Source organism: Amblyomma maculatum, chromosome 10, assembly GCF_055883805.1.
Source record: "Amblyomma maculatum isolate TAMU_Amacu chromosome 10, ASM5588380v1, whole genome shotgun sequence".
NCBI lineage: Eukaryota > Metazoa > Arthropoda > Arachnida > Ixodida > Ixodidae > Amblyomma > Amblyomma maculatum.
This window is the reverse complement of record NC_139353.1, coordinates 123,914,788-123,986,876: the sequence shown is the minus strand read 5'-3', so window position 1 is coordinate 123,986,876 and position 72,089 is coordinate 123,914,788. Positions and strand designations below refer to the sequence as shown.

The 72,089-nt window shown below is 47.1% G+C and overlaps 1 long non-coding RNA gene across 1 annotated transcript; it reads right to left on the bottom strand.

Moving 5' to 3' along the window:
• Window positions 1–29,685: 29,685 nt before the first annotated feature.
• Window positions 29,686–47,589, bottom strand: LOC146177396 (uncharacterized). The gene is made up of 4 exons (XR_014701313.1): window positions 47,485–47,589; window positions 47,040–47,144; window positions 45,003–45,114; window positions 29,686–29,972 (listed from the first exon to the last, which is right to left on the bottom strand). It is a non-coding gene; the product is annotated as an uncharacterized LOC146177396 (long non-coding RNA).
• Between the last annotated feature and the right edge of the window lie 24,500 nt (window positions 47,590–72,089).

Sequence of the window (72,089 nt, the reverse complement as noted above, 5' to 3'; positions counted from 1 at the left end):
GAAGAAGAAGCAGGCAGTGGCGCGGGCAGGAGCGCTCGCGCTAGGCCCGTGAACATTCATTAAACGTCATCTACCATCGCCATCGGTCATGTTCTGTCTCCTGTCTTCATCGGCTTGCCGCTTCGTAACATTTGGTTGGAGATGCGGCGTACGACATCCCCATCCTCGCTTTGGAGCATCGACGCCATCTTCAAGCCGGAACCATCACCGAGGGCCCAGGGACATCGCCGAGCAGCTTCGCCCCAGCCCTTCAGGCCCAGACCTGAACAACTACCACCGCCCAGTCCCCAGCCCGGACCTGAAGACAAGGAGAACAGACATACCCATCAGAACCGAGATGAAGGACCCGAAAGACCCGAATGACCCGAAGGAACCGATGGACACGAACACGCAGCCCCCGCCCAAGCTGCCCGACGTGACCTCGAGTCATCGGTCCCATGGACTCTGGTGACGGATGGTTGACAGCTCCAAGGGAGGCGGATCACCCACGCATCAGACATCGTACCGGCAAGCCGTTCTATTCTTCCTTCCTCTTCTTCTTCAAGCATCCAGGCACGCCCATCATCATGCCATAAAATAATTAACATCGCTTAACTTCCTCGTCCACGATCGAGACGATCGCTCGATGGCCCCGGGTCATGTTACGGACGACAAGGAAGAAGAAGCGGGCAGTGGCGCGGGCAGGAGCGCTCGCGCTAGGCCCGCGAATATTCATTAAACGTCATCTACCATCGCCATCGGTCATGTTCTGTCTCCTGTTTTCATCGGCTTGCCGCTTCGTAACAATATATATATATATATATATATATATATATATATATATATATATATATATATATATGTATGTATGTATGTATATATATATTGTTACGGGGATGTACTTAATGTGACGGCACTGCGATGGGCTGATATATATATAATATATTGTTACGAAGCGGCAAGCCGATGAAGACAGGAGACAGAACATGACCGATGGTTGGTTGGTTGTACAACTTTTAATTCCATCGGAAACGGGGAGTCGTGCGCCCGCGGATTAGAGGCTGGCAGGTAGCCCTTGGCTTCTTGCGGCCTCTTCCGCCAGATGGACGGTGCGGTGCTGGATCGCAGGGTCCGCGCTTCGCAGCAGGGTATCCCAGGCTTCACTACTTGTAATATTTTGCCCTATCCCTGGAGATTGTGGGCACTCCCAAATTATGTGGTCTTGGGTCCCTCTCGCCCCACAGTGTTTGCAGAGATCATTGTCCCTAAAGTCTGGTAGCGCGTGAAACGCCCAGACCGGGTTCATGAACGTATTAGTTTGTAGCCGCCTCCACGCGACAGCTTCTCTATTATTAAGTCTAACATCTGGCGGGGGTACCAGTCTACGTCCCAATTTATAATGGTCGATGATTTCCCCGTAATTTTGCAGACGCTCGTTGTATGCCCAGTGTTCGGGGGCTCGACGGCTACCCGGAAGTAGAGAGCTCGGGCTAGCTCGTGAGCCGCCTCGTTACCAGGGACGGCAGCGTGAGCGGGTGTCCAAATCAACTGAATTTTCCTATTTATTGTTCTTTGGGTGAGGATTTTGGCCGCCTCCGGCGATATCCTTCCCTTCCCAAAATTTTGAATGGCAGTTTTGCTGTCGCTAATTATGAACTTGGCTTCTGTTCCTACGCAAGCTAGCGCTATCGCAACTTCCTCCGCAGTCTCTATGTTGCGGCCTCTGATGGCTGCCGCGGATACCGGTGCCCCTCGTCCATCGACTACCGAAGCTACCGCCGCACCTGTTCTGCACCTGCCGGTCGCCACCGCGCGATCTTGGTAAGCTGCGCATGCGCGAGAAGAAAGAAGGTAGGCGAGGAGGAACTGTTTGTATTCTGGCGGATGTGACGTAATAAATTGCCTATTTTTGTTTTTTGTTTGCGTGTACTCTCGGACGCAGACGCTTTTTTTTATCGCCGCCTCCAGGTGCTTTTTTTTTTTTTTTTCCTTTTCAATTTTGGCGCACAGTGGCACAAGCAAGCGGGAGGCTTGTTTGCGCCGCGTTGCTTCAGATTGACCGGACTGGAATGTATTCTGCAAAATAGACTGGGTGGCACCCATCCTTGCAAGTTTCTCCAGACTTTCGTAAGTACAGCGAAAATGCAGCGCAAAACACTTACGGCGGCACTCCGTACTTTCCTCGCCAATTTAGGAGAGCTCACGGCGCCGCTCTCCTCACGTTACAGCTTGTCTGGAAAGGTTTTCTGCATCGATGCGCTATTGCTAAGTGATCTTGCTGTGAGTCGGTGGCTTCGTAGAGGATCTACGCAGCTCTTTTCCGTGCGCCAGGAAGCAGTCCCTTCAATACCCATGCTTCGATCGGTCGCCGGCGGCTCATTTTCGAGTGCGCCTCCGTTTTGCTCCCGAATAGCCCTGTCTTAGCAAAAGCAACCATTTCTATTCTTTTATTTCAGTGTGTGCCGAAATAATCTTGCTGCACAGCGATTTTGGGATCTTGGCTATGTCGCAGCTTCTGCTCATGGGCTCTCCTGCACCATGAATGCCTTGTGCCTCATGAAAGGTGGGTACAAAATGTGTGCTGGCAAAAACAGGTTGCTCCACAAGAGCGCTACTATATTATCACGTAGTGGTGACGAGGGCGACGACACAAATGAAGGGTCGATGATTGCACTAAAGAAACTCTTTATTTGGGCTGACTTGCGCCCGCAAAAGAACTAAGCAACTCGGCGGCGGCGATAGAAACAAACGTGCTCGTCGATCGTCGAACAAAGAATGCCCGTCACACTCGGCAACGCTCAATTTAAAGGCTGCACAGAAGAATCTAGATAACGTCGCAAACAGCTACCAGCACGGGCTGGAACATTGTGGAAAGACAAGCGAGTGGCCGGAACCTTCGAGACAGATCTCGGTGCGTCTTGCGCTACAACAAAACTGATAAAGGTGTCACTCGCGACATCGAGCAGTAACAAACAAAGATTACGGAACTGATACGCGGTCCAGAATCAGAGTGATAAGCCTGTATGCCGGCGGCTGTTAAAAAAACAACAGATACTGTTTTGAAGGTTTCGCGGCATTACTCCCCCCTTAAAAAAACATCGCCTCGATGTTCAAAACAAAGGAACTTAAACATAAACACTGCAAAGTTTAAACACCACAGATTCTTTAACGCGCGTAATATGGCTTCAGTCGTACAACATGTACAATTTCTGGGCGTGCGCGTCGCCGTTGTGATGCTGATGTTCCGTCGGGAATGACTTCATAGTCCAGTGGTCCGACGCGGCGAAGGATTTTGTATGGCCCAAAGTATCGACGCAACAACTTTTCACTTAATCCGCGACGGCGAATTGGTGTCCAAACCCACACTTGGTCTCCTGGGTTGTACTCTGCGTGGCGTCGTCGTAAATTGTATCGTCGGCTGTCGGTGCGCTGTTGGTCTTTAATACGCAGCCGTGCGAGTCGTCGGGCTTCCTCTGCACGCTGCAGGTAGGCGGCGACGTCAAGGTTGTCTTCGCTGGTTACGTGCGGCAGCATTGCGTCGAGCGTCGTCGTGGGCTCCCTGCCGTACACAAGCTTAAACGGGGTCGCTCTGGTCGTCTCCTGGACTGCCGTGTTATACGCGAAGATCACGTACGGCAAGATGGCGTCCCAGGTCTTGTGTTCAGCGTCGACGTACATAGCGATCATGTCCGCGATCGTTTTGTTCAAGCGCTCCGTAAGGCCATTGGTCTGGGGATGGTACGCAGTTGTTCGTCGATGGCTTGTGTGACTGTATTCCAGGATGGCTTGCGTCAACTCTGCCGTAAACGCCGTTCCCCTGTCCGTGATTAGCACTTCTGGGGCGCCGTGTCGCAAGAGAATTTGTTCGACAAAAAATTTGGCGACTTCTGCCGCGGTACCATTTGGTAGTGCTCTTGCTTCGGCGTAACGGGTAAGGTAGTCAGTGGCCACGATGATCCACTTGTTACCCATAGACGAAGATGGAAAGGGGCCGAGGAGATCCATCCCAATTTGTTGAAAGGGCACGATTGGGGGCGGAATCGGGTTTAGTAGTCCTGCTGGTCTGTTCGGCGGCGTCTTGCGTCGTTGGCACTCACGACACGTCTTCACGTAGTGGGCAACTTCGGCAGGCAGTCGCGGCCAGTAATACTTCTCCTGGATTCGACGCAATGTGCGCGCAAATCCGAGGTGGCCTGCTGTGGGCTCATCGTGCAACGCCTGCAGAATTTCTTGCCGAAGGGTTTTAGGCACTACGAGAAGCTGCGCGGTCTTGTTAGGTGCGAAGTTCTTCTTCACGAGGAGGCCATTGTTTAACGTGAAGGATGATAAATGTCGCCTGAACACACCAGGAGGGAAAGCGGTCTTTCCTTCCAAGTAATCGGCTAGCGCTTTTAGCTCAGGGTCTGATCGCTGTTGTTCTGCGAAACTGCTGGCGCTTACCGGTCCCAAAAAGGCGTCGTCGTCATCGTCCTTCGGGGGAGCATCGACCGGAGCGCGGGATAAGCAGTCTGCGTCGGAATGCTTCCGGCCCGACTTATAGACTACAGTCATGTCAAATTCTTGAAGTCGTAGGCTCCATCTGGCAAGGCGGCCGGAAGGATCTTTCAAATTAGCCAGCCAGCAGAGCGCGTGATGGTCGCTTACCACCTTGAATGGTCGGCCGTATAGGTATGGACGAAACTTAGAAGTGGCCCAGATGATTGCAAGGCACTCCTTCTCGGTCGTCGAGTAATTGACTTCGGCTTTTGTGAGGGATCTGCTAGCGTAGGCGATTACTTTCTCCTGTCCGGCACTCTTCTGGACAAGAACGGCTCCTAGGCCCACACTGCTCGCGTCGGTGTGAATTTCGGTCTCGGCGTTTTCATCAAAGTGGCCAAGTACAGGAGGGCATTGCAGGCGGCGCTTAAGTTCGTCGAAGGCTTCTTCTTGCGGCGCTTCCCATTTAAAAGGTACGTCAGCCTTTGTAAGCTGCGTCAACGGTTCGGCGATCCGCGAAAAGTTTCTGACAAATCGTCGATAATAAGCGCACAGCCCAAGGAATCGGCGCACAGCTTTCTTCTCCGAAGGCTGTGGGAATTGTGCGATTGCAGCTGTTTTCTCCGGGTCTGGGCGAATACCGTCCTTGCTAACGATGTGACCTAGGAACCGGAGTTCTTCGTAGGCGAAGTGACACTTCTCTGCTTTTAGCGTTAGTCCCGATGACTTGATGGCTTCCAGCACTGTCTGTAGTCGTTTTAGGTGGTCTTCAAAGTTTGACGAGAAGACAACAACGTCGTCCAAATATACCAAACAAATTTGCCACTTCAAGCCTGCCAGGACTGTGTCCATTACTCGTTGAAACGTGGCTGGTGCGGAGCAGAGGCCAAATGGCATCACCTTGAACTCATAAAGGCCGTCCGGTGTGATGAATGCGGTCTTTTCGCGATCTCTTTCGTCGACCTCAATTTGCCAATATCCGCTCTTCAGGTCCATCGATGAGAAGTACCTTGCATTGCAGAGCCGGTCGAGAGTGTCGTCGATGCGGGGAAGCGGGTAGACATCCTTCTTCGTTATGCTATTCAAGCGGCGGTAATCAACGCAGAAGCGAAGTGTGCTGTCTTTCTTCTTGACCAAAACGACTGGTGCCGCCCAGGGGCTGTTCGAGGGCTGGATTACGTCATCACGTAGCATTTCCTCAACTTGATCGCGAATGGCCTGGCGTTCTCGCGGCGATACACGATAAGGGCTTTGGCGCAGAGGTCGGGCGTGTTCGTCCGTTATAATGCGGTGCTTGGCCAGTGGTGTTTGTCGTACCTTCGATGATGACGAGAAGCACTCCCCGTAGCTTCGAAGAAGACTAAGAATCTGGTCTTTCCTGCTGTGGGTCAATGCCGGGTTGATGTCAAATTTGGGCTGACGGAATTGGTCCGGTGAGTCTTCCAGCGTTTGGTCGTGGAGGGCGAATACATCTTTGAGGTCGGCTAATTCGTCGAGAAAAGCGATCGTCGTGCCCTTGTTGAGATGCCGGTATTCTTCGGTGAAGTTTGTTACCAGCACCTGAGTTTGACCTCTCCGGAATTTCGCGATGCCTCTTGCGATACCGACACCTCGTTCTAAGAGCAATTGGATATTTCCTTCGACGATGCCTTCAGCGGTTTCGATGTTTGCGCTACCTACGCAGACTGCGATGCTTGATCGGGGCGGGACGGTCAATTCTTCATCGAGGACGTTTAGAGCGATGTGTTGCATCGACGTCGTCGTAGCAGGAATGGCTTTGTCTGCAGAGAGCTTGATGAGCTTGGATCGCAGGTCGATGATAGCCCTATGTTCATTTAGGAAGTCCATGCCTAAAATCACGTCGCGGGAGCACTGCTGCAAGACCACAAAGCTGGTGGGGTAAGTACGCCCATTTACGGTTATTCTTGCAGTGCATCGTCCCGATGGAGTAATCAGGTTGCCACCTGCGGTGCGAATCAGCGGGCCATCCCAAGCGATTGTAACTTTCTTGAGATGGGAGGCTAACGGTCCACTGATGACTGAATAGTCAGCTCCGGTGTCTACAAGGGCAGTGACTCTGCGACCGTCGATATCAACTTCAAGGTCACTTGTTCGCGTCCTCGCATTGCACGTGGGCCTTAGTGTCCGATCTCGGCTCCGTCGTTTCTTCAGGTCATGGCCGGGGCATACCGTTGTTACTTCGCTGGGCGGCGGTGTCTGCTTGCACTCTGGTCGTGTTGTCGGCGATGTCGTCGTGTGGAGCGGCGATGAAATGGTTGCGTCGTCGTTAGTGGTCGTCGGCGGCGGAGGATCTTCTTCTTTTCGCCGTTGAGCAACCTTACCTCCAAAGGTTGCTGCCTTTAGTTTCCCCTACGGGGACTTGGGGACCTTCCGCGCACACTATCATCATAGTTACGTCCAGGCGACGCAAAGCGGGCCCTGTACGGCGATGGAGACCTGAATCGACGGCTTGGTGGCGCAATCTCACCGCTACGCAGATAGTTGTCGATTTCTTGCGGTCGTTCACCTGGGCGTGGTCGTGGAGCGTCGACTGCAAATCCGCGGAGACCGATTCGTCGGTACGGGCAGTGCCGCAGAATGTGGCCGGCCTCACCGCAGTGGAAGCATAATGGGCGGTTGTTCGCTGTCCTCCATGCGTCGCACTTCCTGGGGCTTGTTGGTCGTTGGTAGGCTTGGCGGGCGGGAGCCAAGGGGCGGTTTTCAGGAACAGGCCGGTAGCGGCGAGGGCTCGGAAAGTCATCACGTCGGGGCGGAGGGCGACGTAATGCACCAGCGTAGTTCATCGCTGTTGCCTCTTGTGCTGGAACAGTCGCAGCCGTCGCTTCAGGAACGCCCAGCGCCTGCTGGACTTCTTCACGGACGACGTCCGCGAGCGTCGCCACCTGGGGTTGTTGCGATGATGGCTGCATTCTGCGGAGCTCTTCTCGCACGATCTCCCGGATGATGTCCCGAAGGTTCTCTCCGCTTGCAGATGCGCTGGGGTAGTGGCATGAGTAGTCTGGTTGAAGTGGTCGCTCGTAGTGGCGCATCCGGGTGTACAACGTCTTCTCGATGGCAGACGCTTCCGTTTCAAATTCCGCCACTGTTGTTGGCGGATTTCGGACAAGATTTGCAAAAAGCGATTCTTTGACGCCTCGCATTAAAAATTTGACTTTCTCACCTTCAGTCATGTTAGGGTTAGCGCGGCGAAAGAGGCGCTTCATCTCTTCAACGTACGCCAGCAAAGGCTCGTTAGGAAGTTGAAGTCTTGACTGAAGGAGGTCCTGGGCTCTTTCTTTTCGGACGACGCTTGAAAAGGCAGTCAAAAACGCTTGCTTAAAAATGTCCCAATCCTTCATAGCTGCCTCATGATTTTCGAACCAAACTCGGGCATGTCCTTGAAGAACGAAGCAGACTTGCCTGAGTTTCGTGGCGTCGTTCCAGCCATTGAATTCTGCCACACGGTCGAAAAGGTGCGCCCAGTCTTCTGCATCTTCATCCGGTCGTCCATGGAAGCAGGGGGGCTCACGGGGTTGAACGAAAACAACCGGTGCTGTAGGCTGGGCCATTGTGAGCGTCGATGTCTTCCGAGATCGAGTGGGGTCAGGCAGCAGACCGTGTTCGGGTTGTAGGCCTTGAAGTCGGCGGCTGGCTCGTTGACCTGTAGGATGGTTTTCCAGGGCGACAGGAACACGGCTTGGGTCTTCGCTTGAAGGATCAAAGGCAGCACCTCCACCAGATGTCACGTAGTGGTGACGAGGGCGACGACACAAATGAAGGGTCGATGATTGCACTAAAGAAACTCTTTATTTGGGCTGACTTGCGCCCGCAAAAGAACTAAGCAACTCGGCGGCGGCGATAGAAACAAACGTGCTCGTCGATCGTCGAACAAAGAATGCCCGTCACACTCGGCAACGCTCAATTTAAAGGCTGCACAGAAGAATCTAGATAACGTCGCAAACAGCTACCAGCACGGGCTGGAACATTGTGGAAAGACAAGCGAGTGGCCGGAACCTTCGAGACAGATCTCGGTGCGTCTTGCGCTACAACAAAACTGATAAAGGTGTGACTCGCGACATCGAGCAGTAACAAACAAAGATTACGGAACTGATACGCGGTCCAGAATCAGAGTGATAAGCCTGTATGCCGGCGGCTGTTAAAAAAACAACAGATACTGTTTTGAAGGTTTCGCGGCAATATGAAATAGAAGTTGCCTTATTTATGAAGCTGGGGCACTGGGCATGCATTTCGATCAGCACCGTCGCAACCAAAGCAGTAGAAAAGGGGGAGGGGGGGGGGGGTGCCAATATTATATATCTGCCGGATTGTTCTAACCACTAGAAAGGACTAACCCGGCCATACGACTACATTTGTATAACATTTTAGCTAACCGTGATGATGTTAATGTTGACATTTTTGCATCAACTCTAGGTGAATTCAAATTCTGTTTCTAGTTGTGACTGTATATTGTCTTGTGTACCATACAAGGTAATCGCTGTTCATGGGCACGGTAAAAAAATAAGTTTTTCAATATTCAGCAGCAAATCTACTCAGTGACAGGGCTATTTCTGTGGCCATTATATACAAAAAGGATCTCCTTTTTGTATTCTGACTAGAGCGGGTGAAATCGCTTCTTTCAGCTGTAGCGCGTTACCAAAATAAATGCTGGTGCATATTTTCCAGTAGCTGTCAAATACAGTGAGAGGGCATTCAGGTGCAAAAGATAGGACTAGGCTGAGCCAGTCTGTTCCATATGGAGTACCCACGTAGGCCTGTCATGGTAGGAAATAGAATTGTATAATTGCTCGAAGAGCTTTTGATGGGCTAGCTGGCACACCACTGCAGTGTGGTTTGGCTGTGCGAACAGGCCAAGGAGGAAAGGAACGCGCATGGAAATGCCAAGTTTGTTTTATAATTTCTTCATCTCCGTGCTTCTTCGGTTTATACTGCCAAATCATATTCACGCTTTCCTATATGTTATCTTGCAAGCAGCAAATGCACTACTTTTACTGATAGAACATTAAATGTTTCCATATGAGTGCCATGTGACAGCTACTAGCATTATACTTTCCTTCTGTGTTGCAGCGGGATCATTCATGTCTTACCTTTCCCAGGAGCCGGCATTTATTGCATTGTTCTGATTTCCAGGCCCTTCCCTGTCTGGTGCGTGTGCTGAAACAGGAATCCCTTGCAGGCGATTTGCAGCTTTTGTCCATCATCTTGATTCCGTCTCCACATAGGTAATAGCCACTGCGGTGACTCAGGATTGGGGTGCTCAATTGTTAAACCCAAGGACACAGAATGAAATCCTGGTTGCGGCAGTCCCTTTACAATGGAGGCGAAAAGCAATGCCGTGAACTGTGCGATGTTAGCACACATTTAAAGACAAGGTTGTAGAACTTTCTGGAGGCCTTCACTAAAGCATGTATTTATGTCCCATTAATATGGAAACAGTCTGTCCGGGCAATGTAGAGGGAGAAAATCCAATGAGGTCATTGAGAGCATATTTACCACGGTAGCAGAGGTGGATCCAGGTGCCTGCTCTGTTGGGGGAGGGGGGGGGGGGGCACAGCTAGTATTATTGCGACATATCTGTAGTGCTTCCTGATATATATTTTTTTACATAGTGGCCATGCAGACCAGTTGGTGCAAACCTAACTTGCTGGACATGGACATGGGAAGCCAAGGACATGGGAACTCAATACAAAGAAGTACATGGGACAACATTGTTTGGTCTGAGACCCATTTCCAAAGCATTTCACCCCAAAAGAGCCAAGCATCAGGTCAGGGGAAATCCTGTACCAGTTGGAAAACTGTCTGGTACCTGGCGGAACCTGGAATCGAACCTGGTACCTTCTGAATGCACAGCAGATATTGTTCCTTATATTTCTTTTTCTTGTGTTCCCGTGTCTTTGGCTGGTCCAATATGTTAGATTTAAGTTTAATACAATACCCCAAGAAAACAAAAATGACAAAATATTTTTGGTCAGTACATAATCTAATTGCCCACTGTTCTTTTAGTTTTCATATCATTGTTTGTCTATAAAATATATATCAATGAAATTTGTTGCCGCTTAACTAAATTTGTGTAGAGCTAAACACAATATCACCGATCTAGTTTTTTTTTTGTGTGTGTGTGTGTTCAGTAAAGACTATCAGTGTTAAAGAAACATTGTTCTACATGCATATTTGACAAAGGATAAGTTTCAGAAATAAAAAGCACAGCTATAAGGTTCCTGAAAATTTTCAGACAGCTCGTCCCAGTGTATATAATTTTTTTTAAAGAACATTGTGAGTACGCTGAGCACTGATGTCTTCTTGCAATGAAATTTTTTCTAGCTTGGCCAGTTCTTTCTAGACAAAACTTATTATCATTTAACCATAATCATCACGGATCTGGTGTGTGAATCGACCCTAAGCGCTCTGTAAAAAAAAAGAAAGACGAAAATGTACTGCATACACCAGCGCACCTTTGACCGCGGCCTTTCTGAATTCATGAACAATCATTAAGCTTTTTTCGATATTCTAAGGCCACGTTGAACACCATTAGAGCGAGAACCCGAGCAAAGGCTACTACCCCACCAAGACATGATGGCCTTGTGACAGAATCTGCCTCTCATTCAGGAGGTACCAGTTTCGATCCTGGTGCCGGTGGGTACAAGATTGCTCCTGGCCTGATTCTCAACTCTTCTGGGATAAGATGCTTGGGAAAGGTATTCTAGTTCACTCCAGGAAAAGGGCCATGAACCAAAATTCACAATTAGTTCCACCATTAGACAACCCTAAGTCCGCTTCGTGCAGCAGAAGCCCATATGCAGTTCCTTTTTCCTCCTTTCCTAAGCCATGAGCCCTGGTAAGCCAAGCACCAGGCTGGGCCATAGCTGGTACACATTTGAGAAAATTGGGAGTGGAAGTCGAACCCACCACATTGCTGTAATGTGGAATGATGCTGAGATAAGGAAATAGTGAGCCAGCCCAATTACTAACCATTCAAGAAAGACTACTGATTGCTCACACTGTGGTTCATTAAAGGGATGCACTCAGGGGTGTAAGAGCTCAAATAAGATTTGTAGCGATTTTTGGAGCAGCAAAATCTTCGTTTTAGAGCAGTAAAATTCATATTTGGATCAGCTCACAAGAAAAAAAAAATTAATTCAAATTTTGGAGCTGTTAAACAGGGAAGAAATCTTACTTTCGGCACAAAAGAATGAAGAGGTGTGAATATCGGACTGTATGAATGTGATCCAAAGGAAATCTAGCAAAGGCCACCTATCACCGATGCTGCGTGTATTTATTTTTGTAAATAAGCTTTTTGTGCTGCTAGGCATGCTATCACACACATACACAAAAAAAAAATGAGTCATAAAATAGAAGAGGCTAAATAAAAAAAGCTAGAGAATATGCTTTTTTTTTTTTCATTTAGCGCGATTGACAACCTTAATCATGGGATCTTATGTTGCTTGCAAGGCTCAAAAAACAATGTTTTACTCTGCAAAATCCACAGCTTGTGTCGTGCGAGGGCAGCTCCAAAAGAGCTTAATTTGAAGCAGTGACTGCGATCAGTCTCTGTCCAGAAGCGAGCGCAGTGCAAAGACAAAATGTTGATTGAAAAGCAAATACAGAAACAAAGACAAAAAGAAACTCCGACCAAAAGGCGAAATGGCAAATGCCGAAAGCAAGTTTTAAGCAAAGAAAATGACGAACGAGCGCATCTTTGGCTCGTGAATTATGCTTCTTGTGGACTGGCGGTGGTTTTGACACAATATTTTGATTAAGGAGGGGTGGACGATTATTAGGTTATGTATTTCATGCACAAAGCCAAAGCATACTTTATAGTATTTCAATGTTGCAGCACGCATAAATGTTAATTTTGGCAGTCTTGGGCTCCACTGCGGCATTATGGAATTCAATAGCTAGGCTGCTGTAAGTTTCTCGACCTTCTGATGTTCGAAATAAATTTCACATGTTCCACCTCCAGTTGTATTAGCACAAACACAGAAGCCATAACTGACGCACCTCCTACACTATCTGACGATGGGAAAGTGAGTCTATTGACAAAACAGCATAAAAATAACCTTGCTGTACATGAATGGCCCAACAGGACATCGAAAACTTCCATGAGCCGCATAAAAAACTAAGATACATCCAATAAAAACATGCAGCACTTAAAATACAGTGTTGAAGTATTGCTCCAAAATCACAAGTACCACCACGGCCCACCACGGAAGCAATAGCAGTGGTGCCTTGTCACAAACAGCCCATTTGCGTTATGGGGTTCCTTCAGCGCACAGACAGTGACCGAACTGGAAAGCGGAGAAAGCACATGGACGCAGAGAGAAATATGAGTAGGCATTAGAATGCCATGACGCCATCTCAAAATAAAACTAAAAGGCCAGTGACGCATGCTACAGTGTCTGTAGCATCGTGACTGGTTATATCACGGCCGCAGAAAGTTGTCCCTGAGTATGGCAAACTTTTGCGGATAGTCGGGCCATTTTGGCACAGTGTGGCGCAAATTTCACGCTCAATGCACAGCTTGGCGCAGCTGTTGCACCCCTGTGTGCTGTTTGCTCATCATTCTTGGATTTTCAGGCACCAAGCCGCTTCTGCTCTGTGAGGCCTGGCAGAGGTTGTTTTTGCCTTTTTAACTGCTTGGAGAACGACAAATTTTATTAACCCTATTCAGTATGCCAACTCTTTTCAGCCTTCCATTAATAGCCTGGTACACAGATTTAGGGTGTGTTGTTGGCAGGCGCACCTCCTGCATATCCTCCAAAACCTTTAGTATTTTCTCCACTGCTTTGAAGCTCTGTTCGATCGATGGCCTTCGTCCTGCGAAGCTCTCTAGAAGCCAAATACTGAGATTGTTGCACTAAGACTTGCACTATGTGTGGGAAGTCACGTCGTTCACACGAAAGAAAAAGTAAGGGGAACAAAGGACTCCTTCGCTGCGCGACGGAGTTCTGTATTTTTTCTTCATTGTGCATGATCATCCTTTATAGAAGTGATATCGCTGTCATACCTGCTTAAGTGCTTCCGCACTAACTGGGGACCAACATGGCGGCCCACCAAGCCTGACTGCCGTTTTTAGCCAAAATAGGCAACCCTGGCATGAGATGTCACCACCCTAAGCTGGGCGCCGCGGCGCAACATGTAGGTTCCCTATCCTCTGTGAATTCGGCGCCATCTATTAGCGTTGCGAGAAAGAGTCTGCTGTCCCACATCGCCTCCGAGATCATCGCCACGCTTGCGCGGGTGATTTCTGAGGCCATGCTTCCCGCCCTTCCTTGCAAACATCTCCTCGGCTTTGACTGTCTTTTGAGCCGCTTTTTCAAAAGAGCGAGAATGAGTGGCGACTCACTGAGCGGCCACTCTTTTGGAGAGCCACTGGTTCAGTGAGCCATTGGGAACCGTGAGCAGCGTTTCTTTTGGAGTGCTGTTAGGAACCGTTCTGCCAGAGTTAGGTCTTCTGTTTGCTGCAACTTCAGCGCCATCTATTAGCAGTACGAGAAAGCAACTCCAGTGGGCAGGCACAGGTGGATTGGGCCGGCATATAAAGAAAAGAAAAAAGTGTGCTGTCTGCATAATCCTTCGCACGTCGTCGGTCGGCTGTTTCGGTGCCGTGTCGAGGCTCCACGCTGGCGACCTGGCAGCCGCAATGTTTGTATACGTCGGGTGGTCGCCGCTGTTTTTGTGCGTCTTGTTTTGCTTTCAATAATTGCTATGCATAGTTTTCTCAAGCTGCATTACAACAGGGCGAATGTGGAATGCATAGCCCCTTCTGCAGCCAGCCCAGCAGAAAAAAAATATCTGGTTCAGTCACGAACAGCACCGACTGCAGCACGTCGTGTGCTCTAAACGGGAACAGATGCTTTAAGCAAATTAAAACCACACTTCACAGCATGAATGGGAGCGATTCGGCTTGAAGTAGACACAAAATGAACGAATGAATTAAATACGGTCTGCGTATGTATGTGGCGGGAAGAACAGGTAGGTTGAACAAGTTTGGGTTAGGGGACCGGGCCAGAAACCTGTTGCCCGGAATAAAGGAAGCAATGGGAGAAGCAGGGGTGCTGAGAGCTGTGGGCATTGAGAAAGACTGTCGCAAAGTTGAACAAAAGGGTTATAAGAATATACGAAAAACGAATCAGCTAGAGAAAGCATGTGTGTGTTTGTGGGGGGGGGGGGGGGGTTAGAAAGTGAAAAAGGACTAACGCGGACTCGAGCTATAAAGCGCACACTGCATTAAAAAATAATTATGCATTTACATTATACTTTAGGCTCCTCCTGAATTCACTATCTCCGGGAATATAAGAGGGACCTCGAATCAGGTAATCTGCTTTCTCTATATTTATAATTCACTATTTATATTTGTCTACATTGTCACTATCAATATTTATTAACAGTCAGTCCACACGAGATTTTGGGCTAGAGATTGATGGCCCGAAGTAATTATTAAGGATAATTCTCAGTGTGTTGAATGATGGCCAATGTTATTCAGATAATTTTGAAACGATAGGGTACCAAAAGAACGAAATCCTCTCTTGGGGAATGGGTGCACCTCCAATAAATATAGTGGACATAAAGAGTAAGAATCGAGTCTAAAAAAATATGGATGTTGCTGTTTACTGGGATTTTGTAGTCACCATGAGGGGAGACAGGATGAACACACAAATATTTCCTCGCTTTCGTTTAGTTTCGGGAGGTCGAACGGGTGCGTATCAGTGAACGAGAGAGAGGCAGAGTTGTCTTTCTCTCTCTCCAATAGACCACTGTTCGCTCCTGAGCGACCCAGGCTTAAGTGAGCTGGTGAACCGTTCAAATGAACCGGCTCACTTCAGTAAGCTGAGACGTTCTGAGCCGCTTTGCTGATCTCTAGGTCGTCGTCTCTTCAGCTCACTGTTCCTGAGTCTGCGTCGCTTGGATGGTAGCTATTGGAAGGTACTCTTGAGAGGATAAAGGTGGCAAACACCTGCCACATGGTGGCTGCGACGAGGTACTGGCTGGATTCCCAGGATGTTTTTCACCCAGCACCTCCACCAAATGTAGCGGATGAAATGGGTTTAATACAGGTCAACGTTTGAATAATGAAGGCTGCTTGCAAATGGCCCAAAGCCGAGAACAGTCTGCACGCATCTCTCTCTTCTTCGAACTCCTCAGTAAGCACTTCCTCATTTGAAAGTAAAAATGGGGTATTTCACATATAAACCTCTGGCACCCATTGCATTGACTTATGCTTTAGTCCACTTCAGCAGATCATAATGGTTGTGGAGCACTGCAAGTTTCATTTTCAACCGTCAAAATGTAGAGCACATGCAGTCGAACCCCGCAATTTTTTTTTTGTTCCCGCGAGAATTTCACTCTTGCAAAAGTTGACAAATAAGTAAATATTAGCAATTGGCAATTAAGCTATAAGTTGTGATGGCTCAAAAAGTGAGCATGGAAACGGCAAATACGCACTTGTCGGAATTCACAACCAGGCTGTGCTGTTGGAGGCGCTGTAAACTGCACGCAGGTAGTTCTCGTTATCTATAGACATATTGCTGACTGTGTTTGCATACATCAATGATCGATGTATGCGAACACAGCTGGGAGGCCTATTGTGACCTTAGCAATGAACTGCTGAAAGGTTTGAGCTGGGTTCTGAAGTCCAAAGGGCATCCACAGATACTCTAACAGCCCAAACGCAGTTGTGATGGCTGCTTTAGGTATGCTGGCAAACACAGTGGGTATCTGGTGATGTGCCTAACCAGGTCCACTTTGTTAAAAATGGTGCAGCCATTCAGATGTGATGTGAAGCAGTGGATAGCTGTCGTGGACAGTCTTGGCATTCAACACTTCATAGTCACCGCACGGACGCCAGTCACTTGGATCTTTTTTTAGATATGAGATGGAATGAAGCCCATGCGCTGGATGATGGGTGTATAATGTCGAGCTGCATCATGATTGAACTCCTGTTTAGCAGGTGACCATCAAACAAGAGGTGTGATCGTGCTGCTGGTGGTGGTCACACCATATGCTTTGGTGGCTGGGTGAGATTGAAACGCTTTGCCAGTTACTGAAATCACACCGGGATGTTCTCAAAGGAGGTGATGGTACCAGCATGCCGATGCCAGTGGGGACAAGTTTAGACTCATAGATAGCCGAGTGAAGCTGTCTCTCGGGCTGCATGCTGAATGAAGCCCAAGTGAGAGTACGATAAAAAAATATGCGCTGATGATTGGGTCAACATCAGCGATGACGAACACTCATCAAAATGTGTGGCAGGGTACCAAGTTGAGGGTGAGGGAGCGAAGTCTATGTCACTATGGTCGAAGAGATGGCAGCCCGTTGCGATTGCCCCGCCAGCTAGGCACGATGGCTTTTTTTTTTGAAGGATCACGCTGACCTCTGCACCATTGTTGACAAGGAACGGAGTATGACAGGTCTTGTTAATTACCACAAAAGGACCCCGCCAGGGTGGCACAGTGGTTACGGCACTCGACTACTGTTCCCAAGGACGCGGGATCGACTCCCGGCCTCGGCGGCCACTTTTCGATCGAGGCGAAAAGCAAGGCGCCCGTGTGCTGTGCGATGTCAGTGCACGTTAAAGAACCCCAGGCAGTCGAAATTTCCGGAGTCCTCCACTACGGCGTCTCTCATAGCCTGAGTTGCTTTGGGACGTTAAACCCCACAAACCAAACCACGAAAGGTGGCCGCATTGGGGAGCCACGAGTTGCCATTAATGGTCTTGAGGGGTTTTTCCCAACCACGAGACGTGCACTTCATGGCAGGATGTAGGAATTGCCAGTCATACCAGCAGTGTTAAGTTATGGCTCTTTGTGCGCGATGGAAAGTGGTGACTGGAATATGGTGAATGGTCTCTTGGGACAGGCTCCTGAGTGTGTCAACTGAGGTAGTAAGCTCATCAGTACAGGCCTCGAGGCAGGAAATTGCCGAGTCTGCCAGTGGTGAGACAGCTGTGGCTAGCTGGAAGGCCACCTCATGAACCTGGTTGGTCAGCTCCATGGTTGTCACTGGCCGCTGGGAAGGCAAGATGCAGATGCTTGGGCATCAGCAAGAGCTGAAGAAGAGCTCTCGAAGCAGCGGAACATGGGTGGTGAGTCTTCACCGAGGAGCTGCCAAATCCGGTGAAACTGTTGTGAAAGGCGACAGTCGCCAAGGTCCACCAGTAAGGAGCTGCTGTAGGTGAGAGCGTTCTTATGCCATAGTTCTCTCGGGTACTTTGGTCTTGAGGTGCTGATGAGGGCATCTCCCATGAGCTTATAAGAATATCCTACAGGTCACTGATCATGTCAGGAGAGAGCGCTGATACGACATGATTGTACTAAATCACCTTGTGAGGTGATGCAGTCAGTAGAGTTGTGCATGGGCGGAAATTCTGAGCCCGAGCTAGCTTGGAATCTGCGTTACAGACCAGAGTCTGGCATGGCAACGTGTTCAGTCTTAAAGGGCCCACGAAGAGCTATTTACGAAAACTAGGAAACGCACTCTAGATAGAGGTATCCTATCAGTCCTCTTTACAACACGCAAATTTTTACGCTAGTGTCAGTAATACCGAAAATATTGGCGATTGAAAATGACGCTCGTCCTCTGCACGCTTAACCCGACGCACGCCAGCGCGGAAGAAAAAAAAATGAAAAGAAGCTGAGACAGCACCCCACCACGTTCCATTCCGCCCGGGTCACCTGGGAGCATCCAGTGAGCGGGCACAACCAGCAAGCCCCGATGACATCATTTGGAAGGTTTGCGTGGGGGAACGTGTCGCCCTAATCAATTGAGAGCTTTAACCAGGAGCACTTTTTAAAAATTAGTTGCCAATTGTCTCCATGCAAAGTGTTTAAATTTGACTCGAATGCTCACAAAGACCATCTCTATGGATTTCTTTCACTAGAATATTAGAGCAAATATCGTTTTAATGGCCCTTTACGGCCCTGGTCTGGCCCAGAATGATACAGTGTAAGGAAGAAGATAAGAAGAAGGAAATAAATAATTTCCAAATAATGAGTTGACCTTGAAAGACCTTGAAATGCTCAGTTGTTGCGTTTAAGATTGAAATTTGTAGAATATATAGAGGCACAGCACAACATAGAATTATTATTTTTTTTAATGTTATTATGCAAGAACAATTTAATCATTGATGAATGCTTAAGACATTTGTGGCACTCCTGGATTGCGAATCCAGCAACGCTGAAGTTCTTTTCACTGTTGTAACTTGTGGCTGCAATGAATTATGTGTTCTTAGCAAGAAAGGCGAGATTTGGGTTCATGGCTTCCTCACTTCACCTCTGAGCAAGGGGTTGATTTTGTGGCCAAGTACTCGGTAAGCTTATCTTGCTCACTGTGTGCCTTTCATGGCACCTACAAGGCCGTGGACCGCAGATGCTTTGACTAGGTGTTGCGGCCCATTTCTACTGAGGCTTGTCGAGGCCTGGCACAACACAGACGTGGAAGAGCTGACAGCATACCGCGAATCTGGAAACTGATACCTAAACATCTGCCGAAGAGGAAGAGACAAAAGTAAAAATTCGATAGCCCACAAGCAGCCCTTCTGCTTGGTCGTTGACAGCTAGCAAAGATCTGTTCATGCCAGGGGTGTGTGGTGTAAAGGTGCATAACATCTGTATAGAGAATTCAGACACTCTAGTCTGGAAGGATGCTGCAAAAAAATGCTGTATTGTGACTCCTAGCACACCACAACCATATTCGTGCCTTTACCGAGCCCTCGCACACCTTTAGCGGTGAGGGCCGAATTGTGCCTCAATCTGGAGGAACCACACTTGCGGGTTCTGGGGTCAGAAGGGTGAAAGGCAAAGTTGCAACAATGAAACGTTCTGCGAGAGTAAGGCAGCTCTGTAGAGCAGGTGCCGGCTTCAGTCATCCTCTAGTCCTAGATAATCAGTTGTAGATGCGGTGCTCTAGGCCGTAAGGAAAAATAAGCTTCCCACACATTTTAAGGCATAACCAAACTGAGCTGTGGCAGCACGTGCCTCCGGCCCAGCGCATTCTTTGTTGTCCTCCTCTTGTGCAGTCTCGCTTAAGGCACAGCCAAAGAAGGATGCTGCAAGGGTAGTTTTTCTAACCAATTGTTCCAGTTTGTTTTTTCTGATATTTTATGTTGAGCCTGTACTCTGTGAAATTTCTGGAACTCAGAGAAGAGTACTATAACTGTTGCAGCATTCAACAAATTTTTTATTACAGTTCTGTATTCTTTCTCTGCATGAACGAGACAAATTTATAAAAAAAAAAGGAAATGAATACATAACTCTTTAGGGCTGCTTCTTGGACTAGTTAGTGGGGTTTACTCAGTGACGTGAAAGAGACACAGGGCAAAGCGCTAACTTGCAAATCAAGTTTATTTGGAGCGAATAAACATATATATAGAGGAAAGCACTAAAAAAATAAGATGAGGCACGTTTGATTCTCAAGAATGCAGCTGTGTGCGTTAATTGGTACTTCCGTCAGTGAATCTGTCAGAAAAGGAAATTGCATTCCTCGATGGTCATGGCATGAACGTGCGATGAGTTAAACTCTGCTTTTAAGGTCATGGCATGACAGCGTTAATGGCGCCAGTTGCCAGTTTTCTTTGTGAACCTTCGTGTAGACAGACTTTGCCACTCACTTGTCAGAAGCTTTTAACTTGTGGCTGCATTGTCCCATACATAGTCGCAAGATACCACATTATAAAACCACCGCGGCAAAGATCTAAACCACCATTTTAACCAAGCCACACAAAGGTATCTTCGTGGCCTAGGGCTCGAATGTCTTAACTCTAGATCTAGGGGTCCTGAAGGGCTGGATTCAGATTTCACCCTTCCATGTCACAGGCGAAGCCTGTGTTGGCAGCGCCTACCAATTCGGCCATGCCACGTCTCATGCCATCACACAACTCAATGACTAGTCATGCATGACCATGTCGTCTGCCAGCTACCACTTGCTAGAGCCATGCCCATGAATTTTTGCTCACAATGCGGACAATGGCTTTTCTGGGGGACGAAGACTTTAATGGTGCTGAATTAAAATAAGCTGTTTAAGAGTTTAATATCCTGTTGCTACATTTGAGCAATCAGGTGCCTTCATTGGGCATCCCCCCTCTCCACTTGTATAGGAGAAGAGGGAGAGGAGAGATTAATGATGTATTCCAGTGGATGAGCAGGAGCACTCCCAAAAGTTCTCTCACAAGAGATGCTGCTTCCAAAGGGAGAATTAGGGTTGGAACACTTTCATCCAGCGATAGAACTAGTGCAGTTTTTTAGCACCAAGAACAGTCAAGAGCAGTCCAGGCTGCACTTCAAACACAAGTTTGAAGGACGTCGCCTGACATCAAAAACAGTGCATAATTACTGTTGCACTCCTTTTAGCAGAACATTTTCGAGAACACTGCAGAATCTGCACTGGAGAAATGCGTAAGCATGCTCATTGCTGTGTTGTCCGCAAGATGTGTCAGCGGGATTCCACGAGTAACAGACACTGCTCCTTTCCTTTCCTGTAAACCAATTATAGAAGGGTGGTGAACTGTGATGTGTTCAATGGAACACTGGTTTCGTTCACATGTAATTGTGATGACAATTCTGGTGACATGAAACTGCCGACATACCTACATAATGCTGACGCATTAAAATGGTAGTGACAAAGCATTACTGCCCTGTGCAGTCATACCTATTTGACACATGGTGCCTCTGTTGGCACAGAGGACATGGGCTCAACTTCAATGTCTTAGCTGTGATAAGCCGAGGAAATGGAGGTTAGCGTTTCATTTACAATCACGCCAGTCACAATACTGCGGTCTGGCTAGCGGTGGTGATCGTTCAAGGGGCAGAACATGCACACCCTCTCTTGGCATGCCACTGCACTGCTCCTCACTACTTGGCATCTCTGCTCCCATCCGCCTAATGCAATGAACTATACGAGTACTGATGCGACAGCATTTGCTGACCGTGAAGAATGTCAGGCATTCAGCGTCAGTGTCCATGCGAAGCCTTCGCCTTGTAACTGTGGCAAGTGGTGTTAAGAGGTATTTCCCGCCTTCCATTTATGGGAGAGGAGGGAGATATTTGGACAAAAAAGATGCAGCAAAGTTGAACCAAAAGCCACAACGAATAGAAATAGAATATAATCAGGATTGGAATAATTGGAGAGTGAAAAAAAACGATGGAATTAAAATTGGATTGGTTGAAATGTTCCAAAGTGACTCGGGCTATGAGGGACGCTGTAGTGGAGGGCTGCAGATAATTATGACTAAGTGAGGTTCTTGAATGTATGCACTCAGAAATCGCACAGCACGTGGGCACCTTGCATTTTGTCTCCATTGTAACATGGCAAGGATCGAATCCGGGTTTCCAGGCTCTGTAGTCAAGCACCCAATGACCAAGCCACCACAGTGCACAATGTGAATAGTAATACATTGATGAGTGAATTTCTTCTGCAGTCACTCGAACTAACCGTTCTTAAATCGTTAAATTTGTTTTTCCTACAACAAAACTTCCTATGAAAATGCTCTTCATGAACTGTTCCCAGCACTCAGGGTTGTCTGGAATTGCCCCTAGTATGTGGGCCATTCACTTCTGATCTCTGCAGTAGGCACTCCAATCCTGAGTGACCTTATACCGGTTTCCATTGGGCGAACAGGAGTAAGAGCAACAAGCAGCCAGAGCAGCGCACAAGAGCACTGAGGACGCGCGTTCTCGTCTCCCCAACGGAACATTCGCGCTGCTCGGAGAGCAGCATAGCGAAGGGGAGCGTGACATCAGGCGTCATGTGATGAAACTTTTCCCGCGTTCGCGTTGCCCGTATCCGCTGGCCGAACGCCACCGCTGCCGTCGTCCGCCATTTTTCTCGTCCGTCCTGCCTGGGATGTGCCTGGGCTCCGGCCGAATAACCAGAAGTGACTACAAAAAGGTCACGTGACTTCCTCCGTTCTCCCTGTACTCCGCCGCTGGCGACTGAGCACCGAGGACTGCTCCTGGCTGCTCTCGCGACCCCAAAAGCGCGCCTCTTCTGCCAACAGAACACAACGCTACTGCTCCTGTTCAACCACTGGTAGGCGCCAAAACTCGCGAGAGCACTTTTAGTGCAGCTAGAAGTGCTCCTGTTCGTCCAATGGAAACCAGTATTAGTACATTGCTGCAGAAGTGGTGGCTGCTGGAGACAGGATAAAATGGAAAAAGGTCCAATGGACTTATTTTCAGTAATGCTACTGTACATGTGTGAAGCCTCCTTCTCTATTTCTACATAGTGGGGCAGAAGTTCACTGCGTGTGCGAAAACCATGAAAGACGTCTTCTGGGTCATTGACGCGACAAACTGTTGCGCAATAATTACATGCATTGCTAGCATGTACTCGGCCCTCAGGACCACATACATTGTCCCTGCCTGCTATTGCAACAAACGAAAAGACGCTGCCAGGTTTGCCTTCTAAGAGATCAAGTGCCGCTTGGAAAATAAACCCACCCTACTATTGTGAAAGAATTTCTGCAGAAATTATGTGAGGGAGCCTCGGTAACCCGCCCTGCCAAACATACCTTGCCTGACGTCTGCAAGAAGAGGCGCGACTGGAAAAAGGTCTATAGCAGAGCTACATTGCATGTGCTTAACAAAGTTTTTTGCTGGGTTAACTAGTATAGCATCCTAAAATTCGAAAGTGCTTGGAAAGACAAGGACAAGAGAAGTAGACGAGACAAAAGCGTTTGTTCTGTCCATCTCTCTCGTCCTTATCTTTCTTAGCACTTTCAGATTTTAAGACTGCAAGTGCTGTTGTGCATAGCAATAAATTTGGTTATTCATAATTTGTCTGTTTATTATTTTGTTCGCTATTCATGGGGGGGGGGGGAACAAGCTTACAGAGGGGTATTTACATGACCTCACACGTGCCGTCTTATTGCCCCGAAGATGGCTTTTGCGTAGAAATCCAGAGTAAATTGTGGTGAGCCGATGAGACATTATTAATATAAACAGCGCGAACACGAAGACAAAGGACAAGATAAAAGAAAGCCATAGTACAAGCGCTGACTCACAACTATGCCTAAGCCCTTTACTCCAGGGCCCAGAAAAAACAAACATGAAGAAAACGAAACAGTCACGTGAAACAACCCCTGGGTTCACCTGCTGCACAAAAAAAGTCCCTTAAAAAAGACACCTCTTTGCTTGAAAGAGCGAGAGAAGTCTTGCTGACACACTTATTGTCCGTTGAAATAAAATATTATTCCACTATCTCTCTCGTCATCTTCTCTTTGTGGCGATACAAAATCCTAACCTTGTCAAACTTAGGAGTGCACTTCTTCTCCTTCTTCATTATTTCACATGAACGGCGATGTGATACCAGAAACGTTTTGTCCTTTCCACTTTCCAAGTTGTTCCGGTGTTCCTGTAGTCTCTTAATAATAGATCGTCCTGTTTGTCCTATATAACTGGCTCCACAAGAGAGTGGAAGCCTGTACACAACACCTGTCTTGCATCCAACATATGGGTTTCTATGTTTCACCCCACATTCTTGCTTCTTCGCTCCTCTTTCCCTTTGAATAGCCGGGCAGATCCTCTTCATTTTGAGCGGGGCGGTCATTGCTACGTCAACACCATACCTCTTGCCTACATTTTTGAGGCCATGCGAAATTCTGTGCACATACGGTACCACTGCAACCTTCCTCTTCCTCTCACCCATGCTGGGCAAGGATTTCAGTCTGTGCGTTTGTTTAAGGCTCTTCAGTACCCGGCAACTGGCCTCAATAATAACCGACTCCCGATAACCGGCCTTTGCAATTCTTGTTACTTGTCTTTCAAGACTCTTGCCCATGCCGTGGTAACAAGATCTCTTCAACGCATTTAATAAGCATGTGTTAATCATCCCATTCTTCACTAATTTGGACTGCCTCGAATTGGAGCTTACCAATGGCTTCATCGATCTCGGGTTGCATTCCCAACGAACATGATCATCACCGAATTGAATCAATAAATCTAAAGTATTTAGATTTATTGATTCAATTCGGTGATGATCACCGAAACTACCCTCAAAATTTGACTTCGTCTGATTTGGACCAAAACAGACATTCAGGCTAATGCAGCTATGTCAAGCATGATGGTGACTTCCAAATTTAGTCCAGGCCACTCTCTGCTGAAGCTGGATTCAGTTTATTGACAGGCACACTGGACAGCACTCAAAATATTGCTATGTCGCTAATGATATCATGGATGTAACAATACAACAAAACAAGGTGAGCGCTTGTCAAAGAACAGAGAGCACGTGCAATTAAAAGAATCATTGACATTTTCTCGAGACGTGGTTACAGGGATGATGACAATGTTTCATCGCTAGAGATCCCTTCAGTTGTTTTTATGCAATTTCAGTGCCAAATTAAAATACATCCTTGATTCTTGGATATTATAGTGCTCAATCTATACTAAAGACTTTTTTCATTTACACCATAATCTAATTTAGTACATATTGTTACATTTTGGTCCATGTTTTGTCCCTTTACAGGTCCGACAGGCACATTAAAGTGCAAGGTTCTTAGTAACAATAGTGCAGCACTAGTGCTGTGTAGCTGTGCACTGTGAACTATCAGACATAAAGGGCCAGTTCTTGAAGGCCTTTTTGGTGTCCATGGGATCGAAGCATAAGTTATAGTCCTGTGCATTGTTGATAAATTCAGCTTAGCCCCACCATCCACTGGTTGTCCTGGTTAGATGAGTTGGTAGACAAACTGCCCCACATGAGTAATAGTCCAGGGTTCACTCCTTGGACCACGTCAAATTTTTCACTAATGAAGCTTCTGAAAACTTGTATAGCTTTTCTTTTTACCTGTATGGCTGCACTTATGTGGGTGCTAATGAGTAATTAGCCTCTATTTGAAGTCTACTTTATCTTAAGTGTTTCCACTAAGTATACATTTGACTGATCCAGCAGCTAATGCGTGGTACTGCTTTCTTTGATACACGTCGCATAATTCAGCACTCTGCCCGAGATGAGCAGTGCACCTGCTGCTAATCATATTGCTGTAACGCATGTAGCTCAGCCAGAATTTTCTCAGTTGAGCAAACCAACCGTTTTCTGGTCTGAGAATTTCAGCAATAAAAAAAATTAGTCGACAACACACTTTGAAACAAAATTAGCTTTATTATTTCAATCAGTAAGCTACTATCATTTGGTTACCATGCATGAAACATTTTGTAGATTTTGAACTGTATACTCACAAGATGAGTTGAAACGGTTCGAACTGATAACAGCTACAAGTGAATGGCAGCCATCCTTCCACCAGTGTTCTTGTGATCTGCAAAGAGCAAGGCTCTGGAAGTGAAAGCTGCATTGGCCACAATCTCCACACGAAGTCTTGTATCAAGGCATTTCTAGAACAAAAGAGTTTATTCTAGTAATGTTGATAGGCAGTTCATTGAAAGGTTTTGCAGACACAGCTGCTTCTAGCCAAGAAGGAGCTTCAGTTTCTTGAGGTGTATTACCATTTTGTTTTCGCTCATGAACGTGCCACAGAATACATATCTTTATCTGCCAATGGAACCCCCCCCCCCTTTTTCTTGCGTACTTCGTTCTTTTCAAGGCTGAAGCAGTACAGGAAAGATATGGGCTGCAAAATAGATTGATTCTTGTGGTAAAGTATGTGAAGTAAATGAAATAGGCTTCTGCCACAGCAAAAACCCTCCACCTAGTAAACAATCTATTTCACTCCGGCAATGTAGTTATATGAGAAAGCAATTGCGACCGGCTTTAGCGCCAGTAATATGTGTGGGTCTCAGAACGGGCATGCGTACAGTACTGCAGTTTGGTTTTTTATGGAACAAACTTTTTGAACCCGCAAAACCGAAATAAAAATTCGCCTCAAGCAACCTGGTGCGCAGTTCCCCTTCAAGTCAGCTGAACAGTGCAAAGAAAAATTGTTGGTAAGTGTGTGGCATGGACACCATGACTACCAAAGACTTTTTTTTTGCAGTTTTTTCGAAGTACATAGGCGAAAATCTAGAGTTAAAAATACGAATTAAAAACATTCAACCCACAAAAAATCCGTGCTTCAGGTTAGGCACAGATGCAAAGAGCGACGCGTCAAAGAACGCAAACTAAAGAAAACTAAGCGCTGTTAAAGCTGATCACACCATCGATTACTTCAAATCTTGCGTGCACGTTTCTGTACAGTCCTGTCGTTTTTCGGAGAATAACCGGCACTTTTTACATCGGAAACAATAAATTACTTTCTTCCTGCCGATACATTCCGAACATGCTTTTAGTGCGCTCGCCCAAGTTCTGTACTTGGCCCCACGCATTGACATTATAAATGGCACTGAACCATTTTAACCTCGCAGAAGCCGCTGAAATCATTGTACTCTCCTAAGCTCGTTTCCGATGCACGGACATTTTAAATAGGAGCGAACTTACCAAGATGAGGTGAATTGCGCGTATCGGTGGTCTCGGTTCGCCGACGTTGCAAGTGTACGACAACAATGTTTTAGCGCAACGTTTAAGGGTCTGGTTACCGACTTATAAAAACTGAGAAAGCATATGACAACCACAGCGGTAAAGAGGAAATGTAAAGGCATAATAACAGCACATATTTCTGCCTCTAACGTCGAACCACTTGCCGAACGTTGTTAAATGCTTCAAGCACGGCGCCATGAAGAAAAATGCAAAAGCGAATGCAGCGCCACTACTGGAAATTAAACAATTACAACTTTATGGAAAATATCAGTTACAAAAAAAAGTTCCCTTCTGAATGACATCTAACAAAATGACTTCAACATTTAGAACTGTACTCTTGATAAGAAAGCTTAGTTTGTTGCATCCTAAAGAGAGAGAAAATGGTTCGGTTTGGTTTGTGGGGTTTAACGTCCCAAAGCAACTCAGGCTATGAGAGACGCCGTAGTGGAGGACTCCGGAAATTTCGACCACCTGGGGTTCTTTAACGTGCACTGACATCGCACAGCACACGGGCACCTTGCTTTTCGCCTCCATCGAAAAGCGGCCGCCGAGGCCGGGATTCTATCCCGCGTCCTTGTGAACAGTAGTCGAGTGCCGTAACCACTGCGCCACCCCGGCGGGGTAGAGATTCGTTAAAATTTGGTAAGTGCCGCCATCTGCACCGCTCGCAAATGCAGTTTCGGCGCACTATTTGAAATACTTCTTTTAAACGAGCGCATGTTTGCGAAGATAGACCGCGCAAGGGCTGCTTTGCTCTATCGAGACATTTGACGCACGACATGTAGCAGGGATCGCAAGGCACATCCGCGCAGACCTGTGAGGAACCAGTGGAAACGTGAAGATATTCCCTTGCTCCTTTTTCTTCTCGCAAGCAATATTCCAAGCACAAATAGAAGTGACTATGAAAATACTTCGCAGAGCCCAAAAGGAAGAATACACTGACGCTGAACAGTTACATTACGAATCCAACTGGATTGACATGTTCGAAAACAAGCGGCAGATTTGATCCTGGCAGTTTTGTTGATGTGTTCAACTGACAGCAAGCAGCCTAACTACAGGCATCAACTAGAGCACAACTCACCCTTAATTTATTTTTTTACTTTTTACAGTGACTCATGCTATACAGATCTTTTATAAATGCACTAAACAAAGCGGCCCAAGCATACAAACAAGCGATAGTTTGTTTTGTCTCGCACTCTTATTTTTTCCTTCATGCATGAGCGCCCACACACTAGGAGGATGAAAATCCTGCAGGTTATGCACCTGTATGGATATGAACGAGGAATAACAAATGATGCTGCATTTGTCCAAATAAATGCACATAATGCTCTTGGAGAGCCTATAGAAACTCTCAAATTGAAATAATCTTATACTACAATCCTTTTCTTCTGGATGAACACAATGCTTATTAAATATGTTCACAAAATATGGTCTGTAATGCAAGCAACTTTCCTGCCATCAGCAGGACATCTGCGGCTATGCATCTAAAACTTGCCGCCACTGTGGGGAAGCAATATGAAATGCAACAGTAAGATGCACTGCTTTGATCTAGCAATCTTTTGCCACCTCAAATGAGAATTCAGTGTACTCACCACGTTTACAAGTATTACAAGGTCCTTACTACCCATCCGGTTAGCCCCTGAATTTACATCTCCAAAATGAGAGAGCATGTGCTGCATTTACCATATTTGCTAAATATGCACTCGGGCACAACAAAACACAGTGCCTTTCAGGTCTTGCAGGCATGCGTTATGTTCATCTGTCAAGAAATTTTTAAATAGTTGTGCGTCTAGTTAGAAACAAACCCCTATTTCACAAAAACTGGGGCAACTAAAAAATGTTAGGAACTCACACGAGCCGCACAGTTTCATGCTCGCAGAATAGCAGCTGTGTTCTTCTACCAAGCACATATATGACCAACTGCTTATTTCTGTTATCTGAAACTGCTTCCCCAACAAAATCTTGGCTCTTCAGTAAAACTTCCCATCATGTCAGAAAAGAAAGAAATGAAGCACCATACAACACTTCCTAGCTGCGCCATAGAACTGAGCAGTGTCCACTTTTATTTTTTTTTGGTAAAGTTGTTTTTCTTTTTTAGATACGAAATGGCTGCGCTGTTCCAAGTTTGACATTGTGTCCACTTCTATCTTCGTCCAGGTTGGATCGATAGTATGTATAATTAAATCGATAAAAAATGAAGCTAGTGTGACTCGATGAAATTAATGCTCGGCACTTTCTGCACATAGGAAAGTACAAAACACTAGCCATGCAACAATGACTAGCATCTCACAACAAGTAGGTTTCCATGGATATTGTGTACGTTTTTATGTAGGGGTGTCTTGCACTTTTTTTTTAGGTGAAGAGGATGCAATAGTGTGCAACAGCAAAGAAAAAAAAAATGGCAAGAGCATAGCCGAACAGGTTCCTCATCATCCTAGCCAGCCTGACTACACCCACTGCAGGATAAAAGTCTCCTTTAATTCTCTTGTAAGGAGGAAGATGAGCATGCAGGAAGCTCAATGTCGGCAGCCACAGCCAGTTTGCTCAAAGTGGGAGACAAATCATCAAACTGCATGGGAGAAGTTCTAATTAGGCATTAACGCAGATGATGATGATGATGATGGTGCCATGGTCAGAGAGAAAGTCAAAACCTGAAATGGTGTCACAGGAGCACAACGAGAGAACAAATTTTATGGTACATAATGAGCTGTGAATGGCGACCATGGCCGTGCAGGCGGTCAAAGGCAAAAGACACTGCGCATTATGGTGTGAGAAGCGAAAGATCAGATAATGATGTCCTCTTTTATTAGCTTGTGCAGTTTCCTACACATCACAGATACAGTAGCACCAGTATCAACAAGGAACAGCCCTCCACCGCTTCAAGTACATTTGTAGGAACAATACGTGGGCCCTACATTTGTTGACATAATCGCAGTTCTTGCCTCAGGCAGTAACTAGTTTTCCTGGGGCAAAGATGCAGCAAAGAAACTGAGTGGCATTATGAGGATGGAGGCGAGTAGGCAGGTGGTGAGTGGAGGTGTCAAAGTTGTCTGCAGGACAGACGTGGCCGGGGCTCAGGAGGCGCATAAAGTCAGGCACATCTGCAGGTGGCGACAATGACGCACAATGTGACCAGAAACTCTGCACGCATAACAAATAAGAAGGTTGTCATATGTGTGCCAGGAGTCCACACAAAAAGGGGACGGCCACGTAGGAATGAAGGCGGTAGGCTACAGTGAAAGGCGGAACGGGATAAACATGTCTGACCAGATCTGACGTTGCCATACATGAGCGTAACCGCAGGAGGAACCTGCAGGTGAATGAATGGCAGCACTTCAGACACTTGCTCGCAAATCAGCCTGAAGGGTCATGGCCAGGCTAGATGGAGATCCTCAAATGTCCTTAATTAGGAGTAGCTGGTATGTCACCTCCTCAATCGCAGTCTTTAAACTGGTCCAGCAGCAAGCTGCTGACGGAACCAAGCTGGAAAGTGATTCAAGGTGCACAGAAGGTGGCTGAACCAGAATGCGCTGCTTTGCTCCTGGCAAAGCATGAATATATTGGCAACAGTGATAGGGTTTCGGACAACAACATCTGGACTGCGTCAGCCTCGATGTTTTTGAGAATGCGCTTTATCCGATCCATCTCTGGCTGGAGACTTCTAGATGTGTACACAGGTTCACAATGTCTTCAGTATAACTGGTGAAGGATCCTTGCAGCTGGGTTTAGGCTCACAAGTACTGTTTGGAACACAGCTTTTGTATGCAAGGGCGGCCAAAGATCTAAGAAAAGGCGCGTTTAAAAGCAGACTAGGTGATGAAGTTTGCTTTGTGGTTTCTGCTCTACAAACTGGCAACGCCTGTCACATAAAACACCATGTTGTTCAGCTTCCCAGCGTCGCCTCCCTGGTTGTGGACGCTTAACCGCTTGTAAGAGGGAAGCCAATCCTATGTATCTTGGTCATTGATCCCATTGAAAATGGCAAGGTCCCAATATCGACATCAAGGTCCCTACATGCCTATCTTAATGTTTAGCCAGCTGTGGCGACTTAATCCTTGAAAACTCCATCTCATTCGCACACTTCATTTTCTGCTGCCCCTTGCTAAACGAAGTCAAGAATGTAGCACAAAAGTAAAGAACAATGGACGAAGAAGAACACATAAGGCGATTGACTAGCGCTAGTCAATCATTTTATATGTCCTTCTTTGTCCGTTCTTTATTTTTGCGCTAAATTCTAGACTCCATGAATCATCAACTAGCCCGGCAGCACGCTACACTTGGGAGGGAACGGATAAGGTTTGCCCCACGAGGAACGGTGTACGAATTCAGGATCTCTGAACAGAATAGATAACTCAGTTTTAAGCGACGAAGGCGATCTTAGTCTAGAAGCAATGAGCGATAATTTCAGAGCCATTAATAATGAGTGCATGGCAGAGGTAGGCAATAGGATAATTAGACAGGCTATCAGTAAACTACCTAAGCAGACGAAATATCTGATTATGAAATGGCAAGGCGCGAAAACCTCCATTACAGCGGTCAGGATAGAACTGGCAGAGATGTTAAAGGTACTCAGTGAACGCAATTTGTTCGACGCAAGGAAGTATATTACGGAGAGAATCGAGCATGCTCTAAAAACACAGTGCTAGCCTGAAAGAGGTGAAGGGGAAATTAAGTAAGTGAAAATCCAATGTATGCATGCCAAGGTAGCCGAGGAGTTCTACACTGATCTGTGCAGTAGCCTAGTAACCAGGCTGATAATGAGATTAGCAATAGTTAAGAGCGATCAGACGTTCCGTCAGTGACGAAGGAAGAGGTTAAGAAAGCTTTAGAAGCTATGAAAAGGGGGAAAGCAGCTGGGGAGGCTCAGGTAACTGCAGATTTGTTGAAGGACGGTGGGGATATTGTGCTTGAAAAATGGCCACTCAGCATATGCAATGTCTGGACATTGTCACCGGAGTTTTGGAAGAATGCTGACATTATTTTAATCTTTAAGAAAGGGGATGCTAAGGACTTGAAAAATTACAGACCAATCAACATACTACCTGCTGCGTATACGGAATTTACTAAGGTCATTGCTACTACAGTTATATATATTGAACTCGAAGGGGATCCCGAAATAGTTAGATACATAGGCAATTTCATATATAAGGCAAACCAACAGATGAGGCTCTCTATAACCCAGAAGCATGAATATGGTACATGTATGGCAGCGGTGCGTTGCCTGCCGGCAACACACTGCTCACCAAGGGCGCGGCGATGACCCGCAAGGCGTACACACGCATTGAATGTCACCTCCCACCTAGTGCCGAAAAGGAGAGTACATTGGGCACACTTCCAAATGCCGCTTCGCAGGCACCGGAAATCTTGGCAGGCAGCAGCTGTCAAGACTGTACAACCCGGCTCCATGAATGAAAAATGATCGCCGGTGAGCTGTTAAAACAATCCTTTGCAGGGCACGACGCGCAATTCGATGGACATGAAGAACGCTGCTAAACTTTAATGTAGGATTTTCAGGGGGATATTTTGAGAGTTCGATATAGGAATATGATATATGTGCATTTGATATATCCGGGATCAAATATAGAATCAGGGCACCCTTAGACTTTAATCAACCAAATGATCAGGCAGGTTTTCGGAGAGAGTACTCTACCATCGATCACATTCGTGCTATCAATGAGGTGATAGAAGGATGTTCGGGATATAACCAGCCTCTATAAATAGCATTCGTTGATTAGAATAAGCATTTGACTCAGTCAAAACGTCAGCAGTCATTGCCTAATCAGGGTGTATATGAGCCGTATGTGAAAGTATTGGAAGATATCAATAGTGGCTGCATTGCAACCATAGTCCTCCATAAAGAAAGTAATAAAGTTCCCATAAAGAAAGGCACTAGGCAAGCAGACATGATCTCCCCAGTACTATTTGCCACTTGCTTAGAGGAAGTATTCAGAGACCTGGAGTGGGAACAATTATGGATAAGGGCTGATTTAATACATTGCCTTGTTAATTAACTCAGCGGACAAATTACAAAGAATGCTTAATGGCCTCGGCAAGCAAAGCAAAAACATAGGCCTAAAAATTAATATGTGGAACCCTAAGGTAATGGTCAATAGCCTCGGATAAGAACAGCAGTTTACAAAAATTCCGAGGGCACTGTAGAATCTACACTGCAGAAATGCGACAGGCTGAGTGTTGTTGGTGCACAAGGTGAATCACATTTGCTCTCATTATCATTACCAACTAATTGCATTGTTATTGCTAATTCCATCATTATCATTATCACTAATTGCAGCATTATTGTTATCGCTACTATCATCCTCACTGTAGACAAGAAGAATTATGATGTGGTTCACGATTCCAGGCATGGCGCAGTAGGCTAAAGCGCTCGGCAGGGAATCCGAGGGATGGAGGTTCGATTCCCGGTGGAGATCGCATTTTAATTTTTCTAGATTTAAGGACAAAGTTTTCAGCGCAAAGGCACGCGGCCAAAGGAAAGAAGAAGAAAGACTATAGGAACTATGCCTTTGCGCTGAAAACTATGTCCTTAAATCTAGAATACCAACTATCCCAACAACTTACTCCACTGAAGTTCATTTTTCTGATGACATTACTTTCGGTTTTGGTGATGATGTCATTGGATTGACAGCTATGTGTGACCGAACGAACAAACAGCAACAGTATGAGCCATTGAAGGCTTTCGCCTTAATAGGTGCAGGGGTGGAAGCAGGCTCGAGCATTTTGGAACAGCTCAGAGAGCAGTGGTAATGCCACTTTGGAGCACTCAAATTATGCTTTAGAACATGTTTCTAGGGTCAAGCACTTTTAATAATTGCAATTTGTTTCCTGATATACAAAAAAATTCAATTTGATTACTTTTTATTCAATATTCAATGCTGTACTACCTTTGCACGCATATCTCAACATGTAAAGATGTTTAAAGTAACACAGCTGACTAAAAGCTTTTGCCTATTCTGACTTGACAGCTTTAGACATGTCCACGCTCAAGCACCACCACTACCTTGGAATTGAAATAAACGAGCTGCACATCGCCACTCGCTATCTTCTTCACATCCTTTTTGATCCCGCAGCTGTGCTGATAAATTCCTGGGCACTGCTCAGTAGTACCTTCAGGAAGGACAGATGGCACTGAAGGGTAGCCTTTTCTTCCTTAAGCTTCTTTACTTCATGGTTGTCTCCTAGCGACTCATGTTTTCTTTTAAGTAATACTGGGGCTACACGTCGGTAAGAGGCTTTCTATGCCCAACACTCTTGAAAGCATTTCTTGCAATTGACGTCATGGCATCAACCCCCTAATGCTTCACGTATGCTTTTGTCTGATGTAGACTTGACAGGTTTCTTGTTAACAACGATTCTATAGTGAAGTACACACTCGTTTTCACAGCAGAACTGTTGGAACAACTCGTGTAGTTCTTTGTAACCAGAAAAGTTTCCTCAACAGCTCATGGTAGCCTGTGGCGATTGCTTCGCTCCTTGCCCTCACTTCTCTCACCACCGGAGATTCAAAAGGCTGGGAGAAGTTGCCGTCATGTGCACAAAACATTTTTCTTGCAATTAATTCCTCCCAGTCATTTGTGACTCGTTTTAGAATAACTTGAGATCAAAAGATTTCTTATGCTCGCTTTTCTAGTTTATTAAAATTTTATATATGTTAGCTAGGCCCAGCCAAGGTGCATTGTACCTCCACCACCAGTGTGCTGCCTTGGTTTTACGTTTCTTTGAAGTTTTCACAACTTGCTGCTCACAAAATCGTCAAAAGTGCATTTCTGCCTCATGGCAAGGCTGTTCTGCACATCTCGCAATGGCAGAGGCAAGCACAGCGTCCACAAGTGGAGCGAGTGGTTCGGTTAAGTGCATAGTACCTTTCTATATGAAAAATACTACGGTTGTGATTTTTCCCCTTTGATTTGCACGCCCAATGATATGCCACATATTACCAAGACCCTTGCAGTACACAATATGTCTTACCCTCGCGTGGTGTCTGCAAAAATTTGTTGCAGTCCGCACCGCACAAACAGGTGGCATGCCGCAAGTGTGAGTAAACATGTCTCATTTGCTCTGATTCCCTGATGTCTCCGTTGTCATTTCAGCAAGGAAGTGCCTTTTTTGTTTTTTAACAGCCATGATAAGCAACGCCAACCAGTCACAAAAATAAGACTTCTTGATATCTCCTGCTTGGATGATGTGCTGCTGATTCTTTCTTCAACCCAGTTGGAAAGGAAAAAAAAAAGAAGAAGAGAGACACCGGGCAACTATCGCCAATGAGAAGTATTCACTCGCAGTAGCGGCATACGGTCTGTTTTGTGAGGTGTGGGCTGCGGCAGATTTTTTTTGCAGTCACCACGCAAAGGTAAAACATATTGCGGACTGCAAAGGTTTTGCTTCTACATGGGACATTACTTGGGGGTGCAAATCAAATAAGAAAAGTCACAGCCATAGCAAGCCTGCATGCAACGGTACCATGCGCTTATAGGAACCACTCGCTTCACTTGTGGACACTGTACTTGCCTCTGCCCTCGCAAGATGTAAAGAATAGCACTGCTGTGAGGCGTAAATTAACTTTTGACAATTTTATCAGCAGCCACTTCTGAAAACTTCAAAGAAACATAGAAGCGCAAGAGCTAGACACCCACGGCTGCCTCGTTTGACAATCCATAGCCATAGTTTCACTGCGGCACCTATAGATGGTGCTAGAACGCTCTCAAAATGGCAATGTTCAATTTACCCTCCTTGCTCTGGTCAATAGACCTTTTCGAAAAGTGGTCGTGGGAGCTGCCATATTGAATACTGGGCTGTGCTGCTCGCACAGGAAAAGTTGAGAATTATCTCTTCCAAACCCGCCCCACAGCCCAGTCAAACCAGTTTCGCCGAGGCTCGTGAAAAGGTCTATAGCACAACATGCCACTGCCCTGCTGCACTTCTCACAGTCACCTAATCAAATTGCATCGAACCGCATTCCTTGTACCTGGCGCAATTAATGGCCCAATACAATTAATGTTAAGCAAAAATTATGTTTCGTTAAATTTTATGGCAAAATAACAAGGCATCAAAACATCATGGCAAAACATCAAGTTTTGGGGTTTTGGAACAATATTGCGTTTTGGGGCAGGATGGAGCAGAATGAAGCAGTTTGGAGCAGAATAAAGCAAACAGAGTGAATAGAGCAGTACTTCCACCCTGCAGGTAACAGAGCACTAGATGCTGTTGGCGAATGTGTCTGCTTAGGACAGGTAACAACCGCAGATCCGGACCATGAAAGGGCGATAACTACAGGTTTCTCCCCGAATTTAATCCTAGTGCTAGTGCAAATAATCTGAGCGCTGGCTGATATAATCTGCGTGCCATGTAATTTAATTTGAGTGCCAAGCATTTAATTAAAGCGCCAGCATATCTAGTTTGAGCGCGAGCTCAAATAATGCCAGCTCCAACTAATTTAATCTGAGTGCCAAAGCAATTAATACAAGCGTCGGCATATTTAATCCGTGTGCCAGCCAACTTAATCCATATGTGGAAAATGAATGCAATAGAGGGCTCCAAAGCACGAAACATGAATTCCAGAAATAAATCGAAATTGAGATCATCTTTCAGACAATGCGCCGAATCAGCGAAGCGTCAACTTATAGGATAGCCTTCATCAGTATTATGACAAATATTGCCTTGATGCAAGTGTTTTAAACCTAATGTCTCCCAGAAAATAAAATTTCATTGTAAAGACGGCCGCTTCTGTGCTTTTGCAAGCCTGTAGTTTGTTATCCACCTACGCCGCTACGATTGCCACCCAGGCAAATTAAGCACTGCTGTTTGGGTTGTAAGCTCTGCTGTACATAGTTTCAGCCACTTTGCCATGTCACAGCCAGACTGAATGCAACGGCGCGCGCTCTCTCTTTCCGTGGTAGTGGCCGTGTAAAATTGAGAAAGCGGTAAAATGAGATATGTTTCTCTGGCTCCATATCTTCTCGCCTGAACCAACTCTGCTTTACACTAATCCTTCTTTTCTGTTAGTGGCATTGAATCATTATGAGAAACACAAATACATTTCTGCACCGGTTGCCATTTCGTAAAAACAGCAGGCTGTTGTGTGAAGGCCGAAATGCCATTGGCATGCAGATTCAGTGCATATGACAACCCATAATAAGCAGTGCTTAACCAGCCGATTAGAAGATGACAGTCATATTTATTCACTTGTCATACGTCTAAACTAAAAGCTGCGAGAGGCGTGTCATAAACTGCAGTTTTTCAGCTGCGTGTGGCTTTTGGTTTTTTGCAAGATACAAGAACAAAGCGAAATAGTGGATGCAGATGTGACGCCTAAACGTCGCATGGTCTGCGAAGTGATCTCAATTTCGATTTATTTCTGGAATTCATGCTTTGTGCTTTAGAGCCCTCTACTGCATTCATTTTCCACGTATGAATTAAATCTGCTGGCGCTTGTATTAATTGCATTAGTACTCTGATTAAATTGTTTGGCGCTGTCATTATTCGAGTTGGCATTCGGATTAAATACACTGCCGCTTTTATTAAAAGCTTGGCACTCAAATTAAATTACACGGTGCGCAGATTGTATCAGTTGGCGCTCAGATTATTTCCGCTGGCACTAGGATTAAATTCAGAAGGAAAACCTGTAGAACAAGTCTAGGATGGAGCGCATTTGGCAAGTTCTTGCAGGTCATGACTAGCAGCTTACCGGTATAACTCAGGAGAAAAGTAAATAACAGTTGCATCTTACGAGTACTCATCTATGGGGCTCAAATGTGAAGGCTAATTAAAGGGGTTATACTTAAGTTGAAGTAGATGCATAGAGCTACGGAATGGAAAATGATAAGTGTAGTCTAAAGATAGGAAGCATGCAGAGTGGGTCCAAGAAATCAACTCTAAATAATGACATTCTAGTTGAAATCAAGAACAAATGGCCACAAGCAGGACATATATTGCAAAGAGAGGATAACCGATTTGCTAAGAGTAACAAATTGAATTCCAAGTGAAGGCAAGCGTGGCAGGGGGCGGCAGAAAGTCAGGTGGGTGGACTAGTAAGTTTTCAGGGGTCAAGTGGGTGCAGCTAGCACAAGACCGGGTTAACTGAAGGCTTATGAGAGAAGCCTTCGTTCTGCAGTGGGTATAGTCCAGCTAATGATGATAATGATGATGAGCTATGGACAAAGAAAAACCGTATGGCAACAAAGGGCTCCTTTAGCACAGAAAAAACTGGATTAAAAAAAAATCTTCCCATCAGTTGAACCAAACTCATTAAAATGGCCAATTTGCCCCCACTCTGAAATTAATGGCCGTGCAGCATAACTTTTGGGATCTGCGCTCACAAAATCAATACTGACATGTACATTTCACTTGAGAAATCGGTTCCCAACGGTGACACCAGCATTTCATCTCTCCTCCTGAGTACTCCCTGCCACTCTAGATACTGCTCGTGTAAAAAAAAAAAATATTGCTAACATGTCGTATTGTCTACTAAGAGGCTTCACAAATTCATAAAACATTTAGGCTCCAACGCCTTTTAATTAAACTGCACATGCTCTTTTCTCTCTGCGCGCGGAGGGGCAGCTGAACTGCGCATGTGCAAAGGTTATCGCGGTGCACGACTTGCACTTTTGAATGCAGCAAATTAAACCAACTTAGCGTTTTTTTAGGTATAAGCCACAGAAGAAAGGTACAAAAAGGTGAAATTTCTAAATTTTTAACAACATAACAAAGACCCTGAGCTTCAGGCCCTGCGTGACCACCCCCGTGCCCTCCGTCTGCAGCTCGTGCCTCATCCGCTTGTGACCGGATTGCTCTGGTGCGACTTGTCATCGGCTCTACCGCGTCCATCTATCCCGGGGGTCTTTCATCCTACCATTTTCCATTTCCTTCACGACATCTGCCATCCCAGCATCAGAGCCACATAGTGCCTCATTACCCAGCGGTACGTCTGGCCAAACATTAGACATTCGCCAGTGGGCTCGCTCGTGTCTTGCTTGCCAGTGCGTCAAAATGACTCACTATACAAGGACTCCGCCCCAGTCTTTCCTGCCACCTGGTTGTTGCTTTGACCACGTTCACCTTGATTTGTTTGGACCACCACGTCCATCTAATGGCTACCGGCACATTTTGATGATGATTGACCGCTTCACTCGTTGGCTCGAAGCAGTGCCCATTCTGGACATTACTGCTGAAACAGTTGCCAAAGCCTTCGTTTCAGCATGGATTTCCCACTCTGGCTGTTACCACGGATCGTGGCCGCCAGTTTGAATGCATCCTCTTCGCTTCCCCTACCCGTCTGCTCGGCACTAAACAGTGCCGCACCACAGCATACCATCCTTGTGCCAACGGCATGGTTGAGCGGCTCCATCGTCAGCTCAAGACTGCCCTCATTGCTCGCCTAGATCACGAGCACTGGGCTGGTCACCTTTTTATGCTGTTTCTTAGCCTACGAACAGTTTTTCGTCACGACCTTGGCTGTTCGGTGGCCGAAGTCATCTCGGAGACTTGTTAGCCCCTTCGGCTTCCTCGTCCCAGCCCCTGCAGTATCTTTAACGCCTTTGGGACTGCATTCAACACCTAAACCCAGTCCCACCTCGATCATCTGACCGTCAGATCTTTGTGCACCCAGACCTTGCGTCCTCGACACATGTTTTTCTAAGGCTAGACACTGTAAAGGCGCCTCTTAGCCCCCCCTATGATGGCCCGTACTGCGTCCTCAACAAGACCACAAAGTCGGCGACTATCCTGCTGGATGGTCGTGAAGAGGTAGTCTCCCTGAATCGCCTTAAACCCAAATACATGGAGAAACCTCCCTAGGAGCTCCCCTCGGATGTTGCTGTCTTATCTGTCGACGTGCCTGCCGCTGAGGCCATCCCTGCCCCGTTGGCGCGTACATTTCGCCGCTCCGTTTGGTCGGGGGGGGGGGGGGGCCTGTAGCGCACAGCGCCACTGTAAAGCGGAGGCGCTAAGATCGGCGTTCACAGCCAGCAAAAGAAGAAAATAAGGTTGAACGACGCGTGCTCAGTGAGCAAGCACGGCATGGGCTGTTCAGTTCGAGAAGCCTGCCACGCTGGTCCTCTTGTTCTGGTGCTCCGCTACAACGCCGTAAATTCCTTACAGGCTCTTCACTGCAGGACACTTTCTGCCGGCTGCAAATATACACAGAACCAGCACTCCACTGCTTCAATAAAATGCTGCTTTAGGCTTGAGCACTGCCAGCTTCGACAATAAAGGAATCTGCTGAGGGCCATGGACACAAAGAAAAATTTAAATGAAGCTGTAGCATGGCACAAGGATCAGAATTCCCCGCAAAGTAATTTGAGATGCAGATCAAAAAGCAGCAGAGAAGACTGTTCTTTGCCCGCAGCTGCAAGGAGGGCTATCAAATGCAGGTGCCGTATTCGGTTTGAGGTCGAGCACAGAGACTGGCATTCAACAAAAACAGTATGGAGCTCCTATAGGGATAGAGTCTGATGCTGATTTACGACCTGCGGGAAGTCGGCGCAGTCGTGGGCGAGCAGCGTACCACGGGCATACTGGCAGCCCATGACCGGTAGGCGAGCCATAATTCGCCCCCTTGTGTTTCCTCGCGACTGCGGCGACAGGGATTTTAGCAGAACAAGTCGGATGTACGGCCTGCATGCGGGGCCCGCTCGGCATAGGGGGTGGCCTTCCTCGCTTTGGCAGCGGCGCCAGGAGCAGAGTCCAACAACCCAAGTCCCGACCCCTGCCCTGATTCTGTATTACATGGGCCTGCTGAAGGACCAGCCATGCAACTCCAAAGGGGAAAACGGCACCCAGGTGGAGGTCACGATTAAGGGAGGAGGGTGTGGGAATTTAAGATTCCCCACACTTGCAAAACATGGCAAACACCCCCTGTCTGCCTCACGGGGATACCTCAGCTCTCTCCTTCCCCTGAAGCAGTGGTGGAGAGGGCAGGGGCGAGAGAACTGGCGTAGCGTGCCGGGCGGCCCCTCCTTCCCCCTACCCTCTCATATCGATGCACAGCATCTCATCCGGGGGAGACGACGCCGCGACGCCAGAGCGCGCGGATGCTGCTATGACCAAGGATAAAAATTGGGCACTCCCAATAAACAGCCCAGTACGGTGGCTCTGCCTCAGTGTTTCGTTCTTCCCTGCCGCGGATGTGGTTAGAGCTAGCGTCAGGGCGTTCGGTTCTGAGCACAGAGCCCAAGTCCCGTGAGAACCCCCACAAGGTGTTGGTACATGCATCCATTGCAGTGAAGAGCAAGCCAAGAACAATGCCAGGGTTCAAAGCGATCGCTGAATGGAAATGTATTTTTTTCCATCTAAAGCACAAATTAAATTAAGCTCTAAAAAATAAATGCCATTGAATGGTACTGAGTCACGTAATATATATATATATATATATATATATATATATATATATATATATATATATATATATATATATATATATATATATATATATATATATATATATATATATATATATATATATATATATATATATATATAACTGCAAAAAAGCACCATTGCACTCAAGCAGTGGACTGCTAGTTCGCAGCCAGCAGAAAGTGGGCTGCTGCGATGAGCAGGCACAGAGCAACACCGTGGTTGCCTGCAAAGGCTCAACTTGAGAAATTATTTTCTCACTTAAAAGCACCCTGATTAAGCTTTCAGAATTAAATGGCAATGAATGGCTCTGTGCAAACTAGTATTTTTCATATTTTTAATAGGGCCACTTCATTACATAACTGACGGAGGAATAAACCTCAATAAGGTAATTTTCTCGGATTTAGAATATTTTTGCAGGTGGACTTTACATTGTTTGATCTTTTTTATAGGCTTTTTGTCTTCTAAAAAAGTTGGAGAAATAGATTGAGTACTATAATAGTAATAATTGGCTTACAGGAAAGGAAACGTTTTTCCGTGGACACCTGAATCACGCTGCAAGGGAAGGAAGATGAGAGCGAAAGCGGAAGGAGAGAGGCCCCATAGTGGAGGGCTACGGAGTAATTTTGACCACCTGGGGATATTTAACATGCATTGACATCGCACAGCACACAGATGCCTCTCCGCTTTGCATCCATCGAAACGCAGCTGCCGGCAGTCAGATTTGAACCCAGGCACTCTGGAACTCTAGTCTAGCACCTAGTACCATAAGAATATAAAATTTGATAAACATTTCAAAATTTCAACTTTTTGTACCATATTTTACGATTTATATTTGAACAAATATAAGGCCGATCGCTCGCGATCAGCCTCTGCTTTCGTATTTTTTTTAGGAGGGGGGGGGGGGGGGGTAATGCCACCTGGTGTTCCCGAGATTCTTAGGTGGTGCCTGGGAGAAAAAGACGCTGAAGTCTGCTCACGCGCTCTGTGCGGAACGCTGGCTGCTGGTACAGCTTCTCCCTGTCTTTTAGGCACGTCTAGCCCTATTGTCCGTGACAATATTTTATGATTTTTATTTGAACAAAAATAAGGCAGAGTTTGTTTATTTCCTGCACATCAAAAGAACAATGCATTTTATTAATATGAAAATGTTTGTTTATAGTGATGCATCAAAAAGTTAATTTTTTACAAATTTATCTGTGTGACCAGGTTTTGCTATCACTTGCAAACTTAAAAGAGTATAGGCCACCTGCACTCTGGCTCCGTCATGAAGATGTGGTGGCGCTGTCTCGTAATTAGACTTTCGCGTGGTAGGAAAAACAATTCTTCAGTTGCTTTCGCCAACTGTGATTGTGCGATGGTTTGCTGCAGCCGAAAAAATAAAAAACAAAGCACCATGCTGACTAGTTGCATCACCGTGGCATGTACTGGAAGGTAAAGAACGCAAAGTTTAGTAAGCTTGCACAGGTTTCTTACGGACGAAGGTCGCCGTAAACAGTGGGCCATCGCAGTGAGGCGCGAAGGCTGGATACCGACACCTTTACGCCACAGCGGTTACGGGCTCAAAGGTCACGAATAACTCGAGTTTGGCCTTCTTTATGACGCGTAATGGTATTTTGTGAGTGCACGTAAAATGTTGACGAGGCAGCCAGTATATTAATGCGTAGACCTGTTTATAATGTAAACGATTCCTCAAACAAATTTTTGTTTTTCACTTTCTAGTTGTATGTATTATGTGCATAGTGAGCTGCTGCGCAAGCGATCTGCGTTGCACTCCTTCGTGGTTAAATTGTATGGCTAACATTAGCTTTGTTCACCTAATATTATTTTAAATTTTGTGATAAAATGTGCGTGCACTGACAGCCACTGATTTGCTCAATTGGAGCTGAATTTTATTATACTGAGGGGTTTGAGTGGTATTCACTGCAGCTAATTTTGAATGCGAGTTGTGGGGTTGAGCGTCCCGAGCGACATATTGGCCCCTAGCTGTTTCAGATTTGGAGGATCTTTACATCAACTACGTACTGGATGGCACACTGTCGCATTCAGAGTTTATCCTACATAGAAACGTGGTCACGGCGGCCAGGACTGAACTGGGTAGCCCTAACTACGGAACCAGCATGTGGTAGCTGCAGCTTGTAATGCAAGCTAAAAGCTTGAATACCCATGAAAAAATTATAAACGCTGACGCCAATAACCTCCCACGAACAGAACAGATAGGCGTGCAGCGTGGTGATTTAAAGAAATAATGCAAGGATAAGCAAACCTGTACGGTGCCAAGGCACAATGCCCTTGCTACTGTTGCCATGCTTACCAACAACGCTCATTTGATGCTCGGTATGAAGAATCGTCCGAGAATGCAATGATGCTTTGAGCGGAGTACTTCCTACCTGTTTGCGTGCGCTGTTTACGAGCGAGAAAAATCACATTCCACTTACCCAACTGAAAGTTGTTGTACGCACCCAAAGCTTTGCAATTGATAGCTTTCCAAGATATCAATCAACCCTGCTCATTTTCAAGGCAGCAACAACTTCGCTCGTGCGCTTTGAACCCGCTCTTGGTCTGGTACGGTGTGCAGGACAAGGCGATGCATGCTGTGTACGTGAAGTTTTTCCAAGTATTGCTTTTGAACTCACTACTGAGGTTCACGGAGTACTCACACAGCGCGTGGGTATTTTATCTGCCAAAAAGGTGCCTGCATATCACAATAACACGCTCTTGGCAAGTATGGCCACAGCAGTGGGGTGGCTCCCATGATTTCCGCCTGCTCTGGGGCCATAGACGACTGCCGCGCCACCTTGATTGCTGTTTGTTTTAAACACGGCGGAGACCTATAGACACCTAATTTTTAGGTTCGTGTTTTATTAGCTGTAATGATGCGCAAGGTATTACTGTACAGAAAGCACCAGGTGATATCCACCTATGACCGCTAAACAATTTATCATTGAATTTCTTTCCTCACTCGTTTCAGTTTTAAAAGCCGTGTGATGGCTGTGACGCCAAAGTTAAGTCTAGGTCACGTGACGGGTGAAAAAAAAATTGTGATATCCTGTGATGTTTAAATTCACTACAACGCTGAAGCCAGCCTGCCTCGAGAACTGGAATCACAAGTGAAGAGCTGGTGATTATACTGCGGCTTTTTTATGCCGTGCATGGCTTGGACTTGATTGTGATGTCACAGCCATCTCTCAGCTGCTGAAACCGAAACTGGCGAGAAAAGAAAATTGAACTGAGAATTATTTAGCGGTCGTAGGCGAAAACCACGTGGCGATCCGTACACAGGAATGTCTTACAAAAATGCCACCAAAATTTGGTGTCTATACTCCTTTAAGATGGTGGTCACGGGCAGAAAATACTTTTACACCAAAAACAAGCTGGGATAATATTCTTCATAGCAATACAATTTGCTATGATTTTTTAAAAAGAAATTGAGGATGGTTGAGCCCACAACCTGTATCAGTTGGTGTAGAATGAAACCGGCACCTTTACCTTAGTAGATCATGCTAGCCATAACAGCCTAGCATTATCCTTGATGCATCAGCATGACAAGAAGAAAAAAAAAAACAGTGGTAGCATAACATATATACACCATTACAAAGTCGAAGAACTTGAAGGTAAGCTGTCTAAAAATTGTAAAACATTTTTTTTTTGTGGAAATGCAGCAGAATCACACTTTGTACCGAAAAAAATTGTTGGCTTGACAAGCACTGGACCATATATATGCTGGTTTGCAAATATGAAACGCCTTTGCCCACACGTACCAGCCACAGCTATCCGATGGAAACTAAGGCAGAATCAAAAGCACAGAAGAAAGCCGCAGGTTGCCTCCAAAGGATCCCTGTTTCAGCACACGCACCAAACACAGGGAAGGACCTGGAAATCAGAACAATGCACTAAATGCCCACTCCTGGGAAAGGTAAGACGTGAAGGATTTTGTTACAACACAGAATGTATAATGAATGAAAGTATGAATTCCGCAATTCATGGCAGTTGGTTTTGCGTACCATCTTTGCAAACATTTGTCGTCACTTCGCGTAAAGGATCCATTTCTCGTTTCTAATTCTGAGGCAGTTGCTGATTTGCTCCAAAATGAAAGCTTGGTATACAGTGCTGGTTTTAGCGTAGATGTGGTTGATTTGTATAATATCTTCCACACTCTCAACTCATCCAGTATGTTCAGCAATGTATTACGGAGGACTATGATGAATGCTGGTTCCAAAATGAGTGTGGAACCTTAACCGGATCCTTTTTGGAAATGTTATCTTACTACCTGAGTAACACGTTTGTTGAGTGAGATGGTCGCCTTTATACGCAAAAATCTGGTGTGTACATAAGTGCCAAGGTAGCTCCCATCCTCAGCGACATTTATCTAAGCAGGGTTGATATGAAAGTTGAGAATAATTTAGCCAGTTGTTGCATGCACATTTTCAGTTCCGTGGAAGATTTTCTGGTGCTAGCTAGCTCTGTGAATCCTGAATTTGTGTCAAATGTTCTTGATGTTTTTGCACGTAATGGGTCGGGACTAAGGCTCACGCATGAAGTCCCCCAAGAAACAGCCTTACAATTTCTTGATTAAGTTGTCTTTCCAACCCCATCATGTCTGTTGGCAGTATTCACCTAGGAGTGAAAAGCACCTTCTGAATTACAGGTCCTTTCATTCAAAGCTCGTAAAAAGTAGTTTTGTTACGGGATGCTTAGGCATGGCAGTGAAGAAATCTTGTCATCATAAAATGATGTCCAGTCTCTTAACTCAGGCGGACAAATGCAGGGAAGCTGGTTTCCTGAACTCAGTTCTCGTCTCGAGTGCGGACAAAGTCCTCCGCGCGCTAAAATCGTCTTCAAGCATGTGAGGGCGGGAAAGGGGTTCGGAGGAAGGAAGAAGAAAGGTAGTAGTCATGCCATATGTACACACGCTGTTGCACCAAATTAAAAGAGTAGGAAGCAAGCATAGGGTAAAAGTTCTGTTTCCTTCTCCTAACAAACTAGAAAGAGTGGGAGCCGCAGTTAAAAGAATGCACGAGGGGGCAGAAGAAATATGTGCAACATAAATCATGAAAATAGATATGTTCCTTGTAAGACTGGCATAGTATATCAAATCCCTCTGTCCTTATCTACATAGGCCAGACTGTGCAATGCATTAAAGTGCGGCTCATGGAGCACGCTAATTCGCTGAAAGAGAAAGAAACTAACCTAGCGAAGCATTGATCCACGTGCGAATGCACATCATTTTTTGATGACAGTGATGTTTTGTTCGTTCATTCTTACCAGTGCACTAGAGAAGTAGCTAAAGCTTTTCACATCAGAAAAAGTAAAGGGTGCGTGAGTACGCCTTTTGTCACATTATCTCCTCGGGAAATGAATATGCTGCACAGTGGGCAGCAGTTCTGCCGATGCACTCGAGCTCTTAATTGCTTTTTTTCCTTTTTACCAAAACTTGAGGGCGTTGATATCGCGCATGTGCGCTGTTTCTTCGTGTGCATATATATGATGTGATTCTTCCCAATAAAAAAATCAGCTGTAAGTTCCCCGCTGTTCGTGTGTCTCGTTTCGTTTATTTCTTGGTCTGTGTTTGTTTTGCGCTGTTGGGCCACCATTAATTTCGATTCTCCCCCGCTTTTAATTGCTTTGGCTGTGGCGGTGCTGATCGAAATTCATGCCCTGGCCACATCAAAGTCATGCTGTGGACTATCTTCATAAATAAAGTCAGTTCATTCCATATATCAGCACCCTTGTGGAGCAACCGGTTTTTGCCGGCACATATTTTTACAAGCGGGTGCACTCAAGTAAGTGCTACTCACCTTTTCATGAGGCAAAATTCATACCATCGGGAGAGGCCATGAGCAGAAGCTGCGACGAAGCCAAGATCTCACAATCGCCGTGCTTCAAGATTATTTCGGTACACACTGAAAGAAAACAGGAATGGTTGCTCTTGCTGGGACAGGGCTAGTCGGGGCCAAACGGAGTCGTATTCGAAAATGAACTACAAAAGGAAAGCCCTTTCGTGCGAGCCGCCGGGATTGCTTTTAAGCGCGCGAAAAAGGGCTCCCTAGTTCCTCTACACTTCACTTGCAGTCACTGCAGACTCACAGCAAGATTACGAAAAAATAATTGAGATCGCTGAACAATAGCGCGTCGATGCAGAAAAATAATTTCCATCTGTAACGAGGGGGCAGCGGTGCAATGAGTAGGCGAGGCAAGTACGGAATGCAACACGTGCTTTGCGCTGTATTTAGCAGTACTCACGAATGTTTGGAGAAAGCTGCAGGGATGCGTGCCACCCAATCTATTTTGCAGAATCCATTTTAGTCCGGTCGATCGGAAACAATGCGATGCAAACGAACCTCCCGCCATCGCCGCTGCGTGCCAAAGTTGAAAAAAAAAAAAAAAAAGCACCTGCGACTTCGGAGTCAGCGGAAGAAAAGCTCCTGGGTCCGAGAGTAAGCGCAAGCAAAACACAAAAATGAACAGTTGATTACGTCACATCCGCCAAATTACAAACAATTCCTCCTCGCCTACCTTCTTTCTTCTCGCGCATGCGCAGCTTACTAAGATCGCGCGGTGGCGACCGGCAGGTCTGTTCTGCCACTTGCCGCATCAACATCTTCCTTTGCTCCCATGTTCTTGAACCGTCGCTCTAGGGCTTCAGCTCGTTTGGCCCTTCTTTCGACATTAAATTCTGGATGCATATTCCTAGGGAAGGGGGGGACTACCAAGGCATTCCTGATTTCACTATTAATTGTGACTTTTTTTTTAACTCCCCTGTCTGGGTTGAGGCCTACTTTTGCAAGGATTACCCTGCCCGTCTCGGTCATGCTTAGTCTCTCTAATTGGGAGACTCGCACTGCCTCCGCCAATTGTGCCTACGTGTTATACACCCCGAGTTCGAGCAGTCGTTCGCTCGAGGTACCCATTGGCGGTTAATGACGTTTAATGAATGTTCGCGGGCCTAGCGCGAGCGCTCCTGCCCGCGCCACTGCCCGCTTCTTCTTCCTTGTCGTCCGTAACATGACCCGGGGCCACCGAGCAATCGTCCCGATCGTGGACGAGGAAGTTAAATTATATATATATAGATAGATATATATATATATATATATATATATAGTATATATATATATATATATATATATATATATATATATATATATATATATATATATATATATATATATATATATATATATATATATATATATATATATATATATATATATATATATATATATATATATATATATATATATATATATATATTGTAGTGTGGTAATCTTCATCGATATAACCACTGACATGCGTCGCGTGCTGCCGCTCTCAAGGACGAAGAAGTTGTTCGCTGCCTTGCTCTTTCGCCACGCCTGACGCTTCGCTGCGAGTCTCCCCTGAGCGGCTGGAATCATCTGGGTTCACCGAATAAACACACCCCTACAATTGGTGCAGGTGCTGCTGGGTACGTTCCCGTCCACCCTGGAACTAAGAAGCCGCACGTTACCCTCTGCTTCCAGCATGCCGGACGACACTGCCACGACATCGTCGCCCCTCCCAACCACCGTGCTGTGTTCTGGAGCTCTACGGCAGCGTGATCCGTGCTTCTTCAGTGGCACAGCCGACCAGGACGTCGACGATTGGTTGGCGGCATATGAGCGCGTCAGTAGCTACAACAGATGGGACGACGCTATCAAGCTAAGCAATGTAATCTTTTATCTGACTGACGTGGCGAACCTCTGGTTTCGCAACCATGAGGCAGACCTGCCATCTTGGTCTGCATTTAAAAAGAATTTTGCAGAAGTGTTCGGCCGCCCTGCAGTTCGCAAGCTCCGGGCAGAACAACGCTTGCGTGAGCGCACTCAGCAAGTCGATGAGTCGTTCACTAGTTATATAGAGGACATCGTGGACCTATGCAAGCGTGTCGATCCGCTAATGACTGAAGCGGATAAGATCGAGAACATCATGAAAGGCATCTCTGACGACGCGTGCCAAATGCTCTGGGTAAAAAATCCTGCCACGGTGAGTGACGTGATCAAGCTTTGCCAGAGCTACGACGTGCTTCGTAAGAAGCGCGCTTCTACCCGGCGGTCCGGTGTTAGAGACGACGCCATCTCTACACTTGCGCTGGGCGGTTCTACCCCATCAGAGGACAGCCCTTTACTTCAGCAAATCAAAGCCTTCGTTCGAGAAGAGGTCGCCCGCCAGCTATCGCTGGTCCCTCAGTTACAGGATAGTGGCCGCCTTGTTCCTGACATGGCTCCGTCTTTGGCCCCTACCATACGGCGTGCCGTTCAAGATCACATCGCTGACGTCCTTCCTCCCAGCTCCATGCTCCCGCCCAGCCCTGTGCTGCCGCCCAGCCCCGTGCCAGCGCAAGTAACGGCACCACTGACTTACGCCCAAGTTGCGGCCAGGCCGCTCATGCCATCAGCATCTCTTTCCTACCAGGCCGCTCCTTCCAACCTTCCTTCGCCTTTGCCTGGGTCTGCATTCCATGTCCCTATTCCAAGGGTACGCCAACGCCCTACGAACCCTTGGCGTACCGCGGACAACCGACCAATCTGCTACTCTTGCGGGCTGCCGGGCCATGTCGCACGCCTTTGCCGCCAACGCCTTCCACCTTCTCGACCTGAACTATGGAACTACTCCTACAATACAGACCAGCCCTCGCCGAGAAATCCGCCCAGTTCCGAATTTGTATCTCGTGACAATCAAACGTACACAACTCGCCGATCACCTTCCCCTCGTCGCCGTTCCCCGTCCCCACTCCGACGTTCTACCGGCACCGTTGAGGGAAACTAACAGTCGCAGTTCCCGGGGCAAGAACTGCGCTTGGTTCGAACTCTTCAAGTCCTCGGTGTTCTCCCACTAACGTAATTCAAGTGTTTGTCGACGGCGTCGCAGTACTCGCTCTAGTCGACACGGGCGCTGCCGTATCAGTCATCAGTGAAGCTCTTTGCCGTCGTCTTCGTAAGGTGACCACCGCACTTTCCGACTTTTCGCTTCGCACCGCCTCATCACAGCGCATTCATCCCTCAGCGGCGTGCACGGCCCGTGTTCTCATCGAAGACGTCTTATACACCATCGAGTTTATTGTACTGTCTCGCTGCTCACACGACATCATCCTGGGCTACGATTTCCTTTCCACTCATCATGCCGTTATTGACTGCGCCCGCGCGGAAGTTTCCTTTTTACCTCTTTGTGATACCGTCTTGTGTGACGTCCCTACCCGGCCTGCAAAACTCCTCGTCGCCAGTGACACAGACATTCCTCCATTTTCTGCTGCCCTCGTTCCACTCTCCTGTGAAAGCGTTATTAGTTCTACTGTCTTCTTCACACCTTCCGACGCCGCTTCACGCCATCCCTGCCTCCTGCTTCCATTTGCTGTCCTCAAGTTCGAAGATGGCTTTAGTGCAATGTACGTCTCAATCCATTTTCGTGTCCGTCCGTCCTGCTACGCGGCGAGTGTCTCGGTCATATTGAAGAACTTGATCCCGCACTTGTAAATACTCTTCCTGCCACGCCTACTTCATTAGACGTTAATGTTCTCAGCTCTTGCGATATAGCGACCGCTTCGACACCACCCGATGTTCTTCAACAAGCTATTGACGCAGATCTCCCACCCGCACAACGCGATCAACTCGCTGCTCTTCTACAGAACTTCACTTCTGCCTTCGACCTTCCTCACACTGCTCTGGGTCGCACGTCTGTCGTTACGCACACAATCGACACTGGTACAAACGCACCTTTACGACAGCGTCCTTATCGCGTGTCAGCCTCTGAACGCCAGGTAATTGCTGATAACGTGGACGACATGCTTCGCCGGGGCGTCATACAGCCATCTAACAGTCCATGGGCTTCTACGGTAGTTTTGGTCACCAAGAAAGATGGTTCCATCCGGTTTTGCGTCGATTACCGTAGACTAAACAAGATCACGCGCAAAGGTGTCTATCCTCTGCCGCGAATCGACGACGCCTTGGACTGTTTACAGGGAGCCGAGTATTTCTCCTTATTGGATTTGCGCTCTGGCTACTGGCAGGTACCGATGGCTGATGATGACCGCTCGAAAACTGCCTTTATAACACCGGACGGCTTATACGAGTTCAACGTTATGTCCTTTGGCCTTTGCAATGTCCCAGCTACTTTCGAGCGCCTGATGGACACTGTTCTTCGTGGACTCAAGTGGCAGACCTGTCTATGTTATCTGGATGACATCGTAGTTTTTTACACCGACTTTTCTTCTCCCCTTCTCCGTCTAAAGCATGTCCTCACGTGTCTCCCCGACGCTGGGCTTCAGTTGAATTTGAAGAAGTGCCACTTTGCCGCTCGAAAACTCACAGTTCTAGGCCACGTAGTCTCTAAGGACGGCATTCTTCCTGATATCACCAAACTTCGCCCAGTTGCAGAGTTTCCGAAGCCAACCTCCCTGAAACAGCTCCGGAGCTTTATCGGCCTCTGCTCCTACTTTCGACGCTTCATCTTGAACTTCGCCTCTATCATCGCTCCTCTGACCCAGCTCCTTGCCGGTAGCTCCGACCTTTCCTCCTGGACTCCAGCCTGCGACAAAGCCTTTAACACTTTACGCCGCCTTTTGGTTTCGCCTCCCATTCTACGCCACTTTGATCTGATTGCGCCTACGGAGATCCACACTGACGCCAGCGGTATTGGGCTTGGTGCCGTCCTTACCCAACGTAAGCCTGGTTTCAGGGAGTACGTTGTGGCATACGCCAGCCGAACACTGACGAAAGCAGAGTCTAATTATTCAGTCACAGAAAGGGAATGTTTGGTCATTATTTGGGCCATTGGGAAATTTCGTCCCTATGTGTATGGCCGACCGTTTTATGTTGTGACCGATCACCACGCTTTGTGCTGGCTGGCCTCTCTGAAAGACCCATGTGGTCGCCTTGCTCGCTGGGCTTTCCGTCTCCAGGAGTATGACATTCATGTCATTTATCGGTCAGGTCTGAAGCATACGGACGCGGATGCTCTTTCCCGCTCGTCATTGCTAAGTGATACCTCGTCTGACCACGTCTGTGCTTACGATTTGTCTACTCTTGCCACTATCGACATGGCTACCGAGCAGCGGAATGACCCCTGGATCAGGGCACTTTTGGATTTTCTCTTAAGTCCTACTCCCGGTCATTCATCCAAAGCGCTCGTCCGGCAAGCCCACCACTTCTCCATTCGTGACGGTCTTCTCTATCGCCGCAATTATTTGCTTGATGGACGGAAGTGGCTTCTAGTCATCCCGCGTCATCTCCGCGCCGAAATTTGTGCTGCGTACCATGAAGACCCACAGTGTGCTCACGGTGGCGTATTGAAAACCTACACGCGCCTACGTCTACGATTTTTTGGCGTGGAATGCGAATCATGTCAACGCCGAAAAACTCCTCAGAAGTCTCCTGTTTCATTGCAGCCGTTACCCTGTCCTGCTCGTCCGTTTGACCGCGTTGGCATAGATCTCTATGGCCCTCTTCCTACTACTGCCGCTGGAAACCGGTGGATTATCGTGGCAGTAGACCATCTTACTCGCTACACTGAAACATCACCGTTACCCTCTGCCTCAGCAAGAGACGTTGCTTTGTTCCTTCTCCATAACTTGATTCTTCGCCACGGGACTCCGAAGGAGCTACTCACTGACCGCGGACGCGTTTTCTTGTCCGACGCTCTTGAAGTCCTACTGAAAGAATGCCGCATCATTAATCGCACCGCTACTTCTTACCACCCTCAAACGAATGGCCTGAGAGAATGTTTCAACCGTACTCTGAGTGACATGTTGGCCGTGTACGTTAACGACGCTCATTCCAACTGGGACCAGGTTCTTCCCTTCGTAACTTACGCGTATAACACTGCGATACAGACCACCACTGGATTCTCTCCCTTCTTTCTTCTTTACGGGCGCGAGCCAACCTGCACAATGGACGCGCTTTTGCCCTACCGCCCTGATGTTTCTGAATCAACGCCACTCTCGGACGCCGTCCAGTACGCAGAAGAATGCCGCCAGCTATCTCGCTCGCTTACAAAGGAAAACCAGTGGCAACAAAAACACCATCGTGACACTGGCGAGGCTCCTTCTTATGCACCCAACTCCTTGGTGTGGCATTGGGTTCCTGCCACAACCGCCGGCCTTTCAAAGAAGCTTCTTGCTCGGTAACATGGTCCATACCGAGTCCTTCAAAAAAAATCTGCCGTCAACTACGTAGTTGAGCCCGTTACGACCTCTGCGGACTCGCGTCGCCGTGGACGCGAAATAGTTCATGTGGACCGAATCAAGCCATACTACGATCCGTCTGTCCTTTCGGCTCCATGAGTCGCCAGGATGGCTCCTTCTCTGCCCGGGGAGAAACTGTAGTGTGGTAATCTTCATCGTTATTGCCACTGACATGCATCGCGTGCTGGCGCTCTCGAGGACGAAGAAGTTGGTCGTTGTTCGATACGCCTAACGCTCCGAATTCATTCTGAGCAACTGAATCCCTCTGCGTGGACTGAATAAACACACCCCCTACAATATATATATATATATATATATATATATATATATATATATATATATATATATATATATATATATATATATATGAGGCAATGGCGCGCACACACATTCGTAATGATCAGGAAACATACAGAAAAATAGGTGGCAATTTATTGATGGAGGGGGGGGAACGGTTGTAGCTCGGACGAGCACACGAAGGGAAGAGGGCAGCGCTATTTGTATCTTTACAGTTCCGAAATCAGCCGCTAACTAAGCTATGCAGCTTAAGACCTGCGGTATCGCTCAATCGTTATGCAATACCCGTGTCGGTTGTGTCTTCATGACAAGGACAAATTGAATGATCTAAATTAGCTCCGCAGCGGTAGCGCAACGATTAGGGCGCTCGACTCCTGCAAACAAGGATGCGGGAATGAATCCAGGCCGCGTATTGACAAACCATATCCCGTAGGAGCACTCGAGCAGACGACGCTATGACGCGCAAGCACGTGACATGACGTCACTTCCGTTAAGTTGTTTTTTGCTTGTTTTTTTTTTCTCGCCAAAGAAAGATGGCGGAGCACACGCGCGGGCCGTTAAACGCTTCGCCGACGGTGGCGTTGGGACGTAATACGCATCCCGGCTACGGTTCCCGGCTGTTGTGGGTTGGATGGATGGATGGAATATAGGAGCGTCCCCTTTGAAACGGGGTGGTAGCAGTAGCTATCATGCTCATTTTTCTCCATATATCTTAGTTATTGATTTAGAATGGTTAACTAAACCATCATTCTATTTATTAAATTTTGCTCCTACATTACTAACATGTCCCTTCTCTGCTTTTAAGCCACAAATCTTCCAGCCGTTTTTTGCTAGTTTCCACCGCCGGTTTATTCACCCGGCCGCTGGCATCTCTAAACCCCAGAGCTTCAGGAACAGTGATTGCGCCTGCATCAGCTTCCGGATGGATACCACTGCATTCGAGTATAATATGGTCAATTGTTTCACTGGAGTTTCCACATACAGCACATGCGTCATCTCCATTGTTAAATTTCTTTTTGTAGCTGCGTGTTCTAAGGCACCCTGATCTAGCTTCAAAAAGTCGGGCACTGCCTCTTGAGTTATCAAAGAAATCTTCCTTCCTGATCTGCATTTTCCACTTTCGGTATAATTCCACACTCTGTGTTTTTTTTCCATCGAATTTATCCACTTTTTACCTTCTGTGTTTTTCATCTGTTGCTTAATGCTCTTTAATTCTCCGTCCTTGTTACTAGCATACTTACTAGTTAGTTTCCTAGTTCTTTTCCTCCATTGTGAGTCAACGCTTTTTAGGTACAGGTATTTAAATACCTGAGATGCCCATCTTTTACTGTCCAATTTCCTCAGGCGTTCCTCATATAATATTTTACTCTGAGCTTCCCGTACTTCGAAAGATGCCCAGCCCATATCTCCCTGTACCGCCTCATTTGTAGTTTTGCCGTGGGCACCTAGTGCTAATCGCCCAACGGATCTCTGATTTGTTTCTAATGTCGACTGTACCTCTGATTTTAGGCACAAAACCGCATTTCCGAAAGTAAGTCCGGGCACCATAATTCCTTTCCAAATACCCCTCAATACCGCATACCTATTGTATCCCCACAATGCCTTATGCTTCATTGTCCCGGCATTCCTTCGCCCTTTGGCTTTAAGTGATTGCTCATGCTTTCCAATGTATGCCAATCCTTCGTTTACCCATACCCCCAGATATTTATATTCTGCTACTCTAGGTATTTCAAGGCCTTGTATTTTAAAACCCTGATCAGTTGAGCCGTTGAAAATCATCAGACCCGAATTAACTACGCTGAAACTGAAGCCTAGAGCGTCCCCTTCGTCTCCGCAATACTTAACTAGAGTTTGCAATTCTTCCAGACTCTCAGCAGCACAATATCGTCTGCATACATCAAACCGGGGAAGCGCTGCTCTACGGCCTTTCCACCTAATCTATATGACAGGTTAAAACCTAGGTTACTGTCTTGTATCCTCCGTTCCAGGTTTATCATATAAAGCATGAACAGCACCGGTGATAGAGGACAGCCTTGTCTTAATCCTTTGTATACTTTGACATCCTCCGTACTTCTTATCCCTTCCCACATAATTTCTACTTTGTTATCCCGGTATACTTCCTGTAGGAACTCTATTATCTCATAACCGATACCTTCTTCTTTTAATATGTTCCACAGGAGTTCCCTGCTTACGTTGTCGTACGCCCCGTTTATGTCCAGGAAGGCCAAATACAAACGTCTATTTTCCACTCTAGATATTTCGATGCATTGGGCAAGCACGAACAGGCTATCATCTAAGCGCCTACCCTTTCTAAAGCCGTTCTGAAGTTCTCCGAGTATCTTGTTACTTTCGACCCATGCTTGCACCTTTAATTTCATCGCCTGCTTGGCTAACCTGTCCATTACAGATGTTATGGTAATCGGCCTGTAGGATTTTATGTTCATCCTTTCTCCTTTCCTGTTATAAATCAAATTCATTTTACTCTGCCGCCAGCTGTCCGGAATTTGCTTATTCGTTATGATTGTTTCCAAAGCTTTTAACGTTTCCTTACATTTTGGACCAAGTTCATTAATCAGCTTGATCGGAATTCCATCTATTCCTGTAGATGTGTTTTTAGGAATATTTTTTTCTGCCTTTTTCCAGTTTAGATTGGTCAGTTCTAAGGTGCTTTGTATTCTGCTACCTTGTGTTGCTTCCTGATTTGCGGAGATTACTCTATCGTCGCTCTTAAATGACTCGGCTATAACTGATGTAATGTAGTTCACTGCGTTGTCTCCCTTTAAACAATTTCCCTCGTTATCTTGAATCCGATCTTGCTTTCTTTGATTCTTCTTCCCCAGCCAGCTTATATGGTTCCAGAATTTTCTTGCTCCGCCTCTAGAGGCATCGTGTATATCAGCCATCCAGCGATCGGTGGACTGTCTTATTTTACTTTGGACGAGGGCCTGCACTTGAAGTTTCTTTTGTCGATATGATTCCCATTTTCGGTCGATTTCCTCCTGAGAAGCCTGTGCTTTCTTTGCCATTTGGTGTTCCCTTGAAGCAGCCCGTCGTTGTTCAATAGCTTCCCTGATTTCCTTATTCCACCAGCTCCGTGGCTTCCTCTTTCCATTCCAGCGGTTTGCTACTTTAACCTCCTGAATTTTACTCGTTATGAGTAGTTCTACCTGTTCATAATCCCAGTCTTCCATGGGGCTTTTCTCTATTGCTTCCTCTATGTCTGCTGCTATCTGCGCTATTTGATCGTCGTTTAATTTTGCGTTTACGTTTTGTCTAAGTTCCATTTCTCTTTTCATCAAGGGCCCCATCTGCAGACTAATACGTTTATGATCACTTCCCAGACTACACTCCCCTTCTTCGTCTATTTCCATTTTTGTGACCTTGCTATAAATTTCCTGCGACATTAGACAATAGTCAATGGTCGTCTGCCAGTTGCGGAATTCCCACGTGATTTGGCCTTCACATTTTGTTTCTCTATTTACTATAACTAGATCGTGTCGCTCGCGAAATCTAGCATTAGCTTCCCGTTACAATCCGTGTATCCATCCAGATCGTCGAAGTGGCCGTTCATGTCCCCCAGCAGAATAATATTGGCCCCGTTTCCAAACTGGCTTATATCATCACTGAGACATTCAACAAGATCCCTTTTTTCTTGCCTGCATTGATGTCCTGTTCCTAAATAAACTACCCCTAGCCATGTCCTTATGCCGGCAATGGTTCCTGAAACTCAGATATGTTCTTTACAAGATGATTTAATTCTTTGCCAATTTGTTCCCTGGTGTATCAACATACCTACCCCTCCACCCTTTCTTTCCGTTCTCGTTCTGTTGCATCCTTCCCAGACGTAGCCTTCTATAAACGGCGGATCTTCTAGATCCCTGAGATGAGTCTCGCAAAGAGCGTACACACCTATTCTGTCATCCTTCAACTGCTGTTCTATCTCTAGCCATTTCGCTCTTTTTCTACCTCCTTGCATGCTTATGTAGCTGATCCTAGTGTTAAATTTCTTTTTTGTACTTTTCTTTCTCGACCTACTCTTTGCCATTTTTGGGGGCTCAGCCTCAATTATTACACTTTCTTCTGCTTCACTTCTAACTACCTCTGTGCACGAAGTCCTCGCGGGCCCCCTAAAAAAGCTACAGCCCTGCCTGCCAGGCGCCAGCCGATCTCTGTTCCCACCCTTCTGTTAAAATGAATGTCATCTCGCTGAAAAGCCCTACCAAAACCTGCTTTATGTACTTCCCTGTTTACCTCAACCACTTAGAAACGCTTCTCCAGGCTTAACTTTCTTACGTCCTGATTACTGTCACCACGTCCTTTTCCATCTTTCCGTTCAATCCTAGCACCTCTGGTACTGTGCATACAACTTTCTGCGTCTGCTGTGCTATCTCCCTGATCTCGTCAACTCCCTTAGCTAAACTTTCCACCACTCCTGCAGCGTCACCATTTAGGACATCGTTTAGACCCGCGGCTACTATTACCATACTGCGCTCTGCGAAATTCTTCACCAGCCTATTTTTACTCTCTTTTAGCACAGCCCTCATTGTTCTCCCTGGGAAGGCTCCAACCAGCACTCTCTTATCACCCCTTACACGTTCCAAGATATCTCGCTTGCACCTGTTCATATTAGAATCTCCGGTGATAAGCACCTGGGCCTTCTCTCTCCCTCTCCCAACTGTTGGCTCCTGCTTTCGGTTATCTGTGTCCTTATCTCTGGGATTTTCATTCTTCCTTACGTCTTCCTTTTTTTCCGGCGTCTTAGCTGCTTCTAAATAACTCTGATGGTTTGGATCCGCCTGACCTACTTTGCTTATGCCTTCCATGCCAGTGCTGGCCCCAGCCACGTGGCCCGCATTGGAATGTTCGTCCTTGTTAGTTCCAAGGACAAAGTCGGCCCCTTTTTTTTTCTATTTCAGTAAGCTGTCCAAGCAGTTTCTGATTTTCCGTCCTTAGCAAACGTACTTCATTTTCTAAATCCTCCACACGAGACACTAAACTGCCCCTTTCTTGATCAAATCTATCTAGACTTTCATTCAGTACGCAACACCGACACAAAAAGTCGCTGCCTTCCGCTTCATCTACAGAGTCAAAACGCGTTTCTTTGAGATTAACCTGCGCCTCACACTGAGTACACTTTACCTTCTTTTGATTGCACATCTTAAGCGCTCATCGACTGAACTATAACTATTACGAATTCTTAGAATATACAAATTGCCAAAAGAAGACACAAGAAAAGACTAGCAAAGCGTTAAAAACCAATTCTGCGAATGCCAATAGCCTAGAAAAAAAATATTTATCTAAACAAGATAGCTAAATAATGAACGCCAAGAAAACCTAGCTGCTGCACGAAAAACCAGGCCGCTAGGACCAAGAGCTAAACTCTATTCTTTAGACTGCACCTAACCTAACTAGCTGAAAACTAAATAAAGTTAATAAAAGAAAGAACTCATCTATTTGACGCTTCGGAAGCTCCCGCTGTCGCCAGTCCGTCCGTTTCCGGTAGCCACGTGCAATCGGAGGAGCGACGGAACACGCGTCCGCACCACACGGCTGTCAACTGTCAACTCTGGGCGCCACTGACGACAGCGCCCCAAGCGGCAAGCTAACCAGGCGGACCGCCGGGAGACCCCGGCATGGGCGACCGCGCTACCATAACTACAATAACCGCGCCAAGTAGAGCGATAACGGGCGCCATTTCCTGATGTATAAATAAACAGTTTTGCTTATTATACCGGCTACGTCTACCACATGGTGGCAGCGGCGGGATAACCAACGCAGCGTGACACCCAGAAGGACAGCGAGCCCAACGTAAGCGGCCGCAGCGTCATGCCAGACACTCGCGGCGCGAACGAAGAGCGCGCGAGCGGCACTCCGAGAATGACGTTCAACCCGCTCGCCGTGGAACTGCCGACAAAGCTCGATTTCCGTAAGCCCGAAGATTGGACACGATGGCACCGCAGGTGGGAACGCTACCGACTCATCTCCGGTCTGACAGGACAGGACGAGACGACGCAAGTCAACACATTACTCTACGCCATGGGCGAAGAAGCGGAGGACGTGCTCGCTGCTTTCAAACTGACAGACGAACAGATGGCATCATACTCCGCCGTGGTGAGTGCTTAATTTCCTACCTCGAAAGAATGTCATCTATGAGAGAGCGCGATTTAACTCTCGGAAACAAGAGCAGCATGAAAACGTCGACGCATTTGCGACTGAACTGTTCAAGATAGCCGAAAGATGCGATTACGGAACTCTCAAAGACGAACTGATTCGGGACAGGCTCGTGGTCGGCTTGCGAGACGTAAAACTCAGCGAGAGCCTGCAGCTTGACGCGGAACTCACTCTCGAAAAAGCAATCACAGCTGCCCGTAACTCAGGGAGCGTGAAACTTCAACACAAGAAAATTCGCTCCATCGAACAGCCAGCTCTCGACAAGGGAGAAGTTCGCGGCCAGACAAATGTCCAAACTCGCCGGAACAAAGCGAAGGTGCCTTTCAAGTCGCACCCTCAACGTACACACAAGAGGGGAGCCGAACGCTGCAGTGGTGTGGTGGTGTGCGTGACCACACGAAGACACAGTGTCCCGCGATAGACAAGGCGTGCAACCAGTGTGGGAAAAAAGGCCACTACGCCCGCGTCTGCATGTCTAAGCCGAAGGACGAGATCTCGAGTATCCGACAACGACCGAAAGATCTCGGAGAGCTATATCTAGGCGAAATCAAAGTGGGAGTGAACACGCCGTGGAGGATTACTGCTACCGTGAACATGCCTTTTACCTTCAAAGCCGACACGGCGCGTATTTGGCTGCAATCGCACACGACCAGTACGACAGAGCCGTCATGGGACCCATCACGTCAATGCCGCAACAGGTGTTGATAGGCCCAGGTTAGACAGCGATAGCCACTGTTGGCTACATCGATGCAACAGTCACCTGGCGCAACACTGAAGTACAAGAAGCAGTCTTCATCATCAAAGGATTAAAAGAACGGCTGCTCTGTCGACCAGCTATAGAATCACTTGGGGTTCTACAGCGCCCTCTTGAGCTAGACGAAACCCTCGCACAATCAACTGATGTCCCCAACTTCTTGGCGTCATACCCAAAGCTAACGCGTCTGGGCTTGGAGTCATGAAGACTGAGTACCGCATCAAATTCAAAAAGGATGCTGAGCCATACGCAGTCAGTTATCCTAGGTGCGTGCCTCTTCCACTGCTTCCACTTGTGAAGAAAGAACTAGAAAGGATGGATGACTTGGGAGTCATCCAGAAGATCGAGCGAGCAACCGAGTGGTGTTTTCCAATGGGTGTCGCACGAAAAAAGAACAGTGAGCTGCGCATCTGCGTGGACTATGGTCAACTCAACTAACAAATAATACGCGAACGTGTGCTCATGCCTACGGTGGACGAGTGTCTTGAAAAATTAGCAGGTGCAACAGTTTTCAGCCGCCTAGATGCACGAGCAGGGTACTGGCAGGTGCCACTGTCCAAAGACTCTAGCCAATACACAACCTTCATCACATCGGTTGGCAGGTTCCAGTTCCTGAGGCTTCCCTTCGGAATCTCCACAGCGCCAGAGTTCTATACCAACGAGAAATGCTCCGCGTGCTCGAAGGACTAGATGGTGTGAGTTGTCTACAAGATGACATCATTGTCTCAGGGAAGACAACTGAGGAACACGACACCAACCTACTGCTGGTGCTGAGGAAGCTGGAAGATGCAGGTGTTACCCTCAACATCGACAAGTGCTCCTTTCGACAAACAGAGGTAACAATCTTAGCACACATCGTGAACTCAACAGGAATCAGCGCCAACCCGGAAAAGTTCAGGGCCATAGTCCAGCTCGGCCCACCATGTGATGTGTCAGAAGTTAGGTCTTTGTTGGGCTCTGCAAACTACCTAGCAAAATTTCTTCCAGAGCTAGCAGACTTTACGAAGCTTCTCAGAGACTTGCTCCACCAAGACGCTGACTGGAACTGGGGCCTAGCTCAGCAGCAGAGGTTTGACAAACTAAAGCAAGCTTTAGGCAGGATGCCGATTCTCACTCACTACGATACTCAGTCGCCTCACACAGTGTCTGTGGATGGTTCCTCGTATGGTCTTGGGGCTGTACTTCTACAGCAGTCGCACGAAAAGCTCCTACCTGTGGCATATGCAACACGCTCCCTTACGGATACAGAACAAAGATATGCCCAAATCTAAAAGGAGGCACTAGCAATCACATGGGCTTGCGAACATTTCCGCAAATAACTGCTGGGATCAACCTTTCACGTGGAAACGGACCACAAGCCGTTAATACCGCTGCTGACGACTAAACGACTTGACGAACTGAGTCCTCGCTTTCAATGTTTCAGGATGCGTCTTTTTGGAGTACGACTACACCATGTCCCACACTCCCGGCAAAAAACTGTACACAGCTGACCTTCTGTCCCGGAAGCCATCTGGGAAACCAGCAGACAAAGAAAGCACTCTCGAGAGTGCAGTGCTCGAGTTTGAAGAATTAGCACTTGAACAGCTTCCTGCTTCAAACCAAATGCTGGACAGAATCAGGGCAAGCATCCAGTCAGACGAAACACTTTCCAGGGTGGCTACCTTCTGCACTACATCATGGCCAACTGTGCATGGACTGTCACCTGACCTGAGAAGGTACGTCGAGGTGAGCGAGATTTCGCTCGTTGATGGTCTGCTATTCAAAGGCGACAGAATAATCATCCTGCCAGACATCAGAGTAGAGGTTCTGGAAAAACTCCATGCAGGCCACTTGGGTACAACGAGATCCCCAGCAAGGGCAAAAAAATGTATATGGTGGCCAGGCATAGGCAAACAGATTGAAGACTACGTGGAAAAGTGTCCAACTTGCAGAGAGCACAGAAAGCCAGAATCAGAATCCCTGCTTCTAACCCCATTGCCAGCACACCCTTGGGACACAGTCGGCATGGATCTCTTCACGCTGGAGGGGAAAGAGTATGTTGTAGTAGTAGACTACTACTCCCGATTTTTCGAGCTAGAACAACTGCCGAGGACAGCTGCAAAAAACATAGCCCTAGTCTTGGAGCCAATGTTTGCACGGTACGGTGTTCCACGGACAATACGCACACACAACGAGCAGCAGTTCACTTCCACAGAGTTCAAAGAACTAGGGCATCACTGGGGAGCCTCACACACAACCTCAAGCCCTTACTACCCGCAGAGCAACGGTATGGCTGAGAGGGCTGTGCAGACAACAAAGCAGCTTTTGAGGAAGTCTTCCAACATACACGAAGCGCTGCTTGCCTACAGGGCCATGCCCAGCGTGGAAGGGTTTTCACCAGAACTCTTAATGGGTCGTCGTCTGAACACCACAGTACCAACCACTTCGAAGCTGCTAGCCCCGAAGTGGGACGACAGCGAATTCAGACAAAATAAGTAAGCCTACAGAGCTCGTGCAAAACGATCATACGACACCCTGCACAAGGTACGGAGCCGAGAGCGCTTACCACCAGGCACAGCGGTGCGCATCCTCGCTGGAGCTGCATCACACGGCGTGGTAACACAGCAAACATCAGAACCAAGGTCCTACGTTGTACAAACCGACAGAGGACAAGCAAGACATACAGAAAGACACATGCAACCGTTGCAGGACACGAGCACCATAAGAAGTGGACGTGTTTGTAATACCAGAACGTCTGGTCCTCTGAGATCAAACCTTTCAAGAAAGGGGGGTGTTGTGGGCGCCACTGACGACAGCGCCCCAAGCGGCAAGCTAACCAGGCGGACCGCCGGAAAACCCCGGCATGGGCGACCGCGCTAGGGTCCCTAAAAATATTGCTAGTCTCTCGTCCGCCAGCCGCGGCGGGGGCTGCCGCTGAATGATCGCCGCGGTGGCGCTGCGGTAAACCGGAGTGCGCCTCTGCTGACGGAGCAGACGACGCGCGCGCCCGTGCACTTCGAAATGCATCTGCATGCTAATTGTCAGGTGCCTTGTACATGCGATGCCGCTCTTTAGTCTTTGATTTCAGTTTAGTCGTAGTATTGAATTCGCAGCCGAGTTGTTGGCATAACCACGGATGCGACTTTTTTTTTTCGTGAGCGAAATTTTGCGCGCATGCCCCTGAGCCGATGTAGAAACGAAGCTGCTTTTTATTCCTGCTGAAGCTACCGCCGTGCCGTATTGTAATAAAGACTTCTGAGGATTTTGTGCAAACAATTGCGCTTGCATGGAGAACTATACTAGACGTACATTCTAGGCTCCGAGGACCATGTGTGCGAGCAACTGAGTGCTGTCGCCGGCGTTTTCATTCACTCTATAGTTTCATCTTAACTTCTTCGGACGTTTAGCTAAGTTGTAACACGTATGTTGAACTAGAAACTTTCGGATGCAGGCACAATTAAAGCACGCAAGATGGGAACCCGAACCCTTCAAATCCCACCGCGCTTCAGGCAAACTGCTGATAGGCATTCTTTGACACTTAGAAAGCCTAGTAGCCACTCATCAGAATATGCCATCACTTTTGTTTATTTCTGTTTTGCAACCTCTAAAACATATTTTAACAGCCAGCTGTTAGTTGAGAGGAGGGGCACGAACACTTCTTTCAAACACTGTCCTTGAAGGTGTTCATTTTCATTTTTCATTTCACCGAGAGCTTTTACCAGCTTTGCCACCTTGTCCTTCGTACGACAAACTGCTCGAGACATAGAAGTCTGTTTCTTAATTTTTTCTTCTTCTTGATAGGGTGTTCTGAGTTAACGTCCGCAAGTATTTGCAGGCTATATGCATGTTGCATCAGAAATAATGGTACAGTTCGTCGCAAATTAAGCAACGCCCATTGTAGAAGGTCTGGGTAATAGGCTTCAATCCGCTGCCAGGACACAAGCTGAGTTTCGCAATGTCCTGAATAATATTAATTACCTCTTCTGTCGACTTTACAGCTATCTACTTGACTTTGTTTCTTCGAATGCACACAGCAGCATTCGTGGCAGCTTCACCACTGCGATGGAACAGAACTCGCCGATGGCAATTGCCTCCGGAGTTGCACTATGCGAATATTCATTGCTCAACATCAGAAAGATCGACATTTGTCCCCAGTGGCGGTGGCATGCAGCTTTCTGCATTCCTGGAGCAGGCTCGCGTCACACGATCCACCACCGCTGTATTCTTCAACTGGCTCCACTAATGCTTCAGGATCAGTGCACTTTTTTTTTCTCTGCAGGTCTACCTGCTGACTAATTTTGCTCGTACAAGTTGCGCTCCTTTCTCTTGAGAGGCAGGGGTTTCAACAAGTATTTTGGAGTGTCAGGAAACAGCGTTGAGATGGTATTCTTCGTGAGTTGTGTAACATCCCGTGGAATCTCAATTACATTTACCTGTCTTAAAACTTCGCTCAATAAAGCAGGGTTTGAAGTGTCGCTCACAAACGTCGACACTAGCTTATTCGTGTTACAGTAATGTGAGGGCCACCCCGATCCGGATCATCCGATATTTATACCAACGTCCAGGATTTCCTGTCTGCAACTCACAAAATAATGAGGAAGATATTCACCACTTGTGGGTTTGCCCGCCACTGAAGCCGACAATATCGGCCCCTGACGGCAGTGGGCCTTTTGCCGAGCAACCCATCTTCGTACATTGTTTGCACGCAGGGGCCTTATCATCGTTCTCCCTTGAATTTTTTTAGGACACAGTCAACGTATTGTCTTTCATTTATTACGCCTTTTAATTTTCGTTTTACATATTCCTTTATGCCCTAGCTGAGACAATAAACAATGTTATTTCCTTTGCCGCCGCGCTTGATGTTGCGCTCCCACTCTTGCCTCTTCCCTGCGTCTTTCGGTGTCCTGAAGAGAGAACAGTTCACCTTGCACGAGCGCTACCCGGTCTTGCACCCGGGCAAGAAACACGTGCTATCACGTTTACCCCGTTTTCTAGACAAGACGCGATCACATATCCATAAAAAAGGCATACTTGCACACATGCTAGCTAATTTGCGCGCATTCCGGCTCGCGAGCGAAAAAAAGTGCACGTGGAGCACGAGCCTTGCCACGGCACCAACGGATCAGCGCGGCGCAGACTCGCAGTACGGCACAACCAAGGTATATGCACAACCACCACAGCACCACGTACACAACGCGACCACGCTCCGAATGCTTACAGCGCCCCCTGCGCTTGCATCCAGGAAGCGGCCAACTGGTTCCGTAGGGAACCCCGTTCGGACGGCAGACTAGCAAATACTTCTAGGGACTCTAACCGCGCCAAGCAGAGCGAAAACGGGCGCCATTACCTGATGTATAAATAAACAGTTTTGCTTGTTATACCGGCTGCGTCTACCACGGCGGCCGCTTTTAGATGGTGGCGAATAGTGGCGAAAATCTAGGCGCTCGTGTGTTGTGCGATAACAGTGCACGTTAAAGAACCCCAGGTGGTCAAAATTTTCAAAGCACTCCATAGTGGTGTCTCCTATAGCCTGATAATTGTTTTCGGGCATTAAACTCCTTAAAACCTAAAGCAAAAATAAAAAATGCTGTATGCAAACACATGGCACGTAAGCGTGAGCAGCATTGTGCTTAATTATCATGTGGGTTAAATGACGATGGACGCCTTATTTTTGGGTTCGCGTTTTATCATTTGTAATGATGCCCAAGGCATTACTATGCACGGATCATCATCTTTTCTCAGCTGTTTCGGTTTCGGTTTCAACAGCTGAGCGATCACTGTGATTTCACAGTCAAGTATAGGTCACGCGAGGGATGCAAACACAGCCGTATAATCATTGCTGTGTCATTTGAATTCACTACAATGATAAAGCCAGCCAGCCTCATCAACAGGAATCGTTACAAGTGAAGAATGAGTGATTATATTGCTGTTTGTTCTTGCCGCGCATTGCGGCACGATTGTGACGTCACAGCCCTCTCTCGGATAACGAAACCGAAACTGGTGAAAAAAAATCAGTTATAAATTATTTAGCGGGTGTAAGCAAAAACTGCGTGCAGATTGATATACAGTAAATACTTATGCATCATAATTAAGAAGAAAAATGCCACCAAAATTTGGTGTCTATAGTCCATCACATTTCTGCGTGAGCTCCTGTATGAGTCACATTGTAGCGCTGTCCTGAATACTGCGCCGTTTCCTCACCGATCTGTGCCTGGTCGAACAGCGGGTTGACCCAGGGAGGCGAGCAGAACTTGATGAGTCAACTACAGCACTAACCCTTTCTACTAGCGGTCTTGATTTTCGTGTTGAGAATTGACTAATTCTACGACTTACGTGCTGAGTAAGATCTGCTCACTGCGAGCGAAATTATATGGTTGCAACCGCGAGAGAGTTCGCCTTTGGCCGAAAATACACTTCGATGTTGATCATGCTTGAAAGTTTTCCTTCTTGCTGCCTTTTTTTACGGCAGGCCTCCTCAGGGTGTCCTTAATCAATTGTTACCGCAATAGTGGCGCCAGGTAGCGAACAGGCAGAAGCAACTGCGTGAGTTATGCTCACCGGTGGAACGCGAACATTGCTTACTCGGACGTTCCATGGCTAGCTACAGCTTGTTGTCCTGACGCGTGGGATTCGTTAACACTTAATAGACTTCAGGACGGGAACTCAATTTTGAGCAGCGCGCTTCTGCATATATTTGGCAGCTACTTCTTCCGCCGCACGCACCAGTAGCTATATGGGCTTGTAGAGCTTCAGATCCAGTTCAGAACCCTTAGAGTGGGTTCAATTTACACAGGCCACAGACTAGGCAGTCGCAGAGAATACGATCCCGCCAATCCCCACACTTGCGTGGCGGGTCAGTTTTCGCAGAGTGGCGTGTAGTGCGTAATTGATTCGCCAAGTTTCCGGTATCGGTTGTTGAAGCGGAAGCGTTCCTCGTGAGGTCAGATGGATTCACAATGAAGTGGGTGTTGAGTTTGCCAGCGATTTCCAGGAAGAGAACCTCTGAGGCACTTTGGGTGCAGACTGCGACTACTAGGCTACATATTTTAGACGTCACATACGCTGGGCCACACGAAAGTAGCTGGTTTCTCGCCATCGGGAAGGGTATAGTGGGTTTGGAAGTACATTTCAAGGTGATATAAGACAGGCCAGGAAATAATTCACCATCTGTGGCCGAAAGCAGAAACGCTGCCATGCTGATGGCTTTGTAGGGATATAGCGGATCCAGAAGTTTTGTAAAAGGCCGCGCTCGGAATCGCGGGTGCCCTATTCTCGTCCGCAGTGTTCCGCGGTCAGAGTTCTGGAAAAAACTGTTTATTAAAGCGAAATCATATACAACCAGAGTAGACAGTTAAGCAGAGAGATCATAGCGAAGAGCTCAATGCTCACGTACAGCTGCTTACACGCGGGGCCGAGGAGCCGCGGGAAAGCGGGTAAACGGGGCTCGGACCAGACTGCAGTGATGCGGAGATCAGAGCGGCAGTGGTGCGATACACAGCAGGAGCAGCAGCAGTGCCACGATTCACAACACTAACTCACCTAAAGAGAATTGCCACCGCGCAATAAATAATATTCACAAATGATCATTATATTTGCTCTGGCATTTCCTTTAATAGGGAATGGCATCTTCACGTAGAACGCTGTGCAAAATTAACGCTCTCGCGTATGCCGCCTGGACCTATCGATATCCTCTGAGCTTATTTGAATTTGAGGCCTTTGCATCTAGCGAAGATCATACTTGAAAATAGTTCATCCCGCAGCATTGCATGGGCTCCCACGTGTGAGTTCTGCACGCGACAGTGAAGAAGACGAAGATATGCTGCCTCGGAAACCAGTCAGTGCAGTGGCACCTTCAGTTGTCTGCTCCGCCCCTACTACCACGACGCAACGAGTTGAACAGAAAGAAGCACAAGCAATGGTCATTGCCTCAGGCGCACTTGGCCTAACCGTGTTGGGGATGGTGGTCGCCGGCGCACTCGTCTGGATAGGTCCTCGATGGCTTTATGCACCAGGCGAAGAGAACAGTACCCTGTTGCCATTCTGCTCCCTGAAGAAGTCGCCTACTTGTTCCCACTCATCGACAAGAGCATTCCACCCTGCAGGGACTTCTTCGCGCACGTCTGCAATAAGTCGATCAAAGAAGGCCTCTTGAAAAAAGACATCAGCCACGAGATAATGGTAAGCCGTAATGATGCGCACGAGCATTGCTATAGGCTACCAAGATGCCTTTCTAAGCACCAGTGACGTCATTTTATAGTTGACGCTGAGGCGCTGGTGCTGTTGAAACGTAGAGGTTAACGAAGAGTTCTGCTTAGGTCAAGGCAAATTGAACGAGCAGAGCGGGTCAGAGAAATAACTCGAGTTAATGATTCGAGTGAAAATCAAGAAGGAATGCGCATTGACAAGGCATTTAGTGCGAAGAGAGAATAACTGATGGTTGATAATAAATAGAATTAGAAGTGGAGGGGTGGGGTGAGGGGTAGCTAGGAGGGAGCGGTAGAAAATTAGGCGGGAGGATGCAGCTAGCACATGGTTGGTTGAACGGGAGGAATATGGGAGAGGCCTTCGCCACGCAGTTGTAGTCCGGCTGATGATGATGTGACGCGGAAAGGCGTTTCTACTTATTAGAATGACGTACGTGTGTGCGGGTGTGGGATGGATTGAGGGCGCTCTAAGACGTCAGTTTAGGCGTTCCTGATAGCATTCAACTCTACCAAAAAACCTCTTGTCTGACTTACTTCGACGGCTCTTTTCTCATTCCATTTAATTGGTGCGCAATTGAGGTGTGACATAGGAATGTTCGTGGTCATGCTAAATCCCGGTTCTTTAAAAATATCGGTTCCTCTCCACAGGCACATTTCCACACGACCACAAACGCAGTGACCCCGTCCTAAAACTCGTAACGAATAAAAAACTCGGATTTCGACACTCGTATGCACTTGACAGGCCGCCGCCTGTCGCCATCAATTTTAAAGAAGACTTGTACCCTAGCATATTCAAATGGCACTCAGTGTGGCCTCGCCTACCCTGCAGCTATTTTAGTTCGCCAACATTATTATTACAAAGGAGTGATTAAATTTCTAAGATTTTAATTGAGGTAAATTAATAATGGCTGCTACGTCGCTTCCATAAAGCTAGCGTTTACGTAAGATGTATTCCCTTTACCAACCGTAAAAGGTAACTCGCGCAATGAAAAAAAAAATGCCACGTGACAGCTTTGACATCTCGAATAAAAAAAAATCAGCAATTTTTCTGCTGTACTCTCTCCGATGAAGCTTTGCGTGCGCAGTGATAACTAGGAGAGTGGTTTCAGCCAGCAGCACGTATTGTGGTGACTTCTTTAAATGCAGAGACCGGAGAACCAAACATTCGAGTATTTGGTTCTCCAGACTCTGCTGATTGGCGTTATGCCATTCCCACTGACCAGCCTTGAGCGAGAGGAAACGTGAAAGAGAATGGGCCTCTCCGAGCCATGCGATTGACCAGGCTCTGACAAGAATTAGTGTTCGCACGGCGCCGCGTCCCGACACTGTGCCAGTTCGCCTACTCAAACTCTCGGCCTATGACTCGAGAGTGCAACTGGCCGAACGGCTCACGACTATCATCTTGGGTGAACCCGTCTCTGACAATTGGCGTCGGGTTAAGGTGACTGTCATCAATTGAGGTGGCTAAACAAGTAACATTCAAGACGCATTACCCTCACTAGTGTACTGCATCGCTTAATTGCGGGAAGGGGCTGTTGGCGGTGCCCCAGAATGGCTTGGGTAGAAGACTCGGCGACAACCTGTTAATTCGTCGTTAAACAGTGCGCGGAAATCACACGGAAGGAAGGGCTGTCATTACTGTGCTGTTTTTTTGATGTAGCGAAAGCGTATGACAGTGTACCCCATGCTGCAGTATTTGCCAGCCCGTCTGCTCTGTAACTGCCGCCTCAGCTCTTATCGACGCTACAGCGACTATACAAACAGAACACATGTACAGTTCGGCAGTGTTTTGTCTGATACAATTGCTGTCACTAGGCGCCTCAGACAAAACTGCGCACTATCGCCTTTCTGTACCACATCCTATACAAGTCAGGACAAGCGGGCATTTCTCAACTTCAATCGTTTTGCCCGCGGTTCAGTGCAAACAGCGCCAAAAATAACCATCGTATACCCGGACTATCATTTTGCTGATGACCTGATTGTAATGGCAGAGAGCAGTTTAGACCTGCGAGACCTCGCAAATATTTCCCAGGCGGAAATCCCATGCTGCCTACTACGCTCCAACACCAAGAAATCGGCTGTGGTTCACATATATGACCGGAGAAAATACCGATCCCATTTCTATATACCTGGGAGGAGAGGTATTGGGTTCAAGTCATCAGTGTATGTATCTACGCACTGTGCCGTCGTACCAAAATAAGGTTTCATTTCCATGAGACCAGACGGAAGCAAGCAACTATTCGGTCGCAGTGCATCCTCAACTGGTGGTGTAAATGGGGCTGCAACCGCTTCGTTAAGGTCCGTGACTTTTGAAGTTGGGCTACGTTCCCAGCCTCACGTTTGCGAACGGAGTTATTTGCTTATCGTTCGACAACCTAGAGTGGCTACGTCGTCAGCAGTGGGAAGTCGGGTGTGCCGCCCTGGTATCTCATGGCCGGGTCGTCAACGAGGATGTGAGGTGGTCAAGCTTTAAGCACGGGAAGCTTAGAGCAAGATCGCTTACTGCGGCCGCCTCCTCTTTCTGCCACGCACAAGGTGGGCACACAGAGTGTTTGAATACCTCTCTGCGACAAGCCTACGAACAGACTGGACATGCTGAGCTAGAAAACAAGTCCGGATTCTTTGGTCTTACCATGACGGTTGATACTGTTGGAAATTGTACGCCGGCAGTCTGGCGGCAAGTTGAAAAGCCTGAAAATACCCGCCGGAGCAAGGGTATGGAATCAAAGTCCACCCTCGACTGCTAATCACTGAACAAGACTATAAGGGCAGTCAACATATATGCGAACAACATTGGTAGCAGCCTCCTCTTTGAGGCGCTGGGGCGCTGCGTACCATCCTTTATCGTATCCGCTTCGACGACTCTTTGACCTGCACCTTGTGCAGAATATGTAGAGTTGAAAGTTAGAATCAAGGACATGTCGTACTCCGCTGCGAGGGGCACCGGACTGCTCCAGTGGAGGGCGCAACGCTCCCAGAGGCATCCGGCTTCTTTTACAACGAGGAAGAAAAAGACCGTGAAAGACATGACGCCACCGTGTACGGCCGCACCCAGCAGGAAGCAAAAGCTGTGGCTGATACCAAGCAGGGACTGTACAAGTGGGGGACCACTGTGACCAATGTGCGCCGACGCTAGGAGTAGAAATAGTGACACAGCACTCAATGTTTTTACTTTCGTCCTATCTTTTGTTAATTTATTTCTGGCTGCATGCTTTTCGTTTTTTCCTTCTTGTAAGACTTGTTTTTTCAG